This window comes from Pinus tabuliformis, chromosome 5_2 (genome assembly GCF_031772625.1).
Source record: "Pinus tabuliformis cultivar Carrire ecotype Pingquan chromosome 5_2, CPIR1, whole genome shotgun sequence".
Lineage (NCBI taxonomy): Eukaryota > Viridiplantae > Streptophyta > Pinopsida > Pinales > Pinaceae > Pinus > Pinus tabuliformis.
The window spans coordinates 1,083,821,737-1,083,893,825 of NC_142306.1; the positions used below are offsets into that span (position 1 = coordinate 1,083,821,737).

The 72,089-nt window shown below is 37.9% G+C and overlaps 1 long non-coding RNA gene across 1 annotated transcript; it reads left to right on the top strand.

Moving 5' to 3' along the window:
• The first annotated feature begins 31,409 nt into the window (after positions 1–31,409).
• On the top strand, positions 31,410–32,272 carry LOC149163026 (uncharacterized). The gene is made up of 2 exons (XR_016261620.1): positions 31,410–31,736; positions 31,841–32,272. It is a non-coding gene; the product is annotated as an uncharacterized LOC149163026 (long non-coding RNA).
• Positions 32,273–72,089: the final 39,817 nt, after the last annotated feature.

Sequence of the window (72,089 nt, forward strand, 5' to 3'; positions counted from 1 at the left end):
GAGCCATATTTCTTTCTCACCAAGACAATAGGAGACCCACATGGTGATGTGTTAGGTCTTATGAACCCTTTCTCGAGCAACTCCTGTACCTGCTTCTTGATTTCTGCATTCTCTAAAGCGAACAACCTATACATTCCGATGTTAGGCAATGGAGCATCTTGCTGCAAATTAATATCATGTACTATTTCCTTTTGTGGTGGCAGAATTTTACGTTCTTGAAATAGTATATCATATTCTGAAACAATTTTTTCTAAATCAGCTTGTTGTTTAGCATTACATCCCTCAAATATACTGGTTTTATCAGGTTTCTTTTCCTTTACAACCATCAGTAAAAATTGTTTGCATGAATTTAGAATTCTTTTCATCTGCCCTGAGTTTATGAGAGTATAATTATTCTTGAGTTTATGAGCTCTTACAATATATTTGATTCCATATTTAACGAGTTGATACTTGTTTTCAGCTCTATAGAAAATCGTTTTCCTATCATACAAGTAAGGACTTCCTAAAACAATTCCACATATATCCAAAGGATCTATATCTAACTCAACCTCATCTACAAATGTTGACCCAAAAGAAAACTTAAGTTTGCATTGTCTAGTCACTTGTAGCTTTGCTTTATCACATAACCAACCAAATGGATATGGCTTCTTGTGAGGTGTGGTTAGTAACCCTAGCTTCTTTACAATTGCTTCAGAAATTAAATTTACTTGTGAGCCACTGTCAAACAAAGTATTAATGTTTTGATGCTTGGAAATAACTCAAATATGAAAAAGCTCATGTATTTTCCTCTCATTTTCTTCATTATCAGTAGATTGTGCAGAATTACTAGTAGATGCTTTAGAATTTTTACCTTTTATACCTGTGGCTACGACTGTTGTTTCATCTCCTGAGTCTGACCCCAAATCCTTTTGAATAGTTGCAGCAGTCTTCTTCTTTTTGCCCTCAAACTTCTTGGGTCTCAGCTCTGGATGTAGAATCCAACAGTGTTCATCATCATGCCCATCCTTCTTACAGTGAGTGCATGAAGATTTGGTCTTTTGTACAGTATTTTTCTTCCTCTCCTTCCATTTCTATTTTCTTTTCTCCTTATTCTTGCTTTCAGTGGGTTTTGATGATCCCCCAACTTCTGGGTTCACATTCTTGCCTCTAGCCTCTAGATGTGTAGCCTAAACAGATACCTCATCTATGCTAGTGGGATTAAACATGAGAATGGTATGCTTTGAATAGCTGTGTAGACCACCTATATACTTCAGCAGAGTTTCAAGTGAGTTTAAATAAATTCCTAGAATCAAACCTCTTTTTCTAAATTCTTGAGTGTAGCCTTGTACACTTTGCCCTTTTAACTGGCGAAGAGTTTTCCAGTGCATCATGGCTTGTTGCATATAAGCTAGTGGATAGATTTGCTTTTTAATTGCAGAAACAAAATCACTCCAGACAGAAATAATTTTACCATGCTTCTTCATGTTAGCTTGGGTCATACCTTCCCACCATACCAAGGCAGTGCCTCTAAGGTGTAGGCTGGCCAGTTGAATCTTACTTTTGTCTGAGTCAATGCTCTACACCCTGTAATACACATCAATCTGTCTAATCCAATTATTCAGCTTCTCTGCATTCAACTCTCCATCATATATCGGCAAATCAAATTTAACATCTGATTTAATAAAAGATGTTTTCTTTTTATTTTCAGGGTTACTAGGAGGTGTGGGCAACTTTTCTTCTTTCCCTTTGCTTTTAGAGTGGTCATGAAGGAGAGATTCTTCTGCTCCTTTATCTTGTTTGGAGTTTGATGAATCTTCATCTCTACCTTTCTTAAATTCCCTATACATTTCCTCCACCATGGCTCTCATGGTCATAAAACTGTCCATGAACTGGGAGTCTGATTCCAAGGGACTTTCTTTTGATATTTTCCTCTTTGGATAGACTCTTCCAATTTTAGGGCTAGCTTCAACCAATTCTGCTTCTCCTAATTTAAGCTTTGATCTAGTTAGCATTCAACAACAAAATCCAACACAAGCTTGTCTAACCTTAGTAACCTAGAGCTCTGATACCACTTGATCTAGAATTGATCCAAGACAAACAATTAAGGTATTACAGACTCATGTGCATGGATGTGCCTATGTTATTTTGTGCAACGGATCGATAAGATTGCAAAATATATAGGCACTGAAGCAGTTAGAGAAAACATAACAGGCAAACATATAAACACAACAAGTTTAATAAGGAGTTCACCTAACACTCATGGGCTACGTCTCCTGGTCCAGCCTTTAGTGGTGGCCTCTCTATTATGTTTTCAAAGCAGATTTTTTACAACAGTGAGCTCAATCTGAGTCTCACATAGCAGAGATAAATCAGTAGGACTATACTTGGATCCCCCAAGTCTCTGGAGTACACAGACTGTCCTTACTGAAACTCGACCTTTGTTGGTCATAGTAGTATCAGCCCAATCTGAGACTCATACATGACAGGCCTATACAGAGGAGTTCGCTTGAACCTCTCAAGCCTTCTCTAGAGTACACAGACTCTCTGACTCTCTCTGGCTCTATCTGGCTCGATGCTGCCTTTGCTTCTGCAGGTCAGCTCAACTTCCTCTCTCTGCTCTTAGCTTTCTGCATCTAACTAACTCTTCTGCTTCTCTGCCTGTTCGTGGCTTTAAGGCCAATCTGCTTTCTGACTGTTCGTTTCCGCTTCCCAGCTTTCTGGTTCCCCTGCCTCTGTCCATTTGAATTCCTCTGTTCTGCATCATCATCATTGTGTAACGCCTCACAGGGAGGTGGCCACCTGTTTCATAACGAACTGAGTGTTAGTTCTCTTGGAAATGTTTGAACGATCATTATTTCCATTTGCTCCAAGATTTCCCGCGAAACACGAATCTTTGCCAACTCATTGTCCATGCCGGACTTCAAACCTTATACAACTCGGCCTGTTTACCCCGTTGAATCTAGTCATCCATCGGATCGCATTTCCGCCGTCGATCTGGAGCCTCCAGATCCTACGGTCTCCATCCATATCGGGTAGGTAAGTAGCATGACGTTTACCCATTCGATGTGAGCGGTTTTCTCTCTCTTCCACCAGACGCATGGCACCCAGTGTGTGGCATCGGGCGGGACTTGGTTGAAACCGCTTACCACTCGAAGCCCTTCCGATATCCTGCCGTTTTTGTGTGGGACTCGCCTCTGATGGAATCGGCGTGATATCCGTACAATTTTATGACTTTTCGATTCCAAGTCACTCGAGGCTTTTCCATCTTTGAGGGGTTTGCTTGGCGATATACGATTAGCAACAGTGCGTGTTACCATGGGCCAATGGTCTGCGCACTTGGCCGAGGGTCCTCGTTGCTCCACGCTGTTCACAAATTAGAACTGTTCCGAGGATATTTCTGATAAGATCGACCTTTGTAAGTCTTTGAAACTTTGGCATGAATTTTTCAGAGTTATGAAAACTTAGAGAGTGTTTTAGGATCCAATTCGGATCATTTGTTGACCTCCCAGCCCCAGATCCTGTATCGGTGTTTCATGCAACCTCATCGCCATTTCCAACACTTTGGCCTGGGTAAAAAGTTTTTGTTGTGACAGCGTCGTCCTCAGGTGTGGTGTCAGAGATGCCACAAACCATGCGTGATGTTACACATCCGTGAGCGTCATATTAGCCTTGCGGATCATACTTTTCAGCTGCTGATCCAGATCCTAGGGGGTCTTGCCTAGAAGCATCGCAATCTCTTTAAATCCGATGATTGACTGTGTCTCTGATTTCGGCCGGATAAATTCTCTATTTAGCGCATTTTGGATCTATGTTATTCTTGCATTTGTATGATCATTGGAATGCTTGATATACCATGTCAACGTGTGATCCTGTAGCGCGCTCACCAATGTATCCTTCTTAATGTTGTCGTTTGTGACCCCTTGGGCTTCCCATACTTCTCTCACCACAAACCAGAATTGGTCTGGATCCTCATTCCCTACTCCTTTGAATACGGGTAGCTTGATCGCGCTCACCATGCTGAACTATGGGGGTGGTGGAGGTGGAGTGGGTGGAGATGGAGGTGAAGGAGGTGAAGCGGGTGATGGCATAAGTGGAGGTGGTAACTGCGGAATGCACTGCCTTATCAAACTGACCGCACTTCTCGGAGAGACCCGAGCGAGCTCTTCCTCACTCTCTCATGAAGGTTAAATTAAGGGACTATTTCCTAATCCCTCGCTACCTTTGTAGATCTTTCCACTCTGCGTCATTCCAAACATTAATGTATTTGCATAACCCACTTTTCACATAACATCATCTTAATCCAAGTATTCAAATATTTAATGTACTTACCTCGCGGTCCCTTGAGGAAACATCATTCTGCTTTGCTATAGCTCACGATCGTGTATACCGCAAACTCAGTGATAAATCCCCCCTATTATCCGGTCGAGCCAATAGTCCATACCTCGCGCAATATTATCTTCTGATGCCTCTAGTCTGCACACTAACTCTGGAGTCCACACTATCGGTTGGTCGAGCTTACACCTTCCCTGGTTGTCGGCTAACCTCGCGATCCACTCGTACAGTTCAGAAGGAAAAGATGCGAAGAAAATCTCGTGGATTTCCGTATACACGTATCGATTCAGCCACCTTTTCTCAGATACCTGCGGAGTTCTGTTTTCTTGTGTCACGAACTTGTGAAGCTTCTTGTCCAACCACTCTTCAATTTCATTCTTTGTTGGGTTTCAATGGCACGACATCAGACATCCCTTAGGCAGATCTTGGTCCTGGAAACAGAACCAATTGTTGGCTTGTTGGGGCCTGACCCAGGTTTAGAAGTGATTTAGCAAAACAAATCCTGAAACTACCGGCCCTTTCGGCAACAGTCCGTGGTGCGCGAACTGAGGTCTCACCCGAGGTAGTATGGGAGGGTGCTGGAACTAGGTTTTTGCACCCTAGGGATGTCTTGATGAAGTCTGGGAAGTTTGTGAACCAAACCTGCGTGCTTGTGTTGCTCCACGCAGCCATTTGTCCTTCGCAACTTGTGCAACTGCTTCCGCGTGGCTGTGTAAAGAGCGAAGAGGTGTTGTCTAGATCCTTATTCCTTACTGTGCTTTTATTATAGATATATAAATTAATTATATGGGCCCAATATTCTCATTAATCACTCAACGTTCATAACAAGTGTGTGCAATCATAAACTGTAAAGAGATGCATAAATATAATAGAAGCTTAGACATGGAATATTCCAAAATCAACTTCTCTTTTATTAATTCTCTTTCCAAGTGTAATCCCAACTCTGCCCTGCGCACTCAGTTGCAAGAGTCTGTGCACTCAGCTGCGGACTCTACCAGGCCTCTGCGCACTCAGTTGTAGAGCCTCTTCCTACTACTACAACACAAGACTTGAACTTACAGACTCAGAGCTAATTCATCCTCCAAAACCCATATGATTTCTCCAAGCTAACACTGACTTTACCCTTAGAGCCTCGCTCTATTTATACAATCCCATGGTCCGTGGACCATGGGTGGGCTGACAAACTTTACATTCAATTACATTATCTTAGGGCGGACAACCCTAGACTCTCGTGCTTCACGCCTGCATTTCACGGGATCTTTACATTACACTTGACTAAAATTCAGGCTTTAAGCCCCAAAAACATACTATGGGGGGATCCGCTGGCCAATAGAAGTTATGCAAAATCATGAATAAGGTTTACCAGGCGGGAAGAACTGATTGGGACCTGCACGTACCAGCGGTCCGGTGGGCGTATAGGGCCATGCACATGAACCTGAGCATAGAAATGATTCCGAAGACAACGAGTAGAGTCGAGGCCATAGTTTTGGAAAAGAATCCTCACGCAATAACTCCCATAATTGGGACAGCACGTGAGGACCAAAATGAAGGGATTATGCAGCCGCGCGAGGAAAAACATATGTAGATTCAAGAAGCCATTAGGCAAAGGAACCTTGAGCTTCATGAACTAGAAGAAGATTGGGTATGACTGAAGCAGAAAAGTATGTTAATGGGCGAGGAAATCAGAAAACTAGAAATCGAAATCGCGCAAGCATGTCGTATCAATAGAAGGACATGACAAGATATGGGCAACCATACCACCGCATTAGAAGATTGTCGCTAGGAATTTCTAGCTCTGCTACCATGGCTGCGAACGCACCTTATCAGACAAAGTAACCAGGGGAGCACACCGCATAAGGAAGAACGTGAGGCACTGAATGGCGCAAGAGTAACTGAGGAGGGCCCGCAGACCGGGTTGGAAGGTGACTTGAATCCTCGCACCAGTGATGCGACCACCTAACTATCCGTAGGAATCACAATCTCAGCGCTCCAAGTAGTTGAAAGAGAGCGCAGAACTATAAAAGAGTTTGTATGGGAGTTGTGCGATAGGGAGGTTGCGCGTAGGATCAATATGACACACGGGTCGCGTCTGCACATAGGGGGTTGCACTGTCGTGCGGGTAGGCTAGGAAGTGATCGTTGGTGTCACTGTTCATGACAAGATTTTCAATTTAAGGCAATGAGGAGCGGGCAGCGGGCAATTAAGACACAAAGTCAGCACTAGATTTGGGACTATTTGTCGCCAATCTCGCATTAATGAGCCGAATAAGGGGGGAACGATCAAATTTTAATTCAAAAAGCCGATAAATAACAAGTGGCTCTCCACCGAACAACCCTTGGCATTTTGAGAATTCAGTTGTTGCGCTATCAATTAGGTATGGACCTGACGAATTTGGAGGCTGTGAGAGCAAGTTTAGTGTTTGAGACATTGCCGAAGGAGACACAGGATTTCCTAATCAGAATGATGTCAACAACCAAGGGAGCCATGCAAAGCTCTACACCATTGGTGGAGGATGCATAAAAAATTCCTAAATCGCCCCGGATGTCGAGGCCCAAAAATGATCCACAAGCAGCAAGACCGGTCCGTATGTCTCCGTGAAATCCGCGGTTTGGTAAACTGTCTATGGAAGAAAAGGGCAATACTGTCAATCTTGAGACAAATGATGAGGAGGAGGATCTCCAAGCATTCGTAGAAGAAATCGAGGCGGATGAAGAAATGGAGGAAAACATTCAGCCAGTGCGTGCTAAAGCAAAACTACCCAAGTATGTCCCTCCGCAGAAAGGGAGAGTAAAAGTACCCAAAGATTTGGATATCATTAAAAGCACACTCCAAACCCCGTTTCTCCCAGATGGAATTCTATTTGAAGGATCAGTTCTGGCCGCGTGCCCATGATGAAATTTGAAGACTAGGACCTCGCGGACAGCGAAAAGTTCCCACATTTGGAGACAAGCCAACTCATGAAACAGCGCAAGGAAGGGTCAGTTACAACGCCAAAGCTGTAGAAATGGTTGCGCGGTGTGGAGGAGGTCGGGCTCCTCCACCTACTGTGGATTCTACACTTTCACCAGGCACAAATCACGATCTTTGTCATCATGCAACTGCTTTTCCTGGTGCATGATGGGTACTTATGGCTGGAGGAGCCTATTCCTATCAGAACAAAGCTTATTCATAGGATTTCTTGGCTTCCCTATATGGGAAGGGACCCCATGGAAATAACTGGCAAAAGCGGAGATTTGGCATTCGCAGAGGCCATGAGAAGAAATACCAGTTGGAAAAGAAGTAGAGAGGCTAAGTAATCAATAGCATTCAAGACAAAGGGGTGCGCGTAGCAACCCAATTGTTGGCTGGAAAGATGATGAGAAAATGTCGCGGCAACAAGATACCAGCAACAATCATCGCGCTAGCCGAACAATGTGCAGAGAGGGTACAGTTCAACTAGGCGCAATTCCTCTGCGAGGAGTTTCTGACGAACTGCAAGGAGGCCCAGGAGCAGGGTAAGACCTTCCACTATGTGTGGTTGCTCTTATCCATCTTGTTGGTTGCAGGGGAATTGCCTAAGGACATTTAGTTTCCTCCTCTTGACCAAGACTTGCCAAAGGCAGCAAAATACGTGTCACTTTGGGCGACAAAGGATGCCATGAAAATCTGCGAGACCAAGATCTTCTAGATACTCATGGAGGCAAGCGTCCGGATGTGGATCAACAAAAGGCCATGCCTATCCCCCATGGTGTACGATAGTCTGCGAAGCTTTGTAGACTTTAAGGCAGATATGCACAATGTGTATATCAAGGCACAGAAGGATCCGAAGCCGAACTGGACCAAACTCCCTTTCATCACAATTGATGATGTTGTTTTCACGGTGCTCGACTCATGGCCACCCGAATGGCATGCCCCAGATTTGGCAACGCATGATGATGCAGTGATACAAATACAAAAGGATGTTGCCAAGCTGCTAGCACAACAGAAGCAGAAGGAGCAGTTTGTCAAAGAGGTAAGGGCTTCCTGTGAGGCAGCGAAGGCCGCCGCAAAGGAGACCAAGGCCGCCGAAAAAGCAGTAGCAGTTGGGGCCACCATGACACAGGAGGAAATAGGCCCAGACCTGACCACAGGACAGGGGATAGAGGACATGGCGGGAGGCGCAGACCCAAGCACAACATCTACACAACTAAAATGGCAGCGCGGTACAGAACGAACAGGGCCATGGAAGAAGACCAAAGCTTCCAAGCTAGATAGGGAACCTATTACACTAACAGAGGGTGACCTATGCGACATCGGTGAAATATTCACGAGGTTACCAGGGAGGTTCTCCAAGAAGTAATGACAAAGTAGCATAATGTGATGGGGGCCCTCAGGGCACAACTACAGGGACTTCAGGTGCGGCCCCCACAAGAAGGAACAGTAGTCACCTACGGTGTCACGGGTACATCAGCAACAGAGCAGTTGTTGCGGGCCAAAATGGCTAACACCGTCATGTTGCCGGAAGGAGCACTAACAATAGACAACACGGAGGACAGAGCTGCGGTAGGCTGGATCAAGGGACTTGGTGTTAGGTAAACTTGACTCGGGATAGAGTCAAAGTTGACCAGGTTAAACAGTGATGGTTTTGGGGCACATGGAATTGTGCACCCATAGTATTCTGCCCATGTTATTATATGTAATGGAGTTTATAAAAGGTAGGAAGGACTTCATTGTAATGTAAGGGCTGGAGGTGAGTGGTGAAGGCTCACTTGGTCGTATTGGCCAGGATTTTGGCCAATGCTAATGAGATATCATTAGGTTGGGTTTTTCCCAGGATTGGGGGTTTTCCTGGATAAACATGTGTGTTTATGTGTTTATGGTTGTTGCTAGTTATTTTTGTATTTATTTATTTCGGTGATTATTTATGTTATACAGTCAATTTTTTTAACAATTAGTATCGGAGCCAGATATTGGCTTCAAAGGGATTCTTTGATGCCAAGGGTTTATAGGGCTTGATGAGATCAATGCAGCCTTTTACATATATGGGTCTGGAAAATAATGGTACAAGATTTGTGTATGAAGGTACTGTATCAATATATATCTGAAGAAGGTGTATTTGGTCAGATCTGATCCAAAAAAGGGTTGCTGGTGTTGTGGCTATTTTTTTTTGGGTTTTCCTATATCTACACGTCTCCTCACATGCTCAAGGTGTAGGTAAATTACTCTGGTTGTAGGATGTCGTTGCAGCCGCCGTCGATGGTGGAGATTGATGAAAATCTCGCAAAGAACATTGTGAGAAGATTTTGAATGTCAGCCGGAAGAGAAGAGAGGAATAATTTATGCTACGACCCTCCTCGGCCAATGGCGTGGAGGAATCCCCTTCGGCTCTGTGTTCAGAATGGAGTAGGGAGAATGAAAGAGCGAGATTCCCCATACCAACAGAGTGAAATTTCCGATGAATCCCTACAGAGAAGGAAGAAAAGGGCGTGCTCCATTCCCACCAATAAAGACGGAGACACTAGTAGTTCAGAGTTGAATATAGTGGTAAGCTTCTGCGACAGAGAGAGAATTTACTCGAAAGCCTTCGGCTTTCTGTTTCCCAATAGAATTTATCCCATGGATGCTTCCAATTGTGTTCGTATTGATACCACTTGTTGGGTTCTGGACATGTCCGTCTTTGTAGGTCAAGAATACAACCAAGTGAAAGAGATCTGCGTATTCCTCGTCAGCGAAGTGGTTTTTCCTCCAGGAAAGGCGTTGGTAGTTTAATCGCAGTATACTATTCCGGACCATGTACACGTGTCACCTGAATGCAAGTAGCTGCTTGGCCGTATTAAATGAGAGAGGATGGGTTAGAAGAGCAACAATGAAAAAAAAAATTAATGAAGTCAAAATTATTGCATGTAAATAGGCATACTACTGTAAGACCTGGTAAGGCATGTGTACCCCTAATTAATCACTAGTAAAGTCTGGTTAGACCTAGGTGATAGGGGGGATGTCGGGTTAACACCCCAGGTAAAAAATCTGAAAGGGGGTAAGGGCTTGAGTGAGCGGGATTGTCTCACTTAGCAGGTTTGGCTGGAGTTAGTCAAGGAACCCCAAGTCAAGTTGAAGGGGGGAATTGTTAGGTAAACTTGACTCAAGATAGAGTCAAAGTTGACCAGGTTAAACAATGATGGTTTTGGGGCAAATGGTATTGTGCACCCATAGTATTCTACTCGTGGTATTATATGTAATGGAGCTTATAAAAGGCTGGAAGGACTTCATTGTAATGTAATGCTTGGAGATGAGCGGTGAAGGCTCACTTGGCCATATTGGCCAGGATTTTGGCCAATGCTAATGGGATATCATTAGGTTGGGTTTTTCCCCGGATTTGGGGTTTTCCCAAATAAACATGTGTTTTTATGTGTTTATGGTTGTTGCTGGTTATTTTTGTATTTATTCCTTTCGGGAATTATTTATGTTATACAGTCAATTTTTTTAACACTTGGCCTAAATTTGGCTGCCCTTCCGCGATATATATTATACCAGCTGTAGGACAGAGCAATAGCAGAACTCCACGCTAGGGAAGGATGCATAGTACAAATGCTCAATGAACAATGAATCAACATCGAGCAGCTTAGCCTACAACACGATGAAGCATTGGCGCAGAGTCAACAGATAGAGCAGACAGTAGAGGAGGCATGTCACCACACCCCAGAGCTAGAAATTGCGACAGACCTACCAATAGGAGTGCGGATTCACAAATTGGCCAATGGATTCCATGAGGCAAAGGAGGAAGCAATGAGGATCCAGCTGGACCTCAACCTTTAGATTGTTGAACTCCGATTAAAGGCGCAATCATCCACGCCCTCGGAAGTTTAGGAACAGCGCGCTGACACTATCCAAAAGGGGCTGGAGGAAATAGGACAAGCAATGCAAACCTGTACCATGATGTTGGAAGAATCCTTCGCGGTCCTCACTTCCCTACAGGAGGACCCCACCATACAGCACTTGGAAATAGAGGCGCAAGAGCTTCAAATGAAATTTGATAGTGTGCGTGAGATGACGCAGACAGTGGTCCTAACCCAGCAGCTCGCAAAGCTACAACAGGCGAAGGCATTGAAGGAACAAGTGGATGTCGCGCGCCAAAAAGAGGCAATACTTAAAGCACGCATCCAACCCTAGATTGACGAGGCCTTCCTCATCACGGCAGACATCGAAGGAAAACTCGCACAAATGAAAGTGATGCACGACCTAAGACAAGGATTTGACCCTGACAGTGAGCATTCAGCTGAGTGAGCAGAGCAGATCCAGTGAATGACAGAGTAGTGCGATGCGGACCTTCGCGCAGCCCAGACACAGTTGGAAGAACTTCACGCAAAGATCATCGCACCAGAAGAGTGATGCAAGACGAGTCACGATGATTTTGTTGGGGACCTATTGGGCAGTGGATCCCCCCATAACATGTTTTTGGGGCTTAAATCCCGATTTTTGCTCAATGTGATGTAAAAACCCCGTGAAATTTTGGCGCGGAGCGCAAGAGTCTAGGGTTGTCCGCCCTAAAATAATGTAATTTAATGTATATTATGTTGGCCTACCCATGGTCCGCGGACCATGGGATTGTATAAATAGAGCGAGGCTCTAAATGTAAAGATAGTTTTTTTGGAGTTTTTAAAAGGTAATAGAGAGATGCGAAGGCATGGTTAGAAGATATAAGTGGACCTGAAGGTATTAGGTCGTAGTGGTAGGTAGAGGCTCTGAAGCTGAGTGCGTAGAGGCCTAGTAGAGTCCGCAACTGAGTGCGCGGACCCCTGAAGCTGAGTGCGTAGGGTGGAGTCAGGTCTGTAACTGAACTTGAGTATTAATAAAGATAGGATTGATTGATTCAAAATATTGTGCGTCTGTTTGTGGATCGGTATTTCTATGTTCTGGTTATCTTTATGTATTTATATTGTTTTCAAAGTTGAATAAGTAATAAGAATATTGGGCCCGCACAAACTAAGTTAAGCACTAATATAATAGCATAGTAAGGATCGGATCGGAATAATATTGTATTCACAAAGGTACGCACGGGTTACGAAGAATAGAAAGTTGCGCGGAGCAGCACAGCACACAGATTAGGATCGCAAACCTACAAAGCCTTCATCAAGACATCCCTAGGGTGTGGAAACCTGGTTCTTGCACCCTCCTATACTACTTCGGGTGAGACCTCAGTCCACGCTCCACGGACTGTTGCTAAAAGGGCCAGTAGTACCCAGATTTGCTTGGCTAAACTCACTGCTGAACCTGAGTTAGGCCCCACATAGCCAACACTTAATATACCACGTTAGTGCGCGATCCTATAGAGTGGTAACTAAGTGCGCCTTCTTTATGTTGTCATCAATGATTTGTTGCACGGTCCACACAACATTCACAACAAACCAGAATTGATGTGTATCTTCACTCCCTATACCCTTGAAAATTGGCAGCTTTACTGAGTTTGACATGTTGAACAACTATGGTGTAGGCGAAGGTGTATGTTGTGGAGGTGAAGGTGGAGGTGGGGTGGATGGATGATGTATCCACATAAAGCCCTATCTTATCAGCTGGACCGCACTCTGCAATGAGTCTTGTGTCGTTCCCTCATTGTCACTCGAAGGGGGTCCAATAAACGGGCTATATTCAGGGCTTGCTTTCTCTCGATTCCTGAAGATCCGTCCACTTCACGTAGATTCGAACATCAAGGCAATGATGTAACCCATTTTTCACACAAGAGCATCTTAATCCAGGTATTCAAATATCTCAGATACTTACCTCATGATCCCTTGAAGAAGCGTCGTTGTGCTTCGCTGTAGCTGACTGAGGTATCAACCATGAACTCTGTAGCAAATCCTCCTATAATTTGATCGAACCAGTGGTTAACATCGTGTGCGATCTTGTCTTCAGAGGCTTCCGGCCTTCTCACTAGCTCCAGAGTCCATGCTATTGGACCATCAAGCGTCCACCTTCCTTGGCCATCTGCCAACTTAGCTATCCACTCATATAGTTCAATCGGGAAGGTGCAAAAGAAGCTTTCATGTATTTCTGTGTACAAGTATCTATCCAACCACTACTCCTTTAACAAGTGCGAATTTCTATTTTCTTATGCCGTGAACTCGTGAATATTCCTATCCAACCACTTCTCAAATTTCCTTCTTGGTCGAATTCCAGTGATGCGACATCACTCATCTCTTTATGCAGGTCTCGGTCCCGACAACAGAACCATTTGTTGGCTTAGTGGGTCTTGACTTCAATTTCAAATTTAATTGCACCAAACAAAACCCTACACTACTGGCCCTTTCAGCATCAACCTGCGTAGCACAGGCTGAAGTCTCACCCGAAGCAATATGAGGGGATGCTGGAACCAATTTTTTGCATCTAGAGATCAGTTTGATGTCTTTTATTGCTCTAGATCTTCCTTCGCGCAGACCTATAAACCCCTAAGGCTTGGTACTGCAACTTCACTTAAACGACCCTTAGACCTTCGCGAAGGTCTACAATAGGGTTTTGTGGACCCTTAATAGATAAAACATCCACTTACGTGTACCATAAAGCAACCCTGGATCTGAATTCACACAGATCTACTTAAGTATACAATAAACATAGCAGAATGTATTATAAGTTTCGCATAAATATTCAACAAGTATTGTATATAGTTAGTAAGACTTATCCAACAAAGTCACGCATCACTACATCAATATTTCATAAATACATTTATTCCATCACAACATATATCGCAAACATAAATAATATAAGTAAACATATAAACACATGAATTTCTCCAATAGTCTTCTTTATTGATATTCAATACATTGTTACAGAGTAAAAACTGCCCTACCCACTCAACTGCAGGGGTTCGCGCACTCAGCTGCAGACTCTACTCTAGGCCTCTATGCACTCAGTTGTAGAGCCTCTTCTTCCTCTATGACTCACTTCTCTGAGCTATCTTCTATTGACCCATTACATCCATCATTCCTTACTTGCCTTAGACTCTCTAAGACACAACTATTTATATCTTTTCTTCATACAATCCCATGGTCCGTGGACCATGGCTAGATCTCAAAACCAACTTGACTTTACATAAACAAGAGGCTAAACCCCTTTTGACTTCTAACTCTCTACACTTTGCATCCACAATTTGCGGAGACTTTACATCTTTTTACCAAAATTTACATCAAAACTTGGGTTTTAACCCCAAAACTGACCCAGGGGAACCCATCCCAACAATGCTTGCTAAAAAATGTTAGCACTCCTAATTGTCCCAAGGCTGAGAAAGGAAGCCAAGGAGGTAACCTCAAACCAATCTTTAGACTTGGCAGCTAACCCTACCAAATCAGAGAGGGCTCTCTCAATAATCTCACAGCCGATGAAATGATTGAAGAAGTAATTCAGATGTTAGGCTAGATATTAAGCTCAATGGTGTTTGATTAAAGGGTTTGTTGGATGAAGTTCATAGATCAAGGAACTAAGCTAAGGCTTCTAATGATCAATTGCAGAGATATAAAGGGGAAAGATAGACATTATAAGTGACAGAAATAGGTTGTTGGGGTAGTCAAGAGATGAAAACATAGAATACCAGAATGAGCATGTAACCATGAATTCATTCATCAAGAAGAAAGAACACAAGCATGAAAATATCAACAAAACAAAGCATATAACCTATGAATTTTGTTTAAATCTCATGAGAAGATCACAAGAAAAGCATAGAGATGGTAGGAAAATGAAATATCAGGGAAAAGGTTGTCACAGAAACATACCATAAGAATCCCAAGATAGTAACTGCAAATATATGTTATATTACTGCAAAATTTACACTAGCTCCAAGCTATGATTCACAAACATCCAACCCTTCTCAGAGTCGGAAATCTACTTATTTATAGAGAAAGATCTCTTTACATAATCTTGTCACCTAGGCTTGATTTCACTAAAGACCTGTTCCCATATAATTAATAAAACTTTGAGACTTCATCAAGATTTATGTTACAATAGTGTCTGAATACAAATGGGACTCGTATGGACTGTTACAATAATTTATAACACGACACTGTATTGGTGGAAAATTGAACATCTGGATCTTCAAGTCTATTGTGTTGTTTGCGTGCTGAAAATTCCATTACTGTTCCACTGTGTCATGGGTTTGTTTTCTTGTTGTCTCTTTAATGACCATGCTACTGAAGAAACGCCGAAAAATAGTCTTGTTGTCTCATGGAGTGGAAGCATTCATTGATCTGGACTGTCTAATCCGGGCCGATCAAATCTGGGTTGTTGATCCTCATCGTGATCGCATTCAGGACAGGCCTGTGTCGTATCACAATTGCAATACAAAAAGGGGCCTTTACACTAATTTTTCCTATTTTAAAAAAAGGACGGATTTGAAAATTTAAAAATTGTGATATATAATATATCACGTCCAAAGGAAATCGTACATCGAAGGGGTTTGGTGGTTTTTTCGGAGAGGGTACGAGTGGTATACGATATTGAGAAGCGGGGGTGAGAAATGATGGGGGGGGACACATAGAGGTGGGGAATTTTCTGACACCCCCCCCCCCCCCACTGCTAAAAGGAAACATGGCAAGGGGGCGAAAAGGCCTGGGAGTCTTCTGATGGAAAGTAGATGGCGATCGGGAGAGGGGAGATTTGGGAGGTTTAACCATGGGTGGACCTGACAACCCATCACAATACATTGCATAAAATATCACATCCACCAGGACTTTCTCGCATCGACGGGAAGTGTTAACCGTAGACCCAAACCCGAAGCTATAACAAATTGAAACATAAAAATATCATGTTTGGAGGGGTCTTACCACATCGCAATCGCAACCGAGAGAAGGACCTTGCAGGGGAGGGACTTAAGATTGATGTGGTCCCCGATTGTGATATCGCAATCGGTGGGAGGGAAGGGTTCTGCGATATTGGCGATATCACAATCGCAATACAGAAGGGGAGACGGGTCACTGGTTGTATTGAATTTATGCGATATGCGATAGCATGATCGTGCGATATGGTGACATGTGGCCTACGGGTTCCAACTTAAAAAAAAAAAAAAAAAAAAAAAAAAAAAAAAAAAAAAAAAAAAAAAGGACTTTAGTAATGGTTTTTAAGCTTTAAATGGAATGCGGCTAGAGTTAACATTAATGGTATTTTGGCTAGAGTTAGAATATTATCAAAGCATGGACTTTGGGATAATGCTAGAGTTAGAATATTATCAAAGCATGGACTTTGGGATAATGCTAGAGTTAAATGCAATGCGGATAATGGATTTTTGGTTAGAGTTTGAGAGTGAGTTTTTTTCATGGGAAAAATGGGTTTTGACTTAGGATTTAAGGATATTCTCAAGGAAAAAGGGTTTTAGATGGAATTAGGGGATTTACGAGGGAAGGTTGAGGAAGGTATATGGAGTATGAATAAGGATGTTGAAACATGCTGAAATCTCCTTAAAAACATTTTTTCCCTTAATTACTACTCCCATAATGATTGACCATGAGATGAAACTGAGATAGTGATCAAGAGATTTTATTGATGACTCATCATAATGAGTGATGACACGACTAAAATGTAAACTTGACCATGAAATGTAGGGAGTAGTAACATACCCAGACATACTAACCAGTGACCAAATTTTTATTTGAAAACCTATTGAAACTATAAAAATTTGACTTAGGACCCTATCAAAACTTTGAAAGAGTACATTTGATCACTGGTGGCAGGACTGACAAACACTAACACACTTGTTGTTAGCATTAATTCTTCCAACCTTTATTTTCTGCTAGTAGTGTTTGCATATTTACATTTGAGCCATGCACATTTCTTCACTTATGTCTGTTGTCACATTCAAGAGTAACACTCCCAGGCATTATAGTGTTGACCTATTTTAGCCCATCTACCCATCATCGACATGCTTTTATCCATGCAAATCATGCTCTACTCATTCTTGGTCTTCCTTACTTCTTTCATGCCTAGGCCTCTCTCAAGTCATATTCCTTGTTGGGTTTCACTCAACTCTCTTACCAGAGCTTCGTGGCTTTCCTTCCACACCAAACTATTTTTCCTTGAGCCCCTAGCATGAAAATAGAAAGGAAAAAATCAAAAAAGAAAGCGAGGGCAACAATAAAAGTCGTGACAGTAATATAAAGCAATAGACAAAGGTGGCATGGCCATGCATTTAATTCATCAATCAAAGCAATAAATCATGAAACCAACAGTCAAGAGCATAATATGCAAGAATTTAAAAATATTGCATAATAAATCAAGTCCATGAGTCTAGCGTTTAGTGTGTCCTTTATCACTATATATATATATATATATACAAAAATCAGTCTAAGGCTTTTCCATGGTTTATGGAAGCCTTGAAGTATCACATCCCTCAATAGTTCACAAGGGGATATTTTTAACACTTATATGTATATATTAAGGAGCTTGAGGGAATGTCCCCTCTTCCTTCTCTTCATCTTGCATCATTGATTCGTGTCCCTGTGGCTCATAGGGTTATTTTCTTTCTTTTTCTACCTATGGTAATAATCCTTTCTCAGATGATTTTCTCTATAACACCAATAGGGAAATATCCTCTTCTTTTCCTTTTTAGTGTCACGAGGCCTCTTCCCGCCAATGTTCTTTTCCCTTTTTGAGATTTTAGTTTTAGAAGTCAGTTCTTGCTAATGTTTTTGTAGTTCAAAACTCCACTCGGGTAGTTGTTGTTGTTTCCTATCAAGTTTCTTTATCTTTTCCTTGCAGATCCTGAGCTCAGTTTCCAATTCCCTAATCTAAGCCTTCAAATATTCTATTCCTCCCATGTGCTGCCACACACACTCAAATATTAGTTCATTAATGGAATAAAAATACATATACCAATGGTCATCTTAACAAGTTAAATCAAACATATTACCCTGTAGATGTTCACACATCCATAGGATTGTTATCAACTATATATCACAAACCAACTTAAACTCTACATAAGCTTTCTCTCAATGCATATACATCAGTCATAGCTATCATCATGCAATTGCAAAGGTCAAATTCCCCATGGGATCCATAATAATAGAGTAATTTTAATTAGCCTCTTTACTAAGACTGCCATTACCATTTTACATCAAATTTTAAAATGATTTAGAAAGATTTGGCCTCCTTATTACGTCCAACAGCCATAACACCTACAGCTTCATAAACTCAATCATGACACTACATGTCACATTAGCATACATCATATTCTTAAATTTTTCACATTCATAAAGAGAATGCATCACAAGACCTACACCCGATAATAAGCATTTATCGGTTGCTTAAATTTCTACAGTATACCTTTAGTCAAACGAGCCATGGGATTCCCCCATCCAATGCATGTACACACACATATACATAAAACATATCTATATAATTAGTAGAACAATGTGCAATACAAGCAACACATGAATTTCCAAAATCCCTCATGCCATGTAATGATTCACATGCATGCCTATTCTAAGTGTGTAAAAGTACATCACTTGTCCAATAGTGCTAGTACACGGCCATAGTTATGCACGACATAATGCAGACAATCCTGCCAATGCCAAGAACTAACACATGCAAAGGTAAGTTTCAATAAATTTTACCATGTTGGAAGCATCCTCACGGTTCATATTCAATTTAGTACATAGGGTTATAATCAGTTATATCTATAATCAACTATAATACCTAGGATCTAGAATCCCACTCCTCTCTAAGCGTTTAGGCTTGAACCTCCTACTTAGTTGATTTTGTAATAAGACACTAGCCTTGGTCCTCCAGGATCTATAATTAAACCTCGAGTCTCTCATTCCTTTCGCGATAGAGCCCATTAGTTCCAAGTGCTGAATTGGGAGCTCTAATACCACTATATAACACACCCCCTTATCTAACTCGATAATTAGAGGTGGTTACTAGGCTAACCTGAATCTCAAGGTGTGGTTATGAGAATGAGGTATAAAAAAAAATTGTTCTTTTCAACATCCCAAAGACAGACATAGTCAATGCCTTGGGAATCATTTTTTCAAGATGATCCTGGTAATATAAAATTTTACCCTACTCAGATCCCGAGGTCAAATTCGTGTTGATTTATAGCCCCCTTATTTACTTTACAATGGTAATTTATCAACCACGTGGACATCTCGCGGTGCCACGTGGCGTTATCACTCTAGTGCCACAACACAGTAGGACAGGCTAAGTGCCACCTTCCCCTTGGTATATATAACATATATGCTCCTATCACCAATGGGGAGGTCTCATAATTGTAGTAGGGATTAACCCCTTTGAGATTATTCCTTAACTTATTATAGTCTTAGACTTATATATATATATATATATATATATATATATATATATATATATATCATGTGCATATAGTTGGGCATGTACTAGATTCGACAACTCTAATGTATGCTCCCCAAATCGATGACATGCAGGGGTCAGGATATAATTGATGTAGAGGAGGAGTAGAGGTCCTGCAGTTACGGTTTCACTACAAGATTCCATTATATGAATCAACAATCAATATGAGGACCTACAACATCGATTGTTTGTAAGACCTCACCCTCCCCTCGCTAATGTCATAGAGGGGATGCCCTGCCATATATTCGATAATTGATCTCTTGTCATTCAATTGAAAACCATGATATAACTAGGGATCCAAACCTTGTTTAGTATATAGAAGGAGGGGGGTGTCCCATTGTATCCCCACCGTCCGATAAAAATGAATTCCGCCGTTTTATTCAATCGCCCCCATGCACTTCGATCCCAATTCATGTGTGCCATGAGACCTTTCCTCGCGAAAATTAATACTAGCAGGGGCAAGCCCCTCTTACCACTGGTCTATCACTCATTCCTTACCCTAGATCATGATGACTAGTCCACCTAACAGGCTTGGTATTAACCCTTATCATTCTCCCTCTTGGTCACTTGACTCCTCATGTGACTGAAGGCGGCAAATGAAAGGGCTACTTCTTAATCGAACACACATAGTTGATGCAATGCTCATTGAAGTACACTCTCAACCAACAATGCATTCCCATGATGGTTAACCTCATTATGTTAGTGTCAATTGCATATATGTGTTTATGTGTGTGTGTGTGTTCCGATCTCTCGGACTATTGCTCTATACATACGTAGACCCACTCTTGAATCATGCCCTGTACTTTTCTAAGTAGTCTAGAGGTTAAAATTGTCCTCATGCGCTCTTCCTACATGCACAAGACAAATTATGCATACGTTGTAGGGTGTTATGATTATAATTTAGGATGTAAATCCTCAGATGTTTAAGAACAATCCATATAATAGTCAGTTATATATGCAATTTAGAGTATCACATAGGAGTTTAATAGAAGTGTCAGAGGAGTCTAATTTTGATCCTCATCTACAGTGTCACACTAGTCTACTTGGGTATGACCATCACAGTTCAAGTAGTAATCTAAGGAGACTTAATGCCTTGGATCACTAGAAAAATAACTAAGGCAATCTAAGAGCAACACTCCCATGCCATATATGCATATATTAAATCTAGAATACCTGTGTGTAATCAAACTTATCATGGGGAATGCCACACCAAACTATGTCTACTATAAAGACAAAAGGTCATACTTCATGGTAATATTGACTAGAGACAAGGGAGTTTCTTGCAAATGAAGGAGAACAATCACATATTATTAACCTAGGAAGTGGGATACACAAGAATCGTTTTTATTCCATTATCTGCATCCTGGTAATATGAGAAATTCATTCAACGACAACAACCAAAGCATTAATACCCCTTTATACATGAATAATGTTTGTTTATTCAAATGATTAAGTAACAGATACAAGTTAATAGATAGTGCAGTTGCTAACTATATCAAACAACCATAGAGAGATTTGTACACCACATCTTTAGGACAAGTTAGTAACCCTGTAGCTTAGCATGAAATCAATTATACTCTCAATCAACAACCGGGGAACTAACAGCTAAAGGCCAAGTTATCCATATGAGGAAACATCATTAACATTCAATGAATAATATATTAGACTCTAAAACATAACAAAAAATCATAGGCACATGTTAAATGGATTGAATACTTATCTTGAAGTATAGGCTAGGCAACTGAGTCTAGGACCACGACTCTCCATCCAACAATAAACATGCTGCAACCAGGTCTCTCTTGCAGTTGTTACCCCCAAGCTAGATTCTAGAGCATGAGTGAGGGATTTTATCAAGGGATTAAAATCGAGTTTGCCAGCTAAAACCAAGGTTCTGAAGGTCCAACCACCTCCACCCACCAACTGGGGCACAACAATCGGATTGTGCATAGGGACCTTCAGAGGTGTCAATGGTGTAACAAGGAAACTTATTTGTTGCTTCCTTTGAGCTATCGTGCTCAACTCCTTTTTTCTTCTACATTGTGTTTTTCCAATATTCGTTCAGTTGTTGGATCAAGATAGAACTTCGGAAATGCACTCTCATCGTGTATCTCCCTCTAGGGATGAGTCTCCTCTCTCCCATGTCTTCTAGATTGATCGATTGATATTTTCCTATCTGTCCCTTGCACAACCTTCAGAAAGTTACCTCTGTCTGTCAAAATCTTGTAAGCCTATCAAAAGGTTGCCACCTATCTATACGTCCCCCAAGTTTGTTTATTGTTGCTTGGTCTCTTGTAGTGCGTGGCCAACACACCTTATGAGTTGGAAATTTTCCCATTTTCTCCTTTTAATTCTCGTCCCTGATTCCTTGTATGCTACTATGAGAAGCACACATTTTGTCCTTTGTTTCCAGTTGATAAGAAAATACAAATTATCCCTTTTTGCACAGTTTCCATCTGCTAAGAACCAATTCAGATTCCCTGCTATAATGAAAACCTTAAACTATCCCAAGAAAGTAACCCCCCTCAACTCTGGAACCTTTGTCCCTTGAATCAACCCATTAATTAATTACAAATTTATTTGTAATGAAGGAATATTAACCAGGGGATATCACACAAAAGGTCACTGGAACATGCTTGTCTGACCAATAAGTATCTCAAAATAACCATATAAACCACAATTGCCAATATTAGAGCAGAAGACCTCTAAAAAAATGAAATTGAGACAATGAAGCTCTACAAGAAAGAAACAAGATGCCTTCTAAAAATACATAGACTTCCAATAGACCAAATGATGCACCAGGCAAAACCAAAATTGCTTGAGTTCCTAAACTCAACAAGGAGAAACCAATGACATAAAAAATTACCTAGAGTAGAAAGTACCTTGTAGTCTTTCCACAATAGTGCTTTGGACTTGTAGTGTGCATTACAATTCCTTTCCTGTAATATGACCCCACCCCATGGACTTAAGATGCTCCTCTAATATATTAGCTTGTGTTGTGTGTGGAGCCTAATTATCTTCTTTATTCAGAGGTATCACCACATTGGACCCTAGTTCTTTGTTCACTGACAGGGGGTCCACGGGGGGCGACGACGATTTTTATGAGCCCCCCTTGGTGGGGGTTTGGGGGTAGCGCCCTCGAGGCTAAAAATAGATGTAAAATTGCCTTGTAAAATGCTGTAATTTTGTAGTCAATCTGAGTCGTTCATTAGGTGGATGATCTGACGGTAGAAGTTATGTTTAATTTATGGTTTTTTCCCTAGAAGGCAAGCCCTCACTATATATGAGGGAATTGTATTGCGACTTTATATAGATGTGTATTCTAAGTGATAAAGAGAGAGGAGATTATGTGAGAGCGAAGAGAAAATTACAACGGATCTATTGTAGGTTGTATCTATTCATTTTGCTGGATAATATAAAAGGAAGGACTGGCTGTTTCTCCATGGACGTAGCCCAAATTGGGTGAACCACGTATATCAGTGTCTCTCTTGTTTTATGCATTTTTTGTTTGCGTTTCTACAATATTTTGTGTTCCATTTCTCTGTAATATATAATTTTCTAACAGATTGCTCAACCTTGTAACCGACGAGTCCGTTTGCAACTCAATGACAACAAGAACCTTCAGGGGGGCCTTCAACAAAGTAAGGAAACCATCCACCAATTTATCCACGAAAAGTGTATTTCATCCTTGAAGCACTCCTTTCCAAGATGGATTTCCTAAGTTACCAAGCTACCCAAGGAGAAGGTTAATCCCAATTGTATCAGTGTTGAAAGACCTCAAAACATTAAATAGAAATTTGCCCCTATTGCCAACACGAGTAGAAGAATGTTAATGCACCGACTAGAGAGTGTGTGAGGTAGAGACTTATGCATTCAATCATCTTGGAGGGGGCATGCCACACCACTCCCCTCTGTTAATAGCCTCGGGAGACGATAGGGTGGTAGATGCCTCTCATGATAACCAAATTTTCTAGGTTGATCACCCCTATCGGGGGAATTAAATAAATAACATTGTAGTCCTTAAATAAAAATAAAATAACCACCCACTACTTATTATATTTATTTTATTTTTTCCTATGTGGTTCATGGTCACTAGATATCAGTGACTTGCTACGTCCATCGAATATTGTTCTAGGCATATCCACGCAAAGGGATCACTTCCTGTCAGCTCACACATGAAGCTTGACCCTGAAGGTGTTAAGTGACCTCCCAATAGTAGAGATTCTTAACAATGGGGACTCTACCAATTGAGCTAAACCTCGGGGAACACTATTATCTTACTTATTATGTTGATCGACATGTTTATTTTGGAATAGTACTTTCGACATTTTAATGTAATTATAAAAAAAATATTAAGTGGATGGTGGGATTTAACCTTTATAGTATATTCCAGAATATTCTTAGTAGGATCGCTAAGATACTAGATGATGCACTAGGCAAAACCAAAATTGATTGAGTTCTTAAACTCAATAAGGAGAAAACAATGACATCAAAAATTACCTAGAGCAGAAAGTACCTTGTAGTTCTTGCCGCTGTAGTGCTTTGGACTTGCAGTGGGCACTGTTAGAGTCAGTATTTGCATACTGCCATCAGTGATCAAAAATCCTCTTTTCATTGCATATTAGCATCTCATTCAGAAATTTGTCATTCCATTAGGTTGCATTCCAAAATTCACTTACTGATGGTAGTCCTAAAATAAAAAATCATCACTCTCCCTCAAATTTGATTACTTGTTGACACACTTCCATACCTTGTTGAGTATCCATTATCCATAAAGTTAATGACATCATGCCATCACATCAGTCATGTCATCAAGGTCAATCCAGTCAAGGTTTCATTAGGTCATTAGGGTTTTCACGGTTCAATAAAATTCCACTCCATTGCATAAATCCAACAAGTGTCAAAATGATCAGTAACCTCTCTTCACCATGTGAAGGTGATTTGTAAAGAGAAATGTTGATTTCATCATGTAATTTTGAGTTCAAATGTAATATTTTTATTTCATTTTGTAATTTTATGTCATTTAAATGTAATAAGTACGAGGTTCCCAAGCTCTTAACTTAGTGCCAAAGATTCCAGACCATCAAAAGATCAATTTGTTGAAGGAAATATTTAAGTGAAAGATTAAAGTTTCAAAAGGTTAAGTGAATGTCAAAGAGAGTTGTCTTTTCCCAAGGTTGCCTAAATCATCATTTTCCACAAGCACTAAACCCCAATTTCCTCTCCCACTGCGCTAGGGTTGGCTATGGAATCAGAGACATCTAAGCAAAGGAGGCATAAGGGAGGTCATATCAGCAAATATGAGGTCATTTAAGCTCATAAACATCATGTATCCATCATTTTTCAAGAATTCATTCCAAGGGACAAATCATTTGCCACACATAAGGCCAATTTTGATTCAAAGTATGTTTCTGACCAAATAGAAATTAATTTTACGCAAGTGAGAGAGGTTTTTATCCATCATAGACCACGGAACAAAAACCTCCTTCATTTTTTACATAGGTGTTATGGTTTTAGATAAATGTAAAAAATACAGTTGCTACAAGAGGGTCGTTGCACTTCTGGAGTGACCTTGGGAAAATCAATTTTTCTCCTAGCTGTAGTGTCCACATGACTTTATTGATAAGTAAAATGATAACTAGACAAAGATATATTTCCAATGAGCTATCATGAGCTCAATTTGGAGTTGAGAAAGACCTCCAAAAGTTTCCTGCAAGAGCACACTGCATTTTTGCACCCCCATTTTTCACTTTTTGACCAATCTTAGGAGAATTGATGTTTGAGGGGCTATACTTGATCATTTTCAGTGCTTGATAGGTCCATTGTGTATCCAAGGGAGGGATATTTCCAACTAGATATCATGAGATCAACTTTGACTTCGGGAAGGCACTCAAAAATTGATTTGAAGTCAATGTTGTGCGCTTGTGTGTTACGCTACGCGTTTGTATTGTGGAGGGCGCGCTTGTGTTGTGTGCTACGCGTTTGACCAAATTGCTCACTAGCTCCAAACAAAGTGCCATTGCCTCAAAAACTTCAATATTGGTTCTTTTCAACCTCATGCAAGTAAGTAACATTCAAGATACACCCTCCTAGAATTCCCCAAGTCATTTTGTGGAGTCTTAAAAGTCATTACAAAATTTAATGTTTTCCTTGAGAGAAATCCTAGTGTCATAATCAAATCCTAACTACACCTCCAATTTCACTCCCTAGTACTTCTATTCCATTCCCATATCACTATTAAACCCTTTCCCAACCCCCATATCATATCACTACTTCCCAAAGCCCTTTATTCCCAAAACCCTAAGACCTAGGTGTTCTATTTGCCTAGGCTCCCAAAACCCCTAACTTGTAATAAAATTCCCTATCCTAAATCCCATCACATTCCCACTCCCTATCACTTCCCTTAAACCATAAACCCCTTCCCTCATCTCTCTGAATTTCCTCACACCATTCCTAACTCCCCATACTTATATTCCACTATTATTTCATCTCCCTAGGGTTTTAAACATCAAGACACCATGTCAGAAGAAGAAAACAGAAGTTCCAATGAGGAGGAAGAAAGAAAGGAGAGGAAGCCAAACAAAGGAGGGAGAATCCTTAGACTTGAGCCAAGACATACCAAGGAACTCATGGCATCTCCCATGGCTGTGACATGTTTTAAGCATCTAGGATGTTTTGAATTCTGTGAGAAAATACAAAAGGTCCAACATCATCCTATGTTGAGCAAACTATTCATCTCCAATCTCCATGACAACCAGGTAACCCTTGCTGGTGTCACTTTCACTGTGTCCACTGCCATCATATCAGCTGCTACTGGAATCCCAGATGTTGGGGAAAATGGTTTAAGCAAACAGACTTGGAGGAGCATTACTATGAACCATACATCAAACCTAGATACAAGAATGAAAGAAAAGGAAGGCTTTTTCCTTTCTCTTACCTCCTCGAGAGATATGTTCCCATGATGAAAATCATCATGAGATACTTTACTTGTGAAGGAAGGTTCTCTAGACTTTATACTTATCATATCTGGCTACTCATGCACTTCACAAGGGTCAAGATGCTCAACATACCTTATTTTCTCTTCCGGAGCATTGACAAGATGGCATATATTGTCCAAAAAAGAGAATATGAGCATCAAATGAAAAGTATTTTCCACCACTCCCTCATCAAAATCATTGTCCTCCATCACCTCAAACAATTCAACATTTCATGGAGTACTTTCATAGCTAATGACATATTCATTGATCCATCTATTCAGCATGTTCAAGATGTACCTTCATCATCTCATCCTTCCACATCCATTCCTCCATCTCAGCCCACAGTTCATGCATCATCATCAGATCAGTCTCCTTCACCATCACCTCCACCATCACCATTTCATGAGCACATTGAGTCACCTAGCAGAGCTGAGATCAGTGAGCCTGAGCAGACTAAGCAGGTTGAGGTCATCAAGCCTAAGAGGGATGATTTGGGTATATTGGCACATACTTATTAGAGAGGTCATAGGTAGGTGTTTTCCCCATAGATTGTGGGAGGGGCCCTGCCTTCTTCACCAACAAAACAGGTACACAAAGGCAAAGAAAAAATGACAGAGGCAGAGATCAAGCATGAGGAGGAGGACCTCCATGAGACAAAACATGATTTTGACCTTGTTGACCTAGATGAGCATGATGACAATGAGGACATTAGCATAGTCATCAAGGAAAAAGATGCATACATCAGGGAGCTCCAGACCAATTTGGAGAGGTCTAAATTTATTATTTCATATTATGAGCAAGAAAACCAACAACTTCAAGCCAAGCATGATATCATGGAGATTCAGCTCCTCAAGGCAAAAAGAGAAGAAATGAAAGCCAAGGCATTGCTTGATGAGGCCTATGGAAGGTATAGTGAAACTGAACAAGAACAAGAACCAAGAAGGAGACCTAGGACTAGAGGGTTGAAAAGAGCTCTAGAACTAGAGAGGCTGAGCTTGCAAATCAACTCACATGGAATGAACAGTTTTCCATCATGATTAATGAGAACCGAGAGCATTGGATTGACAAGGTAAACCAACATTTGGAGAAGCTCCTGGACAAGGCCAACAAAGACAATGACATTCAGAGAAATATGGCAAAACATTATGCCATGAGGAACAAGATTGCAAGGGCAAAGCTTAAAAGAGCTAATGCAAAGATTGAAGCCCTAAACAAGCAAGAAGAGGAAGGAAGACTTGATATCCTTGCTGAAGCCTCACTCCATGCATAAAACACAAGATTAACAATCATTTCACCAATTTTTAAAAGTTTTAGGGTAATTTTGAAGTTTTTGTGTTTTTTCAGCAACCATAGACAATTTTGTGACAATTAGAATGCTTTTTTTAAGGCACTTTTTGCCAAATGAAGACCACCAATGGATGCACAATGGTGAATACATGCAGGAAAACAACTTTTCTAGGCTTGGTTTGCACAACTGGCAAGTGAAAAGGTGAAAAAAAACACAAAAAAATCAATGTTCTGCCTCCTTTTTCACCTTGGCGCTGCACGCTGAGAAGTCTTGGGAGAATCAACTTTTGGAGGGTCAAATCAAGTTCATTTTGGAAACTAAAGGTAGATTTGGAAACTAGACAGGACAAAATTTCCAATGAGATATCCTGGGCTCAATTTGGACATCGGGAAGGCACTCAAAACTTGGCTAAAATATGGATGGCGCATTTGGCACAAAAATGGTGCGTTTGACAATTGTCTGATATTTTCAGTTTTCATTGCAAATTTGATTTTCATCTTGGAAAATCAAGTTTTTACTTATGTAATTGATGATGTAAATGTAATTATGGTATTTTTACTATTACCTAGGGTAAATACATTAGGTAAATGGACTCAATGAGGTGTAATGAATCAGTTTCATTGTAATTAGGGATGAGTCACTTTGACCACCCTATACTCTAGCTATCAGTTTAGATTTTGGTGGAACTGCTCCTCTCATGGATTCGACCCTTGAGGCTGGGAGGAGTTTGTTTGAGGCCTATATCTTGTATTTTTCAGTCTTTTCAAAGGTTGGAATCAGTTGGATGTTTGGATTTCAAACAAGAGACACTATTGTGTCAGAATTTGGCCAGTTTTAATAGATGAGTCGCAGCTATTTCCTTGGGATACTTGTGGTATGAACATTTAGCATTTTTTCTTCTATTTTCTCATATGTTTGGATGTGTTGTTTATTCCAACAATAATTTCATGTATATTTTGTGATAGTTTTCAAGTTGATGAACAAAATTCATGAGTTTTCATGCTCTGTTTTGGGGAAACTTTCATACGTTGTAAACATTTTTCAGTTTAGGAAAAAATCATGTGTTTTCATGCTTTTCCTAGCTCCTCATTAGTCTAATTCATCCCACACAAATACCCTTAAGTGTTAGGTTTTCTGCCTACCCTGCCCCTTTGAATGTCTGCAATCATATCTCATTTTCCTTGACCTAGTTCTTGACCTAATCCTCATCCAACAATTCAATCAAACAAACAAAACCCTCTGCACTTTATAACTAGCCTAGAACCCTAATCCATCTAGCCCTCTTGGCTGTGATTCTTTGGAGAGAGCCCTCTTCGGCCTGGTAGGGCTAGATACCAAGTCAAAAGGTTGGTATGTGGTTACCTTAGCTGGACTCTTCCTCAGCCTTGGAGATCCGGAGGAGTGATAACAGGCACGAAAAATTCCTTTCCTGTAAGATGACCCCACGCCATGGACTTAAGATGCTCCTCTAATATATTAGATTGCTCAACACTGTAGCCAACGAGTTCGTTTGCAACTCAATGAAAACAAGAACCTTCGGAGGGGGGGGGGGGCTTCAACAAAGTAAGGCAACCATCCACTAATTTAGCCACGAAAAAGTGAATTTCATCCTAGAAGCACCCCTTTCCTAGCTGGATTTCATGAGTTACCAAGCCACCCAAGGAGAGGGTTAATCCCAATTGCATTAGTGTTGAAAAATATCGAAACCTTAAATAGAAATTTGGCTTCATTGCCAATGCGAGTAGAAGAATATTAATGCACCAACTAGCGAGTGTGTGAGGTAGAGACTTATGCATGCAATCATCCTAGAGGGGGCATGCCACACCACTCCCCTCCATTAATAACCTTAGGAGATGATAGGGTGGTGGATGACTCTCACGATATCCAAATTTTCTAGGTTGATCACCCTTATCGGGGGAATTAAATAAATAAATTGTAGTCCTTAAATAAAAATTAAAATAATCCCCCACCACTTATTATGTTTCTTTTATCTTTTTTCTATGTGGTTCATGGTCACTAGATATCAGTGATTTGCTGTGTCCATAAAATATTGTTCAAGACAAATCCACCCAAAGGGATCACTTCCTGTCAACTCAAACATGAAGCTTGACCTTGAAGGTGTCAAGAGAATTGAATTCGGGACCTCCCAATAGCAGAGATGCTTAACAATAGGGACTCGACCAATTGAGCTAAACCTCAGGGAACACTTATTATCTTACTTATTATGTCAATCGGCATGTTTACTTTGGAATAGTACTTTCAACATTTTAATGTAATTATAAAAAATTATTAAGTGGATGGGTGGGATTTAACCTCTATAGTATATTCTAGAATATTCTTATTAAGGTACATAGATAAAAGGTTGAGATTTATCGACAAAGTAGTTATGCTATTTTTGTTCTTTTAATTAAATTGATTAATTAAATAAAATATTATATGAACAAGTGCCTTGAAGCAAGTTACCGTTATTTGGGCATGTGGTATAGATAAATCATGGTATTGGCCGATGGTATGGTAGCTTAAGAATCTCCATGGTAAAGTGGGGCTAAATCTCCATGGTTATGAACCTTGTTCTATGTTTTTCTGTTATGAAACCTGCTCAAGAAAAGATAGAAAAGAAAGATCAACGCCTTAGAATTCAGCCTCTTCGAGGGGGCAACCTCCTTTACATTACATAAATGAACAATTCTTGGATGATACAAATGAAAATACCTCCTTTCTATATATAGGAGTCTAAGTGGTCCCAATACAATCAAAGCCTACATAACAATAATATTGTAGGGCACAACAGTAACAATGGTGGGCTTCTATGTGGCATAATAGTAACAATATGGGCACTACATGGGTACATCAATATAATAAGTGGGTTATACTAATAACAATAAGGGTTACACTAGTAGTATAGGGGCCTAACATTTTCTAAATCTATATATGTTTAACTTGTATAGCTCAAACACCTCCCTACTAGCAGAAATGCCTAACATCTTGAACTAACCCTCCAGACTCAATATTATTATATTAATTATAAATAAAATAAAAAATAAATACCTATAATTCATCTAATAATTATTAATAATTAAATTAAAATTATGAAAATCATATTCCAAAATAAAATTTAATAATAATAATAATAATTTAAAATAAATTAATAATTTTATTTATTTTAAAATTCTGAAAATATAAGAAAAATAATAAGTAAATCTCTTAATATTTATTATAAATTAATAATTATCAACATTTCCCAGCAATATAAATTAAATAGCCACGCTAATCACATAACTAAGCGTCCACATCCTACTGTGGACATATCCTTGCTGTTTGTAGAATTGCATTGGAGGTTAATGGTGTGCCCACTGGTTAATAGTTGGCCTCATAAGTGCATTACCGAACGTAAATATTCGAATAACTAAACTCGATCCCAAAATTTCCCACCCATTAATTTCAATTTCAAATTTCAGCCCCTCACCCCTCGTTCGCTGGATCTTTTTCATTTGAATTCGAATTTGGAGATTTCCTTTCTCCCTCCTCCTCCCCAAAATTTCAAACCCACAACTCTGAAAATCCACGCACCCGCCATTAAACCAAGTCATGTGCATTCACTCAGTCCGGGCTTACAAATGCATCTGAAGCTCTTTCGCCTTACTGCGTCCGCAGCACAAGTAAGTATCGTTAATTTCCAGATTCCAAATGGAGACGCAAATTCTTCAGCTTGCAAGCGATCATTTTTCTCTGAGGGAAGAAGAAGATAACAACAAGGAGAACATCCCCCATTCTCCGCTCAATCCTCCGCCCCTGTGTTGCCATTTCCGCATCCGAGAAAGCCTCTGCAGGACATTACCCGTCTCATCGCGGCCGCCACTCAAAATGTAAGTATTCACAGGCCTCATCGCTTGAAATCTTATGATTATTACACATTTCTCTCGCTTCAACATGTATGTCTAATATGTGGTTCTTGCTCTGGTTTTTTCAGGGAATACAGCAGAGCTCGGTAGCAGGAGCGAGGCCGCATGTAGACTTGAGGGTGCATGCTTGTAGTAAGAAGTGCAGTAAAAAGAGGAAGCCCGCATTTCTTTCAAGTGGCGGCAGAGCTATTTCAAATCATATGACTCGGCAAAGACATGAAAAGCCAATACTGAGAAAGGGCTTCAGGTAATACTGTGAATACTTGCGATGTGTTATCTTGCCGCTCAGAGTATCTTGTTCTCTACATGATAATGATGAGTGGATGCCTGTTGTTGGACTATATCAGTTGCTGTTTAGGGTTCCTTTGAAGGTCTGCCCCTTTTTTATTTTGATATCAATTATATGTAAGACGGAGACTAAGAGAAAATGTAAGATGAAGGGAAATAATTGCGATTCTGTTTAGATTGTCAAAATACAATAGCTTGAGTGGTAACTAGAGCATTTATATTCTATGGAGACATGCTAACATTCCGGGAAAAAATGGAATAAGTTAGAAAATCTTAACGAAGAGCTCCTGTACCAAAAAAATTTGTAATTCTGTTTAGCTTCAGGGATTTCTGTCAAGGAGGCCAGGAATACCTGAGGGAGCAGAATTAATTCAAAAAACTCCAAGGTGAAGGTCTCGACCAAGAATCGAAAGAGACAATCTGATTAGAGAGAACCCCAAAGATAAACTCTTCCTGCAATTTTTTCAAGAAATGAATAAAATTGTTTGGGTTTGTATTCTTTTCTGACAATCAAACACTCCAGTTTTCTATTTTAATTTGTTGGCACGTGAAAGTTATTTTGATTTATGGCCATGTGAATTGGGAAGATGATGTCGTGATGCAGTGTCAATGCCAAGATTAAAGATTTGATAGAATTAGGATCAGCACTTAAATCACTTATATTTGGCAACTACAAACAATGAAGTATTTAAAATTTTTATAAAGGGGACTGAACTTATGAGTTCATTGCACTCATCTATTGAACTTGTAGTGGATGTCAACTCAAATTGTTCAACATTGCATGAAGGGAATGGAATTTTGAGAAGTTAAATGACAATGTGAGGATGGAGATGATTTGGTTTTGTTTATTTGTATTTTTGAATTTTATTGATGGTAAAAATGATGTCAACTCAAATTATTCAACATTGCATGAAGGGCAATGCAATTTTGAGAAGTTAAATGACAATGTGAGGATGGAGATGGTTTGGTTTTGTTTATTTGTATTTTTGAATTCTATTGATTGTAAAAATTGGGATTTACATATAGAAGATTACAATAAGTTAAGCTGGGGGAGTGGATCATAGCAAAAAAATACCTTTTTTTAAGAAAAAAAGAGACATTTGAGAATGAATATAAATTATAGAAACTAGATTGACACTAAGATATTGGACTAATTGGCATTGTACAAAAGTAATTGCAGAAATACAATCACAAACTAGAACTATATTGCAATCAAGTTGAAGGGCTGCAATCAAAGTGTCATTGAGATAGGAGTTGCTATGAGAGGTCTTCTTGATGTTGGGGGAATGTTGAAGTGTTGCTCTATCCTCTCCATCATTTGGTCAAGGTCCCTCAAATGCTTATGCAAGTGATCTAGGGATTGAAACATTTTTGAATGAGATTCATATTAGTCCATAAGAATTTGTCTTAGTAGGAGTTTCATTTTCCAATATAGATCTAATTGTTTACTGTTAATTTTAGGTAGGTTCTATGCTTAGAGCAATTTATTTCAATTTTCACAGTTAGCTCTATATCTTTTCTAGATTAGCAATCACATCAGCATTAAAGTAAATTGTAGATAGAACATAAACATAAATTGCAGAAGACAAGCCAAGACAAGAGGACATAAGATGTGGTGTTAGCTAGGGATAAACCCCAATGTGGGGAAACCCTTGATCAATTCTTCTTATATGTTCTTCAATAGTTCAGCAGAGAGAGAGAGAGTACGTTTACAACAAAAGTCAACACTTTGACTTATCTAAATAAGAGCAAAGATCATTTCTAAGAAGATGATACATGAGATCAGTTGAAGACATGTTGCTTCAACTAATTCTCTAAGGTGACTCCTTCACCTATAGTTGCGTTGCATTTCGTCATCATGCTGCACCTCATCGCACTGCACCATGCTGTATCCATCATCACTATGTTGCATTTCATCATGCTTTATTAATCATGACTGTACCCATCACTGTACTGCATTATGTGCCATTGTTGCACCATGTTGCTATCTTGACCTATGTGTTGGCTGCACCTTGCTTGCTTGTTGTCCCTTGCTTGCTTGTTGTCCATAGCATGCTTGTTGTCCTTAGCATGCTTGTTGTTGCATGCTAGTTGTCCCTTGCATGCTAACTGTAACATTGCATGCTTAGTGTATTTGTTGCTAAGTACTATACAACTATCCCAATGTTAGTTAGTTGTCCCTTGTATGTTGCTCTCCTTCGGAGACAGATGCTCCGACTGTTTCGGCAGTTCTCGGTAGTTTTGGCAGTTTCCACTGTTCTTGTTAGTTTTGGTTGTTCTCGGTAGTTTCGACAGTCTCGACAGTTTTGACTTTTTTGGCAGTTTCGACTTTTCCAGCAGTTTTGGCATTTTTGGCCTTTTTGGCTTTTTCGACTTTTTTGGCAATTTTAGCTTTTTTGACATTTTTGGCTTTTTTGATAGTTTTGTCTTTTTTGGCAGTTTTGGCTTTTTCGGCTTTTTTGGCAGTTTTAGCTTTTTTGACAATTTTGACTTTTCCAGTTTTTTTGGCATTTCCGACTTTTTCGATAGTTTCGGTTTTTTTTTGCTTTTCTAGCTTTTTGCCCTTTGAATCAGGGCAACATTATTCTTTAGGATCTCTCCTCCTAAAACCCAAAGACAAGTAGAGAGAGGAAGAGATCCCAAGTATGTTGAAATGACTTGAAGGCCACTTTTATTTATACTAAAACATTGAGCACAAGTGGGGTTTATTTGGTTGCTGGGTGACTGACGAATTGTCTCATAACACAAATAAATTCATATCTCCATGAATACTTATCGAAATCGGATGATTTTTGGATCAATCCTACACCTCTCGATGAGAGGGATCCAAGAAAAATATCAATTGCCATAAATAAGATGACCCACATGGAGTTTGGCCCTAGTTGCCAATTTTAACACTCCCTCTCAACTAGGGAGAACTCCATCCATTGATCCATATGTTCGACTGTACTATCTCTACCATTAGTGCCTTGCACTACTCTGCTTTGCTTTGATCTGTTGAGCTTTGTTTTGCTGAATCATGAAGAAGAAGAATTGATTGAGAATGTCTCATACTATTCTCTATTGACCCAAAATCAGTTTCAGCTGAAGAGAGTGGGTCACATCACTCTTATTGACTCGAAGTCAATTTTATTGATCCCAGATCAATATCACAAGGGAGTGTCTCAAACCACTCATACTGATCCCAGATCAATTTCATTGATCCTAGATCAATGTCACAAGAAAATGTCTCAAACCACTCATACTGATCCCAGATCAATGTCACAAAAGAGTGTCTCAAACCACTCATATTGATCCTAGATCAATTTCATTGATCTTAGATCAATGTCACAAGAGTGTTTTAAACCACTCATACTGATCCCAAATCAGTTTCATTGATCCCAGATCAATGTAGGTCATCCTAGCATAGGGACTACAGTAGATACAACAATGCGTCCATTGATAGTACTACTATGGTCCCTATCTTCATTTCCTTGCTCATTGATCAAATGAGAGGTACTTCCCATGAGTCCCAGATTGTATGGGTAAGATGCCTTGACAGGAGAACTAATCATCCTGCCCACAGGAGAACGAATCATCCTGTTAGTGGATGCCATGGAGAACTAATCATCCTGGCCCACAAGAGAACTAATCATCCTGTTCCACAGAGAACAAATCATCTTGGTCCACAGGAGAATTAATCATCTTGTTCCATAGTTGCCACAGAGAACAAATCATCTTGGCTCATAGGAGAACTAATCATCCTGTTCCATAGTTGCCACGGGAGAACTAATCATCTCGACCGACAGGAGAACTAATCATCTTGTTCCACAGTTGCTGCAGGAGAACTAATCATCCCGTTCCACATAAGAACTAATCATCTTGTTCATAGCGCACCACCAGGGGAGGGTGAGTTGCCCTGTGGTTGTATGTTGCTCCAATAAGTACCCCAAGCCCTCGAGAGCTCCCAGAGCTCAATGCATGCAACATGCAAGACCCTTATAAGAAGGTCTCTCAACAACTCCAACTCGTTTGGGAAAGTCACATATTTTACCTTTTCTCGGGGCTTTGACAAAATGTTTGCAACCTATACATCAGTTTCAATGCGATGGAACCTCCTTGCTCATCGACTTACCATATCCCAAATAAGGCAATATTTGATGTCTATTTACTGGAGCAATAATCAAATACAGGATTCCTCAATAATCAAATCCCCCCTTTGGTTGTCACAGAGAATCAAAGTGGTATTCATCATGTGTTCAAATAGCTCACTTAAAAGCTTCTGCAACCATGTAGCTTCACACGAGATCATACTCGTAGCTATGTATTCTGTCTCGGCGGTGCTTATAACAATCGGCTTCTCCTTCTTGCTCATCCATGATATTGAAGCAGAATCCAAAGAGAACCAGCACTGAGAAGTGCTCTGGTGATCCTCCACCCTACCTACCTAGTCAACATTCGAATAATCACGCAGTTTCATATTTCCGGCGGTGTATCTCAATCCATGAGAGATTGTGCTTCGAAGATATCTCAGAAGATTCTTAGCACCAATCTAGTGAGGCTCAACCAAATATGAGCTCACTATGCTAATTGAAAAACATATGTCTGAATGGAAGTTCACCAAGAACATCAATTCAAATGAGTTTATGGAACTCAGAGACATTTCCAAAATTTGGTCTGGCATCATCACCATATAACTTCTAAAAGTTAAGATCCTCGAGGTAGTCACGGGCTTGCAGTTTACCATTCCACATCTGGAATCCAACTCCCTCTTACTTCTGCAAGTGAGAGGGTCTGCACTTGTTTGAAATAGGTCATCCTCAGAAGGTGTTGGTATGAGAGGTTTATCATCCACAACCTTCAAACAATGGTTTGGATCGGCTTCACTCTTAGTGAATCTCAGTTTCTTTTGACAACTATCAATCCTCTCATACTACGCCCGGGGAATTTTGCTTCAAGCCATAAAGGGCTTTCTTCCACCTATATACATGAGATTCCCGATCATGAATCTCAAACTCCTCGGGTTGTTCCAAACTTGTAGACTTGCTACATGAGGGGAATGGTCCCCTTGTAAGATTTTCCTTCGGTACATCTTAGACATGTACTTTCATGTTCTTTTTGAATTCAGACATCCTTGTCACCATCTGACTCACAGACCTCCGGTGCTATGTGTCAATGGACATGGTCCCCAGTGGACTTCTTGCAACTTGATACAACCCTGAACTCAAAAACATCTTTGAAAATTCTATTTTCAAACACATACCTTTCCATCGATGAGTGCCACCTCGTAACCTTTGACTTCCATTGCTGAAATGGACACCAGGTTCTTCTTGCGATCAGGTACATAAAAAAGATTTTGTAAATGAATCGAGTTACCCTCATTTAATTGAACTTTAACATTCCCTACACCCTTTCCGGGATAGGTGGCATCGGCTCCAAGTATAATCCCACGATTGTTTCCATCTCTACCAAATTAGAGAGTGCACCCTTCTATTTGATGAAGTGCCTTGAAGCACTACAATCAATAATCCCGATTCCCAAAGAATCTAAAGGAGAGGGCCAATATAAGATAACGCTTCTTTATCTTATCAAAAACAACATTTGATTCTTCATACCTGGGGTTCCTTGCTTTTTTTGAAGAGTCGGCCATTTCCTTGATGACTTGCATTACCTGTCATTCCTTTGATCATTGAAGATTTCCCTGGAATGATTGTTATCTTCATCAAGAGATGTGTCTCTGCCATTCTTACACTCCTGCGCATAATGGCTGAACTTATTACAACCAAGGCATCTGCCTTTCCTTCCACCTTTAGATCTGGACTTCCCATTGAAGTGATCTTTAGGTAGGCCATCAGAAAATTTTGTTGCGCCATTCTGATAATATTCTCTGCTTCGACTTCACCCTTGGTGAATTTGAAGAGGGATGAGGAATCCACTGATCCTTTTGTCCTTTCCCAATTGTGTTTGGTGATTGCTCTTTCACTCTTGCTTGGGCATTGTCTTCACCTCAGCTTTGATACCAGGTTAATTTTAGGTATGTTCTATGCTTAGAGTAATTTATTTCAATTTTCATAGTTAGCTCCATATCTTTTCCAGATTAGCAATCACATCAGCATTAAAGTAAACTACAGATAGAACATAAACATAAATCACAGAAACAAGCCAAGACAAGAGGACACAATATGTGGCGCTAGCCAAGGACAAACCCCAATGTGGGGAAACCCTTAATCAATTTTTCTTATATGTTCTTCAATAGTTCAGCAGAGAGAGAGAGAGAGAGAGAGAGAGAGAGAGAGAGAGAGAGAGATAATACGTTTACAACAGAAGTCAACACTTTGACTTATCTAGATAAGAGCATAGATCATCTCTAAGAAGATCATACATGAGATTAGTTGAAGACATGTTGCTTCAACTAATTCTCCAAGGTGACTCCTTTACCTGTTGTGTTGCATTTCGTCATCATGTTGCACCTCATCGCGCTGCACCATGCTGTACCCATCATCACTCTGATGCATCTCATCACGCTTCATTAATCATGACTGTACCCATCAATGTACTGCATTATGTGCCATTGCTGCACCATGTTGCCATCCTGACCTAAGTGTTGGCTGCACTTTGCTTGCTTGTTGTCCCTAGCATGCTTGTTGTCCTTAGAATGCTTGTTATTGCATGTTAGCTGTAACATTGCATGCTTGGTGTATTTGCTGCTAAGTACCATACAACTGTCCCAATGCTAGTTAGCTGTCCCTTGCATGCTACTCCTTCGGATACAGATTTTTTGGCTGTTTCGGTAGTTCCCGACAGTTCCGTCAATTCCGGTTGTTCTCGATAGTTCTGATAGTCTCGGAAATTCTGGCTTTTCTGGCAGTTCTGGCTTTTTCAACTTTTTTGGCAGTTTTGGCATTTTTGGATTTTTTGGCTTTTTCAACAGTTTTGTCTTTTCCGACAGTTTTGGATTTTCTGGCTTTTTTGGTAGTTCTGGCTTTTTTGGCATTTTTGGCTTTTCCAGCAGTTCCGACTTTTCTGGCAGTTTTGGCTTTTCCGATAGTTTTGACTTTTCTGGGAGTTTCGACTTTTTAGGCATTTCTGGCTTTTCTGACAGTTTTAGATTTTTGCCCTCTGAATTAGGGCAACGTTATTCCTTAGGATCTCTCCTACTAAAACGCAAAGACAAGTAGAGAGAGGAAGAGATCCCAAGTGTGTTGAAATGACTTGAAGGCCACCTTTATTTATATTAAAACGTTGAGCACAAGTGGGGTTTATTTGGTTGTTGGCCGACCTTGACAATTGTCCCATAACACAAATAAATTCATATCTCCATGAATACTTATTGGAATCAGATGATCTTTAGATCAATTCTACACCTCTCTATGAGAGGGATCCAAGAAAAATATCAGCTGCCATAAATAAGATGACCCACATGGAGTTTGGCCCTAGTTTCCAATTTTAACATTTACAGCTTTGATTACATTGACCCCTTGTATGGCTAGTTTAAGGGATTTAATTAACCCACTTAGTTAGGATTTTTGTGCTTAAGATGGAGGTTTTATGAGAAAAGACTCCCCCCTTTGACTTGGCAAGTTTTTCTTGTACATGGGTTGGAGTATGGCCTTGATAATGTGAGACAAAATCCTTAATTCAATGATGCAAATGAGTTTACTCTTGGTGGGCTTGCGCTTGATAATATGTAGCCCCTTTTTTGACTCTAGCCCTTCATCATGGCATGGTGTACGAGGCAATTGGAGACCTAAAATTGAACCATGTTCTACATCACCAAGTGAAATACTACACACACGGGGCCACCTCAAATTGATACAACCAAACACCAATAGATGGATGACCTAGTGACATGCTTGAATGAAAATCTTGGAAATTAGGCCCAAGTGCATAGATTCTAATGAATTACACAACCACCATATTTTAACACCAAGCAACACATTAATGGATATGCCATCGAATAGTTAGAACATCCACTATAACATTACCTATGGGAAAGAAAGACACCAACAACACTACCTGAATAAATGGTAGAGTAACAATAATAGAACATAAAATCTTTAAACAACATGGATTTTCTCACCTCTCGACCCCAAACTGTTGCCCAACCCAACACAAACTCCACAAGGTCATAGGGACACAACCAATATGAAAGAAAAAGGCCAAGACCAAAGATAGATATTGTCAAACATAACCAAGGTAGGAAGTGAACCCCCTTTGCCTTGAAGGCCTTTCCCAATGGCCAACCTTCAAGTGATGGGTGTTGCATTGAAAGAGCCCAACAACCACAATACCCCAACCAAAAGGAGGGAGTGAAACCATAACTACTAAATGAAATAAATAATTGCAACCATGTATTGAGTAAAGAAGCTAGAACAGAAAGTGGACATCACTTGACAAGAAATATGGGGAACTTTGACTTGTATGGCATAAGAAAGAAGAAACAACAATAATAGCTTCTCTTGAACCAAATTTTAGCTAGATTTATTGGAGTTTAATCAATTGAGTTGAGAAATACCATAATGAAAGGTCCAAATAGAATTACCTCTTTCCAAAGGAGTCCGCCAATTTTGAGGGTAAGAGTTGACCACTTGTTGGCGGGCATGTAGTAGGGTGGAGAGATCCTCAAAAAACATTTTTCCTCATGGTCGCTCTTGTCCTAGTGCTCCACATTTCTAGTTACTCCTACATTGGGATTTCTTATTGAAAAATGAATTCCTTCACCCATTGTGTAGAACTTGGTGTGTGACAAGAGATTTAATGGTACCAAAATCTTCATAATGAACTCCATATCCACATGTTTCTTGCTTTTGATTAGATCATTACACCATCCATTCATTTGCTCGCTTGAGAGAATTTTAATATTTTGCATGCCAATGTTTATACTAAGATGTGCTTGTCCCCTATCTTGATTGTCACCCCATTTAGGGAATGAGAAGGGAAATGGTTAGATATAGACCAAAGTTGACATTTTTTTGGGGATGGACTAATCAAGATTACCTTTCATCTTTAGTATCAATGGTTTTCATCACAACCTTGATATTGATATTATTGTCTTAAAAACTTATAATTTAAGTAAAAGATATGGCGATCTATTTCTTTTGTTAATATTTAAAATATTAAGACTTTAAACCATTTCATAGTAGCATACACAAATCAATAGTTGAGATTTATTTCCAAAATGGTTATGCTCTTTTTTTCCTTTTAATCAAATTGATTAATTAAAAAAATGTCACATGAAAAAGTGTCATATGAAGTGAATTATGGTTTTTTTGGGTATATGATATTGATAAACCATGGTATTGTAAGAAAACATATTTACATAGTAAGAATCTCCATGGTAAAGTGGGGATAAAACATTATGGTTAAAAAACTTGTCTGTGTTTTTTTATATGTATGTATGTTTAATTTATATATTAATAATAATAATTTAGTTAGTTTTTACAATTTATTTATTTATTTATTATTATTATTTTTTAGCAACATTAGATGTATAATGAATAAGTGTTTGATGCTTATTATGGATTGATGCATATTGACATTTAACAACTATTTACTTTATATGGTTGAGCTAGTATATAATAATGAAATCATAGTATGTTATTTATGTGCTTTGTATTTTTCATACGATCTTTATTTTAAGGTGAATATATGAAGATGGGTTACACTTTTGTGCCAAATGTGGCGATGGAATTTCAAAATTTTATTTTTTGATTGAATTGAAGCTCTCAAAATTCATATAATCATTGTGAATTTTGATTTGGAGGAAAAAGACAATTTGTGAAGAATTATGTTGTCTTCATGATATTTTTTGCAATTTTTTTTAGTGTTGTATAATATGTCAATTTTCCATTAAATGAAATGCTTGTCCTTGCAAGAGAGCGGGAGAAAAGAGTAAGAGAAAGAGCGGGAGAGAAGGGTAAGAGAAAGAGCGGGAGAGAAGGGTAAGAGAGAGAGGGGGACACAAAGATGAAGAGAGTGGAGGAGAAAGAGAGGGAGCTTGAGAGATGGAGTTGGAGGAAAAGACATGGAGGGAAGAAGTTCAAGACATAGAGAGAAAGAAAGGTGGAGAGAGAGAGGGAGTGACAAGGGAGAGATGGAGAGAGTGTGTGTATGTTTGGGGGTGAGATAGAAAGACAAAGAATGAGAGATGGAGAGAAGGGGGAGAGAGAATGAGAGAGAGATGGAGATAGTCAACAAAGTTGTAGCACAGAGAGAGAGAGAGAGAGACAAGGGGAGAGACAGAATGAGGTGGGAGAGAAAGGAAGAGAGTGCGGACTTGAGAGGTAGGGGGAGAGAGAGTGAGGTAAGAAGAAAGACATATATATAGAGAGAAAGGTGGAGAGAGAGGGAGAGATGAGAGTAGGAGGGAAGATAGATAGAAGGGGAGAAAAAGGGAGAGAAGGGAAAGAGAGAGAGAGAGAGGGAGAGAAAGGGAAGAGAAAGAGAGGGAAGAGAGAGAGAGAGAGGGAGGGGGAGAGGGAGAGAAAGGGAAGAGGGAGAGGGAGAGGGAGAGAAAGGGAAGAGAGAGAGAGAGGGAAGAGAGAGAGAGAGGGAGGGGGAGAGGGAGAGAAAGGGAAGAGGGAGAGGGAGAGGGAGAGAAAGGGGAGAGGGAGAGGGAGAGAAAGGGGAGAGGGAGAGGGAGATATAAATAGATACGGAGAAACAATGTGTATGTTTGTGGGGTGATATAGAGAGACGAAGAATAAGAGACAGAGAGATAGAGACATAGATGGAAGTGGGAGAGAGGGAAGAAGAGAGATATAGAGGGAGGGAGGGAGAGATAGATAGATATGAAGAGAGAGAGAGTGTGTGTTTGGGGGGGTGAGATAGAGAGACAAATAAGGAGAGATGGAGGGAGATATTGATATAGATGGAGGGGGAAGAGAAAGGGAAGAAAATTACTTGCACTAGATGCATTGATTTTAGTGTACAAATGTTGATTTCTAATCCTATTTGATTTATTGCATTAGATGCATTGATTTCTATGTAGATGTTTATTTCTAATTCTATTTCATTGCTTGCATTAGATGCATTGATTTCATTAAAGATGTTAATTTTTAATCTTGTTTGATTGAGCTTATAGTATATGCATTGATTTCAATGCATCAAATTCAGTGTTGATGTTGATTCCTAATATTATTTGATTGCTAGCACTAGATGTATTGATTTCAGTGTAAATGTTGATTTCTAATCCTATTCGATTGCTTGCAACATTAGATGCATTGATTTTAAGTGTAGATGTCGGTTTTTCATTCTATTTGATTGCTTGCATTAGATGTAGTGATTTTAGTGAAGATGTTGATTTTTGATTTGATGTAACTAGATGTATGGTGTACATTAATTTCAAGGTAATTAGTTTAACATTGTGCATTTATTTCAGTGTAAGCACAAAAAATTATTGACGATGTGCATTATGACTAAGCTTTTGTAGACAACCTCAAACTTAAATTTGTAACGTTTACATTTCCACATCTTTTAAGTTTGAATAGAACTTATTTCAGTCATATTTGAGTTTTTAAAAATTGAATAAAACTTATTTCAATCATATAAGGAATTGATTGAAATAATGGATAACTAAGTAAACTTAGGAAAGTTGATAACATTATATAAAATTATAGACATGTGGCCATATATTATTTTTTAACCTATATATACGTTTGACTTATATCATGTTATGACCAAGCTCTTGTAGATAATCCCAAACGAAATAATACTGAATAAAACCTATTTGTTGTTTACATGACTTTTTTTATAATTGAATAAAACTTATTTCAATCTTATTTGTGTTTTTAATTGAATCTTGAGATAAGAAATCGATTGAAATACTTAAAAAATTTGTCCATGCAATGGTATACGGGTGGGTCACAAATTTTTTCATATATATATATATATATATATATCTTTTGTAATATGGGTGACTTTATAATTCAAATAATTTATTTTTAAAATTGAATTGTAATAACATACATGTTGATTGCACTAAAAGACACTTTCTACAAGCCAATATAAAACATGATAGTAATTCTTTCCATGTTCAATATTAAATTGATACATGATATATTTTATTTCATTTTAAGTATCAAAGTGACTTGCATCATAACTTAATATTGTACTTATTTTCTTAGGCTATGAAACTAGAAATCAAAATTGTTATATTTTATAATAAAAGTTACAGCATATAGATTTTTTTTTTTTAATTGGTGAAATAATTTTAATGATCCATAAACTTCAAAAATGAATGAACATACATAAATAAAATTAATACAAATCCATAGACTAAATAATGAATATATCAATAAACAATCCATATATATATATATTACTTGTATCACATGAACATCCATAAACTGAAATAATGTTCATGTACATCCATAAATTGTCCATGTATGAAAATATACCAAGTCTATATCACATGTGAATGTGCCCCATAAAATGGGCTTGAAAATATACAAACTATCCATTCTAAGTACCACTAGAACTCCTATATGAGTTTGGTCACACAAATTAAGTGTCCATAAGTTGGTACTGCAATATAACACATTCAAATTCAAAATAATTAGTTCATTATTTTCATAATTTAATTAAAATGTGGTTCAAAATCATTTATTTCCATTTTGTTTATAATGAATCTACTAACCTTAGTCGAGTCTAAATGCAAGTCAAGTAGGATGGGGGTATGATGAATCTAGGTTTGGTGCTCCCTTGACTGTGGCTCAATGATTGGGGCTTGTATCGATGGACCTGGATCACCAATTCCTTTGTACCTAACATCCCACTCATGTGTCCACATAACAACATGATCAACAACACATTGCATATGGGCTTGTGTACACAATGACAAGGACAAATTATAAGCATTCTACAAATTAATTAGCATATATGTGTAACTTAAAAAAAGAAAATGTTGAAATCTTAGGAACAAAAAAGTTTACCTCAACTATTGGTCCATGTGGTTGTACACAGTGACTCTCCTCCACATGAGTGTTATGAGGTGGAGGAGAATCCATGGAAAAATGCTCTGGTGAAGGATGGCATGGCTGAGAAAACACCCCCTCAGATGACCTCATAAGCTCATCCATGTAGATGGGATGTGTCTACATGTTAACATGAACTTATTAATATAAATGTGATCTAATACAAACTAGAAATTAATATAAATAATTATGCATAATTTGACAATAAGAGTCAAAATTTTTGTATATATATGTGCTTGGTCTGTGTCACATGGGTCATGCACCCTCTAAGTGTCACGAATGACATTACAACATATACATACAGATGTCAAAAGCCGGTCAATGGGTAAACTTGCGAGAAATGAATCATCATATAAAGGAATTGGTGGGTGATGAGGCAATGGTTGTGGTCTCCTAATCTCTCCATCTAATGCAACATGTGCGCTAACCAATGACATTCGCATGACTTTTGCAATATTCTCCCTGGTCTCAGCACGAAGTTGCGATGAATTCTCTAGCTCTTTCAATAATACCACACTCCCAGACGATAGTGGCAAGAATCTCGGAGGCGGTGGTACATGCCTAGGGTCCCTATGAGCCCACTCACAATCATATGTTCGTCCCAAGACAGATCCATAATAATAAGATCCGATATTAGTGTAATTCAAACTCATATGTAACTCAAACTATGCATATATATGTTTGGAAAATTAAACAACGACCTGGTCATGGTTAGGGAACTGTCTACAAGCTCCATTGAATCGATCAAACTCAAAAGGGTTTGCATCAACATTCTTAAAATATTTCAATGGAATAAGACCTTTATATCTAGCAGGGCAATCCAGAGGGATGTCAAACAACTCCCCACAAACATCAGTGTTCTTGGTGGCCTCTTTCACCACCTCCCAAGTATGTGGGCCTCTAACCTCATGCCTCCTAATCCTTTGTATGGAATGTAGGAGGTGGATTTATGGGCCCGACCTTCGGTATGTCTCGATCAACCTATTAATGCTTTCTAGCATCAAAGAAAAACTACGACTAGTAGGTGAATTGGTAGGGATGTTACGCAATTCTTGTGTGATCCACTATTTTGGGCCGTAACATACTCCAATGTGATATGAGTTGTAGCACCGTCCCATAGAGGGATCGATGCTGCATTGTGATCCTTAGCTTTGCCCTATTGAGGGTCTGCAAATCATAAACATAATTTAACATATATAATTAACAAACTAGAAGCATAATAACATATACACAATTCAAATACAACAGTTGAAGATAATATAAAAAGAAAACACAATTTAAAGACAAACACATAAAGTTTAAAGAGTATTTAAAAATGTAGGAGGTGTACTTAAAATAGGTGAAGAAGGTCCACTGGAGGTAGCATGATCATCAATAGAGATAAAAACATTGCCTATGACACTTTCACTGGCATTGAAGGGACGATCTATGAGTGGAACACACACTTTAGTTGGTTGCGTGATCTATCACGAGCTCGATTACGTATAAGAGATCCTCTCGCATTGCAACAACTTGCAGTTGGGGCACATATATGGGATGCCTCTACATATTACATATAATACATATAAACTAATCTAAGAAAAAAATGTTGACTAAACTATTACATATAAAATATATAAACTAATCCAAGAAAAAATGTCGACAAAAAACCATTCTTAAATTCAAGGAAAATAACCTAGCTTGAAGTTCTAAAATTTAGAGTCTTTTTTATGATAATTTATCAACCAAAATATTGAGTTCCATGTAAACATAATCAAAAGAAGTGATCAAATCTACCTTCACACATATTCATGTGTCTAAATAATGCATTTGATTCATAGGGCATAAATATGTAAATATATATGTAAAAAATGGAATAAATCTGTTTACAAAACTAATAAAATTTCATGCCAACCAAATACTCCAATAGACTTTAAATTCTTATAATGTTTGGCTTTAACACAAGGCATGTACTAGGTGTAAGCACATGAAGACAATGTTTCTTGTACAACACACTACATAATGAAATAATATGGTAAAAATTAGAAAATAATCAAATTATTCACTGGACAAAATGCACTTTTCATGATGGATTTAATATATCTATGAATGATGCATTGTTGAAACATAAACTTATATATATATATATATATATATATATATATATATATATATATAACATAGTGTAACTAGTATTGTGAATAAGTATAACATAATATAATTATAATATTTAACTTTATATATATATATAAGTTTTATAACTATTTAACATAACATAACTATATATATATATATATATATATATTAAATTAGTTCTATAACTATTTAACATAACATAACAAAATATATATATATATATGGAGTGTAACATGTATTGTGCATATATATAAATAATTTTAAATAGTTATACTATATTAAATATTATAGTTATATTATGTTATAGTTATGCACAATACATGTTACACTATATTTTATATATTGTTATGTTATGTTAAATAGTTATATATATATATATATATATTTTAAGTTAAATATTATAGTTATATTATATTATACTTACGCAAAATACTTATTACATTATGTTTTATATCTATATCTATATATATATATATATGTATTGTTATGTTATATTAAATAGTTATAGAACTACATTATATATATATATATATATAGAGTTAAATATTATGTTATATTTATGCATAATACTTGTTACACTATGTTATATATGATGATGATGATGGTGGTGGTTAATGTTATTTGAGACCAAACATTGGTCTATTGGACCTAAAGAAACAAATTATTTATTTTGATTTAAGATTTTATTCCTATGCTCAAAAAGCTTGGAGAGAAGCCTCCCGAGCTCACTATAATTTTGACATTGTAAAAGGCTAGGAAGATCAGTATTGTAACAAAGATTGTGAAATTGAGATCTAATGTGGTTGTATGCGGGGCACTCTAAGAGGAAGCGGTTTTCATCCTCGATGTTCCTATTCTCACATATATGGCAGATCCTTTCCATCCATGGCGTTTTAGGAACTGCCCAACGACCTGTTTCACTATGGAGCTCATGAGAATTCGTTCTAATCTTTGTTATATTAATTTTCTTCTTTGAGCTAGTTAAAATAGAGAGATACTTTTGATCTTCTAGGGTGGGGTTGATGACCTTCTTATAATAACTTAATTTTCTTTTAGCCGCTAAATCTTTCTCACACCACATTTTTTCTTTGAACTTAGAAGTAACAATATCTTTAATGTTATTTATGTTTTGTAATGCATCATTCTCGTTGATCTCCCAATAGTTTAACTAGGCCCTTGTGTCTTTATGCCACCCCCGATTGAGCCTTAGGTGGTTTTGGCTGGAATTTAAAGCTAGCTTAGGAAGTCTATGATCGTCTATGTTATTGAGTTTGTGCTTGTACAATAGAAACCTAATCATAGCTAGGCTCTCAATAGGGAAAGACCTGCTTCTATAAGGAGAATAGGATATGGTGTATTACTTTTAATTTTCAGGTTATGAGTTATAAAACGCTTCTGGATTTGCTCAATATTTCTCTATGATTCTCTAGAGAAGCTGCAACCCCAAACCTCATAGCCATATAAGATAACAGGAGTGACTAAAGTTTCAAAGATGAACTTCTTTTTATCCTAAATTACGAGGTTTGCTGTTAGCATAAGTGTCCTTTTTGGATTTGATAATCATAACTTTTATTTTGTCAGTGTTAACAGTCATACCCATGGTAGAGCAGAAATCCTTAAGAAGCCTGAGTTGCTTATCAAGATCAGATGGACACCTTGCCAAAAGAACAATATCGTCAGCATAGAGAAGAAGGATGACGACTATCCCAGCTAAGATCGTGCCATCACATCTTGCTTCCTCTAAATAGCCTTCCAGCGTATCGATATTATAGTTATAATAGTTAAATTATATATAGTCATATATATGTGAAATGTTGTAGTTATAATAGTTAAATATATAGTCATATAATCATGAAGTACAATTATATATATATGTGATGTTATATATTTAACTAATATATATATATATATAGTTATGAATTATAGGTATAGTTATGTTACAAGTTATGTTATATATATATATATGTTAACTTTATGTTTATTAAATAATTATAGAACTATGTTATATTATGTTATGTTAAACAAGCTACATAGTGGCGAATACCAGCTCCCTAGTCTAAATATAGCTAAATTAAAATAGAAAACTATAATAATTTGGTACAATGGAAAGTGTGATTAATTAAAAATATTGCCATTTGAAATCTTGATTTGGAAAATTTTATATATATCTATATATATATATATATATATATATATATATATATATATATAACGAAGGAACCAAAAAAAGGTGGAAACATTATTTATAAAACTTGCAATTTTGATCTATTTTGGTTCTATAGCAAAAAGGAAATTGCATGATAGTTTTGATTTCTTTTAGTTAATTAAAATTATGTTTATTACGTTTTAATTAATTTATATTATTATTATTTGGAAATAGTATCATATGAATGTGAAAATTATAGTGAAATAATTATCGTTAATATTGTTATGATTTTTATGTTTTAATTAATTATCTTATAATTGTTATATTTTGACAAATTTATATTGAAAATTTCAAATGTTTTTTTTTTCTCGGTAAATCTATTCTATACTATTATATTATGTACATGAAAGCATTACAATCAAAGAGTCAAGTTGCCCAAGGCCGACTGTGGCTCGTTGGGCTAGCATTTCGCATCTCAGTATTGGCCCTCGCAGGGGCATTATTTCCAGACAGAGCCTCTTCCATATCGCGACAGGACATAACATTGTTCTCAAACCAAACAAAAATCGCCCGCGCAGGGGCTTCAGAGCAAAAATCCAACCCGCGCAGGGGCGTTAGAAGGCTGACAGCGCCCTTACAGAACCTACTGACATAACCGGAGCGAACATAGACATGTATATAAACTAGAGAGACACAAACAGAGACATATAACCTATACCCGACACAGACAGGAACGAGAGACCTATACCAGACCTGAACAAAAGTGGAGAGCGCCAGAGTGTGCCTTTGGACGCTAATCCTCCGGCTTTTCCTCGATAATTCGGCACCACCCGTAGTGTTCGGGGAAGCCGTCCCATTCTTCCCCTGCGTCCCTCTTTGAAGTCGACGCCTCCTGCTCCTGGGGTCGTTTAGGAGTCTGTTCAGGTACCCCCACTGGATTTTTCTCGACTTTTTCCGGCTGTTCGCCTGGGAGCTCCCCCTTGCTGCCCGAACCGCCCTCACCTTCCTGAAGATCCTCAGTGAATAGAACCGAGATGTGTGCATTGATGCGGGAATTGTCCCTCGGGCTGCCAAGAGTGAAGATGGTAGACCCGAACGCTGGAAGAGGGTGCGGTCCAGCACTGGGATTACCCATGTCCATGTGTTGACTTGCCTGGATAGGAGTGGCCCCTGCCCTTCTGTGGCAGTAACAACAACAGCAGTGGTGGTGGGATTCCGCACCAGGGTGGCGAGAAGAACCTCCTCGAGCAGATCCCCTTCTACTGAGCAATCGTTGCCTGGGTCTGACCATATTTGCTGGGATGCCGGTGGCTTGAAGCTGAGCGGCAAATGGAGGCTTTTCCGGATTGAGTCGCCCCCCAACAGAAATAAGTCCTCTCCCCACAGTTCTGAGACGAAGCTCACCAGAACAGAAACAACAGACAACAGAATATATGAGCTCGCGACTTCCCTTGGCTTCTTGAAAGCTGGCTGGATCAACAAGAGCTGTAGCTTGAATGATAAGATTGCCCACGGGAACCTGAGCTGCGTGATCCTCGCTCTGAGCAGGGACCTGCAGCATTCCCTCATCCATCTTAAACCTCTCGACATTCTCTCGAAGCCCGAACTCCTTAACTGCTTTCTGCAGCCTCCCCATTTCACCTTACGCAGCATTGAATGCTCTGCTATCGCGTCTCCTCTCTTAACTCCTCGGCGGCGAGAGGTAATGAATTTCCCGGAAGAACTCGAGGCAGCACATGTCATACATGTGGCTCCTCGCTGCCACTCGTACAAACACCCGCATCCGGGAAAAATTCCAAATGTTATTAATTTGTTTAATAATTGTTTTATTTTATACTTGATATATAAATAATTTTATGTAAGAATATAAAAACTATCAATTTAATTAATATAATTTTGATTTCTATAAAAAAATGTAATTTTAAATTTAAAAATAAATAATATATTATTTAATATAATATTTTTTTTAACATTTAATTGGAAAAAATATTAATTAAATTGTTGATTTTTGATTTAGAGTTGAGAGCACATCAATGTATTTGATATTACATGAAAAAAGAAATACATACCACTTGTAACATGAAACATCCCCAAGTTAAAAAAATGCATAATGTTTAATACAGATGACTAGCGCATATCTATTGATATGAATTTAGAGGATTAATGATTTGATTTATCTATTTATGTGAATTTAGAGGATTAATGATTTGATTATTGAATGAGCTGGCAACATTAAATTGTATTAAACAACCATGATCACTTTTAAAATATGGTTGTAATAAATAATACAATATTTAACACACAAAAATACTTAAAATAAAAATAAAAATAAACTCTAATGTATTTAAATTGACCTAACTCTGGCCTGGAGTATGTCGTAAAACTGCTTTTGTTTGGCTAAGAGCTCGTCTTCCTCGTAAGGAAACAGGTTAACGGCCCAAGACCCAGAGGCATCTGGCAGGAGTGAAAGCCTGCTCCCTTACGGACCACCAGCGGGTTATTACAGGTGGCGTGGTTTTCCTTGATAACGGTGATGAGTCAAATCTACATTCGCGGATAGCAGCCAGAGATGGTTGTCCTCACTGTTGGTTTGACACCTGAATTTGATAGGTTTTGCCACCTTCGGAAAAAAAAAATAAAAATTGACCCAACTAAAAAAGATAAAAAAAGACACACAAAATGCGTTCTGGGAAACCCTAAATTCTAGGATTTCGCCTTGAATTCACACAACAAGCACTGATGATCGTACTTCTAAATCTGGCTGCAGACAATCGTATTACTATTATTCTAGAGAAGATCTGACTCATGTTCCAGAATTTGTGGTAGCGTACACCCTCCTCTTGATTGACAACTGGTCTTGTGGCGCACAGATTTTGTTTGGAATACCAGGGAATTTCAACCTCGCCATTGTAGTTATTGAATTGCAAACATTGGGTAGTCAGGTGAATCATAAACCAACATCTGTCACGTCACAGTTCTCCATAAGCGGCTTTGAAGTGCCACGATCCTTCAAGAAACTATGACTACGGATTCAATGTCGACAACTATGACTATGGAGATTGAACGACAGTGATCAATATATGCTATATTTCATTATAAAGTTATGCTTTATTTTTGTCTGTAGCAGATTGAGATACAAAGCGGAGGTTTTAGATTTGATTGTACTTGAAAAATAATGATATAGTATATTGAAATTAGTCTGTCGTCCTTATAAAATAAAAGGTATAAGATTTTAACCAATAGTATTTAAGATAAATGGGTTTAAATTTTATTTAAAAATAATAAATATCAATTGATAATGTTTTTTTGTATTAATAATGAGTCAATGTAAAATTCAATACTTTGAAATATAATAACAAGTTATGTTATAAACAATATATATAAAACTATGCTATATAGATATGTGATGTTATAACTTTATAATAACTAAATATATATAGTTATATTTATAGTTATATAACTATAGTTATAAACTATAATTATAGTTATGTTCCATGCTAGCTAGCTATTTATCTATCTATCTATATGTTAGCTAGCTATCTATCTATATATATATATATATATATATATATATATATATTAATTAATTATTATGTTATGAACTAAATAGTTATAGAACTATATTTTGTTATAAACAATATATATAGAACTACAATATATAGCTATGTGATGTTATAACTTTATTATAGTTAAATATATAGGATTATATAATTATATAGTTAAGTTATAAAATATGGTTATGGTTATGTTGTAACATGATATGTTATAATATATATATATATATACACACACACTATGAGCAACTATATTCATCATGGTAATTTCAAGCTCTTAATTTACTTATTTATTGGTTATAGTTTCATTGTTTTTTGTTTTGAAGTTTTTTTGGATATATTTTCGGTCAAATTTGTTAGAAATTATAAATGCATTTTAAATATAATAAAATTTATTTTTTTGAAAATTTATTCCACAAAATTCCTAAAGAAAAACTTGAAAACCTAAAATAATTAGAAAATAAAGTTTTTACCATTCAAAATCACAAAATATGTATTTAATAAACAAAACATGCTACCATTGCAAGTAAGAAAAAAATTTAAAACTTAAATTATAGTTTTTTTGTTTTTGTGATTTTGAAGTGTTTAATAGGTTGTTTTTGTGGTTTTCTAATTTGTTTTGAAGGTATTTTTTTTTTTTTTTGTTAAAGTTGTTTTGAAGGTTTTTTTTTGTGGTTTTCATTGTTTTTGTATGGTAAGATTGTTTGTTTGTTTTTCAAATTAGTTTGTTTAATTTTGTAAAAAAATTAAATAAAAAAGGCAAATTGATCGAGGGGATCAAAAATATGTTCAAAAATTAAAGTGCTTGAATTTCTCAAAATCAGTGCCAAATCGTATATTTCAATAGAATTTCCTTTAAATTCACAAGCTCATGCAATTTACTAAAGCACAAGACAATAATCTACTTTTACTTTCAACCAATGGAAGCCAATAGATTGATGAAAACAATATGAACAAGAAGAAGACAAATCAATGACACATAACACATGATGTATCTAGGGAAAGCCATTGCTCAAAACCCCACTTTTTGTATTGCATATATCAGAAATATGAGTGAAGATACAAAGCTTGTTCTCACTAGAACAATTCCACACAAGTATGTTCAACTCTCTTACTTCGTAAGCTAGCTCAAGCCAAATCCTTAGCCTATTCAACAACTCTCCAAGCCCCTAATCTCTTTTGTAATTCCTAGGATGAATAACCAGTATTTAAAGGGAATTCATGCTTCCAAAACTACGGAATCCAAACATAGGTCCTTCTTTGCATGCATGATCTATACAACTTAGTAAATCACACAACTGATAGTACACTATCCCTGCAATCTAGTCTTAACTGGGTTTTTCTCAGAATTGACATGCATCGGTTTCATGAGGGAATCTTCACTTAATTAGAGTGACACTTGTGGATGCACTAGTGCATCAACTGACTATTAACTCTCTATTAGTTCTACAAACAAGTTGAAACTAATTTAACTGAACATAACTAAATAAACTGAGTTATCTAATTACAAAGCACAATTAAACTCATCCTGGACCCCTAAAACTTAGGGAGAACATATACATGTCTTCATAAAGACTTCCAACTCGAAATTCCTAAGCTAATTAAACTTAAATAACTATTTACAAGTTGCTATGAGAATAGAATTTGATTTTAATTCACAGTTTAAATTCAAGGACAGATTTTAATTGGAATTTCTTGTTGCAATTTCTCAACAATCTCATTGTTCTAATTCTAATGATGCTTGAATCACCTCAATCCGACACCGTATGTGAAATTTATCACTTTATGAAGATTTTGGCAAACAACTAAAAAGTTAAATTACAGGGTTGACTGGGATGTTGACTAGGCAAGCCATACAGTGACATCAAAATACTACCTGGGCGGTATAGATTATGGTGGACCAATCCACTATTGACAAGTGGCAGGTCGTATAGGTCTACTTGACGAAATTTTATTGGTCGTTTGGTTTTGGTGGCTCAATTAGGAGGTTCCATGTGGCCTAATGGGAGGGTGCCTCGTGGCCCTCAGGAACTGTGCCAAAATTTTGTAAGGTTGGCCGAATGACCTAGCAAGATTCAACTGCAAGACCTCCGGCGAGCTAACCAAGTGCCTTACCATTCCACCAACCGCGTTCCTTGTATAACTTAATGGGCGATTTATATTTAAAATTGATTGAATTCAGTGGTGGCGAAGGGGGGAAGAGCACATGGCCCCAAACCCAGGATACATGGCAAGCATACGACTAAAAATGAAGCAGACGGGGTGGGAAGTTAGTCCAGCTCTCGATCCCATACTCGTTTCATAATCGTCAGCAGAGTGGGGAGGGGCGAGTGCGTACCTCGCCCCAAGCCACATGGTACACGATGTAACCAAGGGTAGATATTATAGAGGGCTCATAGCCGACAGGGTTGGCACATAGCCTAGCCTGTGGTCACATGGCCCAACACACGACCACGGGCGCGTAGCCTCTGGCTCGCACCCCTCGATCCTATGAAGCCTCCATGTGACTGTTTAAAATGGAAGAGGAATAGGGTAGGGGGCCGAATTAACTGTCCGACATTTTTCCCAATAAATGATGGAATAAGCACCACACCCATGTGAATTTTTCTTCTGTGGACTTACTAAAGCAGGAATTTCATTGCTTGGTTAGATAGTCTGGTCATTTTGCAGGACAAATATTAAAAAAAATGAACTAGAAGGCCTATCTTGGCCATTTTTTTAAGTCTTTTTGAGCCAAAGAAGAGCCTACATAGGGGTTTTTGGGTGTTATGGACACAATGGAATCATTATTTTTGTGATTTGAGCATTGTATGATGAACAATTTGCAGAGCCAAATCCTTTTATGTTTTAGGCAAAGATTGTTTTTGACTTTTTGAAGCCATATGGAGACCTTTTTGAGCATGAAAAGAGCTTAGACAAGGGTTCTCAATCCTTCCAAATGCAACTGCAACATCTATTTCTTCATTAGAGCAACTGATTTTTCAATCTATTCTTAGTATGGACTCGAAAGATCATTTCAACACTTTATTATGAAGCATATGAATTTGTGCTTGCTTTGGATCTTAGAATGAGTGTGAGGACCTATTGCCACATTTAGTGAGAGATTCCTTTCTCTTTTGATGCCATTATTTCTTTTTAAAACGGAGTCAACTTGTGAGTGAGATTTCTCTGAATGAGAAATAGTGCCACCCTAGATGAAGGTTTACTCTATGAGTCACATAATTGTAATGTACTCTTTTTGTTGTTGAGATCAATAAAGCGGCCTAGTATTTGGAGCAGGGCCCGAAAATGTAGCCTGAGAGGGGTGAACTCCATTATCACATGGTTATTCTCTTTTTCATTTTCATCATGTCGTGTTTCACATGATTTTGTTCATCTTTAAGTTTGTTTAAAAAATAACTATTCATAGTTGAACAAGTTACAAACTAAGTGACCATTTGAAGACCCAAATTTATCAAAACTTGCAAAGTGTCAGAGGAAGATAAATTTTCAGATCATTGGTATCAGAGTAGGTTCTGACCAGATTGCAAGCATGGGTGAAAGTTTGCAGCATGCAAGGCTCTTGAAATTGGAATAAATGAATTGTTTTCTCCAAGTGGAGAACATGGAATTAAGAAGATTGGTCGAAGCAGTAGAGGATGAAAAGAAGAAGTTGCACCTGATGTTGCAGAATGTCATTGAAAAGAATACCAGGGAATGTCTAGCTACCGAAGCTTCCCCCAAGACTTGACACATTTTTGGTCATGGGATGATTGATGATTGTACCCTTTGTAAATTGAAGAACATTTCTAATAGGTTAAATCACAAGAGTGGTTTTCTTGAATCTTCATCTACCACTTCGTTTACAAAAGAGAAGAAGGAGAAGATGGCTAAGTTTCAAGAATATGACCAAGAGTCACAAGTAGAAAAGGAGGTAAAAGATACTTCATGATCAATTCACTCTTAACAATGGCAATGCTTAATGCTTCTTTTGCATCATTTGAGAAACATATCAAGGGTATTGGTATGAAATTGTTGACCAAAATGGGGTACAATGGTAAGGGTCTTGGAATCCATAGTCATGGAATTATTAACCCTAATTATGTAAGACCACAACCTTGACATGATGGTTTGGGCTATGTTCAAGAAGAAGTTGGAGAATGCTCCAAAATTGCAAAGTCAAGGAATTCTTCAAGTCTGAAATTCATGAAGAAAGAACTCTTACAAGTTGAAGGAGTATTATATCATGATGATGACGTTGATGGAAAAACATCTCCAAAGAGAGATGAGTGCTTCAAAGGAAGAACTAAGTCAAGTTCTCCTCATAAATCAAATTCTCCTTGGCGGATTCATATCCAAAGGACAATCATAAAAGGTATAAATGTCCTAATTATTCAAAGGCTTTCTATGATTATGAAAAACATGATGCTTTTAATAAAATTTTGTGGAATGTGTTTCCTTGCACTTTTTTTTATGCATTTAACCATTGTGTATCCAAGTTCCAAAAAAGGAAATCATTAGTCAAGAAAATGAATATGTCAATTGGAAGTGAGACTAGGAAGGAAAATCCTCTTCCAAGTTCAAAGACATTTTTGCCAAGAAATGCTCACAAAAGCTTTTGTACTCATTGCAATATAAGTGGGAATTAGGTCGAGAAATGTTGGAAGCTGCATCCACATCTTCATCCAAAGAAGGACAAACAGGTCATGAAATCACATGAGGAAGAAAAATCAGATGCAAGTGGTAGGCATGCTGTACCTATCTCTGAAGCAACTCCAGAAAAAAGCGAAATGCAGAAAGAAAAATCCCTAGCCTGGTTGGGTAAGAAATGATTGGACTATTTTTCTAGTTAAATACTCCATTTATTTTGTATTCCACATGTTTCATATCCCAAGTTAGGTATTTTTGAAAAGTGATTTTATGAATAAATCACTTATATGCAACAATGTTTTCTTTGGCATTTTAAGCTATTTTGGCCTGTTGATGAGTCCATTTGTATAGGAATTTGAGAGTCAACTTTATTACACGTTGTAAAAAAAATTCATTTCATTTGTGGATCTTGTGGTAAGCATCTTAAACTTTGGAAGGATCATTTGCATTACATCAAGAATGTTTATAATCGTGCCAAGCAGTCATCTACGCAAGTATTTCCATTTGAAGCTTGTTTGGGTTATTTGCCAAAGTCTCTTTTGTATTTCAACTTTGGTAAAGATTTTGCAGTAGATGGACATAATGATGTGGACAAAGACAAGAATTTCATTAAACAAATGCAACTAGTGCACCAACAAGTACACGAGCAACTTGAGAAAAGAAAAGCTAAGTACAAAGCAAGGCATGACCAACATCAAGTTGATCATGATTTCCAAGTGGAAGATCAAGTTGGGTTGTATATCAACAAGGAAATACTTCAAGATGAATATTGTATGAGCCTTCGATGATTGATCATCATGAAGAGAATGTTCAGATTCCATCTATTGAAGATTTTGCTCCTAAATATTTAGATGAGTTGCAGAAAGATTCAATTCTTGATGGGAGAAGCAAGACTTCACGTAGAGGCAATGTGGAGTATCTTCAAGTGGGGCTCAAGAGTACCAATCCAAGTAAATCAAAGTGTGTTGAGATTGGGAAAGTGAGGGAGTTGTACTCTCACTTACTTGCTGAGTAAAAAACAAACTTTTGGAGGTCCAAAAGTTCCTAGTGGGGAGGAATGATCCAGGGGAAAAAAATATGCTCAAAAATCAAAGTGCTCAAATTGCTAAAAAAACAGTGCTAAATCATAGATCTCTTCATTTAGTTCCAATGAATCTTGAATCGCCTCAATCCGACACCGTATGTGAAAGTTATCGCATTATGAAGTTTTCAGAAAATAGTTAAAAAGTTAACTTGCAGGGTTGACTGGGTTGCTGACTGGGCATGTCGTATAGTGACATCATGTTGATGTGAGATGACTGGGTGATACAAATGATAGTGGACCAATATGAAATTGACAAGTTGTAGGTCGTACAAGTCTGCGTGGTGGAATTTTATTGGTTATTTGGTTTTGGTGGCCCAATTAGAAGGCCCCACATGGCCGTCGGGAACTGTGCCAACATGATTTTAGGTTGACCGAATGTCCTGGTGGGTTTTGACCCCAAGGCCTTTGACGAGATAACCAAGTGCCTTACCATTCCACCAACTGTGTTCCTTGTATCACTGAATGGGAAGTTTATATTTAAAATTGATTGAATTTGAAATTGGTGGAGGGGGGTGGGGCACATGGCCCCAACCATGGGACATTTGGGGAGCATATGATCGACGCCAAAGTGGAGGGGGTAGGCAATTAACCCAGCCCCTAGTCCCACACCTGTTCCATGACCTTCGGTAGAGTGGGGAGGGGTGGGCGCATAACCCAACCCCAAGCCACATGGAATACAATGTAACCAAGGGAATAAATTATAGAGGGCTCAGAGGTGGCGAGGCTGGTGCATAGAATAACCCATGACCACATGGCCCGACACACGAATATGGGCGCGTAGCGTCTGACTTGCACCCCTCCGTCCTTTGAAGCCTCCACATAAACGTTTAAAAGGGAAAAGGAATAGGGCGCGAGTGCCAATTTAACTGTCTGACATTTTACCAAATAAACGATGGAATCAACACTATGCCCACGTGAATTTTTTGACTACGGACTTACCAAAGGAGGAATTTCATTTCCTGGTTAGACAATCTGGTCATTTTGTAGGACAAATAGGAAAGAAATGAACTAGGAGGCCTATCTTGGTTATTTTTCAGTCTTTTTGAGCCCAAGAAGAGCCTAGAAAAGGGTTTTTTGGTGTTCTGGACACAATGGCAAATTATTTTTGTGATTTGAGAATTTTATGTTGAAAAATTTGTAGAGCCAAGTCCTTTTGTGTTGCAAACAAAGACTGTTTTTGGATTTTTTGAAGCCATATGAAGACCTTTTTGAGCATGAAAAGAGCCTAGACAGGGGTTCTCAAGCCTTCTGGACGCAGATGCATTATCTATTTATTCATTAGAGAAACAATTTTTTCAGTATATTCTCAATATGTTTTATAGAGAAAGACCATTTCAAAACTTTATTATGTAGCATTTGAATTTGTGTTTGCTTTGGATATCAAAATGAGTATGAGGACCTATTGCCACATTCAGTGAGAGAATCCTTTTTCTTTTGATGCCATCATTTCTTTGTAAAATGGAGTCAACTTGTGAGTGAGAATTCTCTAAAGGAGAACATTTCTTTGAAGGAGAAACAATGTCACTCTAGATGGTGGTTTACTCTATGAGTCAAAGATTTGTAATGTACTCTTTTTGTTGTGTAGATCAATAAAGCGTCATAGCCTTTGGAGCAGGGCCCGCAGACGTAACCCAGGAGGGGTGAAAATTGTTATCACATGGTTGTTCTCTTCATTATCTTCATCATGTTGTGTTTCACATGATTTTTGTTCATCTTTATGTTTGTTTAAAAAATAACTATTCATAGTTGAATAAGTTACGAACTAAGTGACCATTTGAAGACCCAAATTTATCAAAACTTGAAAAGTGTCGGAGGACGATCGATTTTAAGATAAAAAATATATATAACACAAACCTTCATTTGAGCCTTTGGGATATTTGTGGGGTTGTTGGTGAGGTTGGTTGTATCACTCCATGTTTCGATTGCTCGATCGAGCTCTAATACTCTTGGTCGAGCTGCTTAAACACTCTCGGTCGAGCTCTTAATTTTCCCGCGATTTGTGCAAATGGTGTGCATATACTGATGGAAGATATTTTGATAGGAAAAAGTAGCTTGGTCGAGGGCTTGTTTTTAACCCTCAATCGATTTATTCTTTTATCACTTGAGGAGCTCAATTGAATGCTTAAAAATGGTGCAATCGAGCGATTAAATTGCTCAATCGAGCCCTCTTTTTTTCCAATTAAACACACCCTCTCTTGCCAAAAAGTGTAACCCAGGTCCATGCTATCACCCTTTAAGTGTTAAGTTTTTTGTATTTCATTTTATTTTATTTATGAGGAAATGTTGTTTAGTGTGTTATATGAGATGTTAAATAAAAAAATAAAAAATATAATATAACATCCATTTAATTAAAAATTAATAAAATTAATAAATTAATTGAATTCAATTTGTTATATTGTAATTTTGTTTTTATAAATAAAACCAATAGATATCCATATTAACTCCGGATCTACCAAGCCTGGAGAGGGATCAAATCTCTCAAAATGCAAATCTTTCCACCTCTAGAGAGATTTGATTAATAAAACTAGCATAAATATACCTTAACTCTGGATCTGCCGAGTCAACCCTCTATCGAGGCGCGAATATTTTCTCAAGCTTTACACTAAAAAAAAAGTTTGCATCTTGAGAGATTTGATCCCTCTCCGAGCTTGGTAGATCCAAATTTAAGATGGATCTATGGCGGTTTTGAGCAACATATTCAGAAATAGAAAACATATATCCATAGGATTTTCTCTCTCTCTCTCTCTCTCTCTCTATATATATATATATAAATATATATCTGTTATTAATATTTTTAAAATTTTAAAGAATTACAAGTCTCTCCCATATCTTGAATTAGAAAGCACCTATTAATGAAATAATATTTTTTTTCATTCATTCACTCTCTGTATATGTTTGATGTTAAAATATTTTACTCAAGATGCATGTTAAGAATGAAATAAGTTATGCATCTCCTTGACAATGGAAAGTGAAAATATAATAAAGTATTTAATTTAAATTACTTATTTTCTCTATATAAAGTTGATATAAAATTACGTCTTTTAATATAGACATTGAAATATTTTACTTATGGATGTAAAATATTTTTATTATTAATAAAATATTGCATGTAAATTGAACATAGAATGAATTACACATCATGCAATATCAATGAAGAAATTACATATCTCCCTATTTCTAAAAAGTAAATTATTATTATTTAACTTTGAATTACTTATCTCTCTATATAATGTTGATGTAAAATTAAGGTGGAAATTTAAGTATTTTAGTTATGGTCAATGTTTATATTTTTGTTGTTGTTAATATGTTTAATTTGTTAATGTAAGTATTAATTTATTATTTTTAAATGAATGTTATGTGACAACATATCGCCATAGTGCCTCAACACAATTATATATATATATATACTTATAATATGAATATCACATTAAAATAAATTTAAATAATAAAAATCTATATTTGTAACCATTGTATCTTAAAACATATGATTAATAAACATGTAGAAACTTAAGAAATTTAAATAATTTATAAATAATAAAATAAGAATATTATCCCTATATATAGAGAGAAAAAAAGTTGGAAATATATAAAATATAAATAGTAGCTTTGAATTAAGATCCATTTTACCATATAAACTAAAATATTGATCATATTGATAACTATTATATTTTTGAATTTATATCTAAATTTAATTAACAAACATATAAAAACTTAATATTTGCAATAAACTCTTTTTCTAAGTGTTCTCTTTCTCTCTTTATATATATTTATATATGTGTGCGTGTGTTATCTATCTCTCTTTATATATATATATATGTGTGTGTGTGTGTGTTTATCTATCTCTCTTTATATATATATAAAATCAACAATATACATATTATATTAAAAAATTAAATTATAAAAGTTATAAAATATGTCAAATAAAAATGTCAAGTACATATATATGTATTATCAAGGTTTTAACAAAATTAAAAATACACACATATGAAATTTATATAAATATAAATAATTTTATTAAAAACCAACATATATCCATTTTAACTTTGAATTTATCAAATGTTAGAGAGGAGTCAAATATTTTGATGTGCAAACCTTTTTTCAAGTTTTGCACTCAAAAAATGTTTGCATCTTGAGAGTTTTGATCCTTCTCGATGCTTGGTAAATTTGGTGTTAAGATGGATCTATGCTAGTTTAGTTGGAGGCCTTATGTTTTTATAACAAGTTTCCATTGAAAGTAAGGAATTCAAGTTTGATGGTAATAATCCATTAGAGAATGGTGATGCTGTCTACACCAACAAAATCAAGGATCTAGATACATTTCAATATGCAATAGCAAAGATGAGAAATGATTGATTCAATTTTGAGATATTTGTAACACCCCATCTTAAATCGTTGTCAATGTTATAATTAATTATATTAATGTTTCTATGTAGACATATATTTTTAAAAAGGGTTAAAAATCCAAGAACAATATGTAATGATGTTTATTGTAATAAAAACATTGCCAAAGTTGAAGAAGAGGAAAATCCTTTATGGCTCTTTATGCTTTAGTGTAAGTGGGAATTTGGGCGTTCTTCTTGTTTACTTGAATTAGTGATCTAGATATTTGATTTGGCAATTAAATCACCAAAATTTCCCAGGTGTATGGCCACATATCCACTCTTGAGATTTTTTTTTTAATTTTTTCCACGTTTCTCAAAGGGTAACCTTGAGAATCCTCATGTTGAGGAGTGCGTGAGTGGAAGGGGAAGATAAAGAAAACTAAATGGAGAGAAAAGTAGCAAGACAGAGAGAAAGGGAAGGAACCATATAAAGAAACTAGATAGTGTTGAAATAGAACAATTTTGAATGATAGAAAACTAGAGAGGGAATTCTCTTTGAGATACAACTAATGTGAATTGTAATTGAATTTGACAAGGATGTCAGCGTGGAAGCCTTTGGGTTGAGTGAGGGAACATAAGATTTGTTTGGATAATTGGTCTTGAATTAAAACATAAATCACAAGAGGGAAGCATTGAAGGACTATGGATTTAGTGAAGGGATAACTCTGTATAGTGAAATCCCAGTCTGGCTATACTGTGGATGTTAAGAAGTCTTGACTTAGTAGTTGAAATATTGAGCATTGATTCCTTGCATATTAAGGAGAGTGGCCTTCATATAGTCAACCTTGAATCGAATTTTATTTAATATTGAGAGAATATTTCCCTCAGGCATCAGATTTGGCATGGAGTTGGTTAACTACAAGAAATACTACAATGTAGTTGAGCCTTTGGTGGGATTGAATGTGGCTCACCCTTTTTCAGTTTACAAAAAAATCTTGTAAAACAACTAAGTATATCTACTTATTTTTTAATAAAATACAAATTATTGTTCATTATTTTATGATTAATGTTTTGTCGCTGAATATGAATCTAATCACAAACTAGCCTTATGGTGTAATTGGGTTGATTACTAAGTTTCTATTCTTCCAATGTATGAACTTTGTATACAAAGGTATCCATTGTGACATGTTTCTTATAATAATATTAATGAACATTAAATTGTGAGAGAAGTTAAACATTGAATTTGAATCTAAGGCTCTTTAAGTATTTCTGATGCATGACTAGTCATTTTTAGAGCGATTAAAGTATTGAACAATTATGTATTTTGATAAGAATGAGAATAAATTCCCTCTTTGTTCTGGTCAAGCGGTGGATTTTTCCTTAGGACACATCCATTTCCTTTTTCTTAGTGAGATTGTTGGTGTAATTGATGGGCATGGCCCAACTTGGTCCAAGTTTTGGGTAAAAGACCCCATAGAAGAAGGAGTGGACCGTGCGGAGTTGGAGAAGATATATTCATCACACGGTATTTTAGGGCTTTGGGAATGGGACAAAGCCCTTATTTTGTAATGAGTATTAGGTATTAGTCCTTTTTTTTTGGATCCATGGTATGTGGACCATGATTTTTGTAAAGATGAAATGTATATAAGGAGATTTAATACTTTGTAATGGAATCATGTCCTCATAAGTAAATTGAATCTCTGTATTCGCATTTGTAATTTTGGGGAAGGCTCCGCAGCTGAGTGCACAGAGGCCTAGAAGAGTCTAAACCTGAGTGCGCAGACCACCTACAGCTGGGTGTGCAGGTCGAAGACGTATATGTACTGAAGATTTATATTAATAAAGAAGAAGTTTTGGTGAAGAACTATATATCTTTCTGTGTTTAATCTTTGTTTTTGTTAGTATTGTTATGTATTATTTTCACCAAATTATGCGAAGAATTGTAAGATATACTGTTATTTGTTAGATTTTATGGGTTTAATGTGATTTTGTTAAATTAATCATCTGCGCGAAGTTCTTATGCACGCGAAGTTATAATACGAATATAGAGTAGAAGTAAATACACGACGCCATTGTGCGGATATCCCTTCGGTTGCATAATCATAGTTCTGCATCCTCCCATAACTAATTTGGGTGAGACTGTGATCTGCTTGTAGGTCATTGCTGAAAGGGCCAGTAGTTGAGGGTTTTGTTGGTGCACAACACACTCTGAACCTGGGTCAATCCTCCTCAAACCAACAAATGGTTCCGTTGTCGGGACTGGGGTTTGCTTAAAGGGATATGATTTGGCATCCATCGAAGAAAGAACTTCAGGAAAGCTCGAACAAAAAGAAAGAGAATTTGCAGAAAACGGGAATAGAAACCCACGTTTACCAACTGAAGCTTGGTCGTAGAGATATATCTTCGAAGATCAATACGAGATTTTATTTGGTTTGTTCCACATTGAGTTGCTTGAGTGGATATCTAAGTTAACTGAGCATAAGACCTGTTTCAAAGGCGACAAACCTAAGGAGTGGAATCATAATTTGATACAATGGCTCAAGGGAATCGATAACAATATCTCAAGGGCTGTTGATTTCTAGATCGATAGCATTTTGGGAGGATTTATTATTGAGTTCGTGATCGACGAGATCGTGTCCTATAACGAAGCTGAACGAAGATTCTTCAAAGGACCACGAGGTAAGTTATTAATTTATCTGAAACTATGGATTAAGATGTTATTGTGTGAAAAGGGGATTCTACAGATGTAGTCAGATTAATGTTTGGATAAAAAAGAAATAAACTAGAACCAAGAGCTATGCGAAGTGGGAAGTGATATAGAACAAATCCAAAGAAATATATTGAGACTGGATATAGCCCTCTAGTAGGATATGAGAGTGAATAAGAAATAAGTAACCCTACAACCCCATGACATTCCCCTCCCCATCCTGAAGGCACGTCGAAGTTAGGATTTGAGACGAATCAGGGCATCTTTGGGACCCCCATCCATCTACCCCCTCACACCCCCTCCCCCTCCCAATAATTCCCCTACAACTCCACCCTCTCCCACTCCACCTAGCCCCTTGAGAAGAAACATGGACGATGACATTAAGTTACTTGTCTTTAAAGGAATGGGATCAGAGGACCCTAATCAGTTCTGGTTTGTAGCTAATGTAGTATTGTTACACAGTATTTTGTCACGCCTCCTGCACTTCCCTGTGACATACCCTGAAATGCACGAAACATGATCATTATACAATATACTCATCCATGTATACAAATCATATCCCTCCTTTAACTTCTCTTGGAAAATATCTGGATATTTCCTTGAAGAAATGGCTCTTAAAACCCTAAAGTGAATGTCATCGCCCTTATGAAGCTCAAAACCACGATGATCGCCTGTTGCACCTTGTTAAGCCAATGATGGCATCGCTCTGTTCCCTTTCATACTCGTGATGGTCTCAAAAAGGAAGTTTTCCTAAAGAGGATGAGAAGCTTCATGATTTATAAGCTTCCAGAGCGGCAAGCTGGAGGTGGTTTCACATAGATGAGGTCAAATCCTCTTAATTTGACCTCCTGGTCTCATCCCTATGAGCTACCTCCTTGAGATGTGGGCCTAATCCTATCTTTGGAGGAGTCCTAAATCCCTTTCCCAGCCTATAAATTCCTCCTCTCCTATTCCCAAATGGTTGATCTATGTCCATTTATACCCCTATGCTGAGCTTGTGCTTAGAGGTTATTCATTAGAATTGGAGAAGGAGTGTTTGGAGAGTTTCTTGGCTTGGAATTGGATTACCACTCAAGGAGAGCCTTTAAACATAAAGGCTACGGTTTTAAGCTTCCCATTTATTATTTAAATAATAATGCAACTACTGGTTCATCTTCCCAAAATATATATGTTCATGTATGTATTGGCTTGGCATTCCTTGATCAGCGAGTTAGGTTATTACTGGATTTGCTATTAGTTTTAGCATGCCTTGTTGTCTCTTGATCACTTGTGCAGGTACATAAGCACTGAAAGGAGAAGGAACAAGCCCGTGACACAAGCGGTTCAAGGATCTCAACAAAGGAAATCAGATTAGCATTAGAGCAAGGTAGGTCATATCTCTTGTTCTACTTTTCAATTATGATCGAGGAAGATGTCTATTTGATTGTCACTTCAGTTGCTAGACCTACTCATTGGGATAGAGGGATCGCCTCTCTCCAAGGAGAGGATTAACCTTGTCAAATAAATGGCGACTCCACTGGGGAGCCTATGACCCTTTCCTTCCCTTCATTCACCTTGTCTTTTAATGAGTTTGATCAACCATTGATTTTTAGACTTCATTGCTTATTTGTAGTCAGTGTCACTGTCTGGTAGATCCCTGAAGATTGTTAACTTGAGTTTTTTTTGAAGATTTTGGATTTATTTTTGTTTTCCTCAAACATTGTGGATTTGACCCTGACAGTCGCGATGATATCATGGGTTTTCTAGTTACAGTAGCGATGATCACTGCTTTACTCCTGACAGGTACGATGATTGCAGAAAATTAAGAAATTTAGGATTTTCTATCTTATTTTCAATTTTATTTGCCTTCTCCCTCTGATTTACAAGTGCGTTCTTCATTGACTCTTTCATTGTCTAATTGCAATTGTATTTTAACTTGGCTTGAGTGTCCTTGAAGTTTGATTATCCTTTTAGGGTTCTAGGTCTTCTAGGTCAACCTTCGTCTACTCGTTGGTCTTCCCATTAGAAATCAGAGATCAATTGCCTGTGTTAAAGGGTTTTTTATGTTCAAACATACTTTCCACATCACTTTTTGGTTTTTGTGTCTTAAGTTGTTTTCATTAGTGGACGTTGTGAAACTTACTTAAGCTTCATTTGACAAACGATAGATTACAAATTAATTGTCTTATTGGAATCAAAAGGAAGTGTTTTCTTTGAGGTTTTTCGTGTTTCGAAGTGAAAGTGAAAGTGTTATTCTTTTCATTGTTTTCAAAGCATTTTGAGTTGCATTCAAATCATTGATGTGAATGAGATTTTCATATTTCTTGGCTTGCTTTCATTCTCTTTTACTTTGCACTAGATTACATTAGTTGCATTTTGAAAAAGAGAAAAAATCATCATTATATATTAAGGAAATTTTGCTTTAAGATTTGTTTTGGCATTGCATTTGTTTATCATATGAAAGATTAGATTTCATATTTTTCATTTAGCATTTGAAGATTGTCATGGCTGAATTTTTGCATTTGGTTTGATGCATGCTTTGAGTGATCTTCTTCCCTACATTAATAGATTTCATCGAATTGAAGGATTTCATTTCATCATATAGTTTGCATTTTAGGAACAGGTAACATCGTTAAGGCCTTGAAATTGAGAGATAATTACAAGATCAACTTTAAACCTATCTACTAACCTAAGGATAATTTGAAACATTAACGATCATATCTAGTGGTCTAGGTTAGAGACGTGTTCTAACGTCTTAAAAAATTAGCAACTGTCATTCGCTTCGACATTAGACAGTGCTAACATGGACTTGTGCTCCCCGTACTGTTGCGTATATAAAGGGAGAGCCCCCTAGGTTGTAATCCTTTATCCATAGGAATTTGAGTCTGCTGCCCTGTAAATGTGATACACTAAACACAACATTCAGGGAGATTTCCTGCACGTACATCAAGTCCTTGGTAAATTTATTTTCCAGAGGTGTACATTACAGTTCACGGTTACTTGGTACTCCTTTTACCTAGATTCACCTAAGTAAGCACTTTCGCGCACCCGAACCTAGTTAGCACATACTTAAATAAAAATTTAGCTGCTGTAGCGCTTGTAAAATCCTTTATAGGTTGTGCGTCCACCCATCTGGTCAAATAATCTGTCATGGTGATGATGTAACATGCACCTGTTTTCTTACAGGGAGGCTGAATCGGTCCTACAAAGTCAATAGCCCATTTCTCAAGTGGCTGTAATGACACTTGAGGATTTAGAGGCAGCTCATCCCTTCGCGATTGCCTACCTGTTCTTTGACATGCATCAAACGCCCTACAATATGCTTTGGAATATTTATGCAGCGTAGGTCACCATAACCCAGCGCGCAAAATCTTATGCGCTGTTGCCTTTCCTGCATAATGACCTCCTGCAGCTCCTCCATGAGCCTCCGTAAGGGTGTTGTTTCTTTCGAAATCGGGCACATACATTCGGAGTATCTCGTTCGATCCCATTTTATACAAATGTTTGACAATTACTGAGAATTCAACCGCGTGTACTACCAATTATTTCTTCTGTTGGCTCGTGTAGCCTTCTGGAGATGTCCCTGTGGTTAAGAAATGGATAATATCTGCAAAGTTGTTGTCCGCTATGCGCACCGCAAAGAGATGTGCGTCAGGTAGCCCTTCCTCCAAACTAGTAGGCTCCTCTCCCATTTCAATGTGTGACAAATGGCCAGGTCCTACATTCAACCTTCTTGGATTGAAAATTACCTCAAAGTCATATTCTTGAAACAAAAATAACCATCTGCATATCTTCCCCCCCGGAGTGGTCTATGTACATCTTGAAATGTCCGCCCAAAAGACAGTTTCGAAATGTTTGGAGCACATATACCATAGCCAATCCCTCACGCTCTATCGTTGAGTAGTTCTTCTCAGCCTTTGATAATTTTATGCTTGCAAATGCTATAGGGTGATCCATCTCTCCTTTTCCAGCCCGTGTCAGCACTTCTCAGAGTGCAATACATGAGGCATCAACGTGCACATGGAATTCCTTCTTCCAATCTGGGAATACCAATATCTATGCAGTGACCTTATTGTCCTTCAAGACATCCAGACTGTGTTTACATTCTTCATCCCAACAGAATGTAGCATCCTTCTTTAGAAACTTCTTCATGGGCGCGGTAATCTGAACATAAGCCTTGATGAACTTTCGATAATACCCAATATGGCCTAGCATTGTGCGCAATTGTTTAACACTCCTTGGGGCTTCCAAATGTTATTACTACGATCTTGGTAGGGTCCACCACGAGTCATTTCTTGCATACCACATGACCCAGCAAAATCCCAAAGGGGACACAAAACAAGCACTTCTTTAGATTCAATGCGATCTGATACCTTCGACACGTATCCAACATTAAGCACAGACTGGCTACATGGCGCCTTAATAGCCCAAACACTGTCCAGTCACCAAAATATACCTCCAAGAATTGTGAATAAATTCTTTGAATGTCGTGATGACTACGCGAGAGAATATCGCTGGCGCATTCTTGAGACCGAATGGCATCATCCTATACTAAAAACACCCCGATTTTGTCGCGAAGGTTGTTTTACTCATGTCTTATGGCGAAATATTGATCTAATGGTATCCAAAGGACCCATCAGTAAATGAGTAGGCCTCTTGCCCTCCAACATTGTCCAGTACCTCATCAATAAATGGTGTCGGGAAAGGATCATGAATGCAGGCATCGTTAAACTTTCTTAGATCTATGCAAATCCTTATCTTTCCCTTCTGTTTCTTTTCCTGAACTACCATTGGGCTCGCCCAATCAGATTCCTCCATTGGGTTAATAATACCTGACTTAATCATCTTGTCCAATTCCAAGAAGACATTTTCCTTGTATTTGGGATTAAGGCGATATGGCCTCTGCTTAACGGGCTTCGTGTCCGGTTTCAAAGTTATTTTCATCACTCCCAAATCACGTATGATGCCTTTCAAGTTTGAAAATTTTGTAGGAAAAAGATCCTAGTACTCATGGAGTAACTCAACAACTTTACCCACTACGACATCATCCTAATAATCTTCGATCTTTGCGTATTTAGGCTCCACTTTAGTACCAATGTTTACCTGCCTAGTCTTCAGTGGCGTGGTGATATCCAGGTTCTCTATCTGCAGATCTTCAACCTTGTAGAGGGATTCCACTTTTGCGATATTTATATTCCTTGGATCCTCATCCTCTGCTTTAACAATCATATTATAATATTCCAGCACATGGCGCAACTGGGTGCTCCAATCCGATTGAACCAATTCCAAAGGATCCTACGGAATTCGGAAGATCACTGCCTTAACCTCTTGTAGCACTTCATCAATGCTTTCGAACCCATCTTCAAATATGAAGGTCATCAAGAATCCTTCTCTTACTATGTCCCACTCTACGGTGCCGCGACAGAGCTCCGTTTCCAAATACCAGTTCATAGGGATTATTTCCAGAGTGTGAAAGAATAAATGCACCCATTCTAGCTGCGGCTCCATTCATACACCTTAGTCCATTTCACCAAATGATCGCGCGGATCATTCATCCCATCATACTTCTCAGTTAACCATACTTTAGGATGACCAAATCGCATCCTCATCATCCTCCTGTAATCACACCAGTGATCAAAGTTGTCTTTGTGCGTACCCCACTACCAAGCGGGCATAGCGCGCAGTGCCAAATCCAGCGCCTAGAAGCAGTGATCCTCTGGGACTTCTCTTACAAAAGCATCCAAAAAAATATATACATCAGTTAAACCATCATAATAAGGTCAATTTCTTACCTCCGATGACACGCAGCGCAACGATTTGGTCATCGTGTTGCAGCACAGTGTGGATACTTCGTGCAACCTGTTTTGCAAATGTTCCAATTCTTTGTCTGAATCTGAGGTACAGGAACTTTCGCTTTCCTATGAAATCTGCCCATCAACCATTGGATTCACCCATTCTTGGTCTCGAGCTATTATTTTATAGATCTGATCCAAATCATCATCGCTTTCTTCATAATCGCAGACTGGTTCAGTATAGCGCGGTCCTTCTGCAGGGTCCAATGGTACTACAACACTGAGCTATTTTCTTTAAAATGACATTGTACGCTTCTTCAAGTTGATTACCCCATTCATATCAATAGCCAAGTCTATTCCAAGGAGCGTGAGGTATGGATTTCTATCATTAACAATTTCTATCACTTCAAAATTAGCCAGCGCGCACACACCTTCTATATCTAGGTAACGCCCTACAATCTTCCCATGGGGATAATCTTTTGCTGGTTCACCATCCTCAATTGAATCAGAGACCACTACAACACAAGTCTCCCCATTCTCTCCCAAGTTTGTTTAGGAAATACGTTCGCATCAGACCCCAAATCCAAAACAACTTGGTCCATCTCATAGTCTCTTATTTGTGTGGTAAGCCTCATCTCGCACCCTCTTCTTGCCTTATGCTTACCAATCTTTCTGACTACGCGGGGTCCATCAGGAGCATTATCCTTACCGAAACACTTTTTTATCAACGCCTATAGTCCTTTCATGG